This window comes from Brachypodium distachyon, chromosome 1 (genome assembly GCF_000005505.3).
Source record: "Brachypodium distachyon strain Bd21 chromosome 1, Brachypodium_distachyon_v3.0, whole genome shotgun sequence".
Classification (NCBI taxonomy): Eukaryota; Viridiplantae; Streptophyta; class Magnoliopsida; order Poales; family Poaceae; genus Brachypodium; species Brachypodium distachyon.
In genome coordinates this window covers 52307170-52377238 of record NC_016131.3, presented here as the reverse complement: position 1 = coordinate 52377238, position 70069 = coordinate 52307170, and the positions used below count along the sequence as shown (strand labels likewise).

At 45.9% G+C, this 70069-nt stretch overlaps 5 protein-coding genes, 1 long non-coding RNA gene and 1 pseudogene across 16 annotated transcripts; 6 read left to right on the top strand and 1 right to left on the bottom strand.

Annotated features, from left to right (window-relative positions):
• The first annotated feature begins 20072 nt into the window (after nucleotides 1-20072).
• Nucleotides 20073-20748, top strand: LOC112270079. Its single transcript, XR_002962388.1, has 2 exons — nucleotides 20073-20235; nucleotides 20361-20748. It is a non-coding gene; the product is annotated as an uncharacterized LOC112270079 (long non-coding RNA).
• Nucleotides 20749-21891: 1143 nt separating this feature from the next.
• On the bottom strand, nucleotides 21892-23108 carry LOC112269958. 3 transcript variants are annotated; one of them, XR_002962230.1, is made up of 3 exons: nucleotides 22622-23108; nucleotides 22279-22408; nucleotides 21892-22196 (listed from the first exon to the last, which is right to left on the bottom strand). XR_002962230.1 is itself a non-coding variant. In XM_024457529.1 (2 exons), the coding sequence occupies exons 1-2, from the start codon at nucleotides 23014-23016 to the stop codon at nucleotides 22154-22156; spliced, it is 438 nt and encodes a 145-aa protein (XP_024313297.1). In that variant the 5' UTR covers nucleotides 23017-23106; the 3' UTR covers nucleotides 21892-22153. The 3 variants fall into 3 exon arrangements, 1 of the variants encoding a protein (XP_024313297.1); XR_002962229.1 differs by having other exon boundaries at nucleotides 22304-22408; XM_024457529.1 differs by lacking the exon at nucleotides 22279-22408 and having other exon boundaries at nucleotides 22622-23106.
• Nucleotides 23109-36115: 13007 nt separating this feature from the next.
• LOC100834274 lies at nucleotides 36116-43131 on the top strand (annotated as a pseudogene).
• A 735-nt stretch (nucleotides 43132-43866) lies between these two features.
• On the top strand, nucleotides 43867-47154 carry LOC100824830 (NADH dehydrogenase [ubiquinone] flavoprotein 1, mitochondrial). The gene is made up of 2 exons (XM_003557320.4): nucleotides 43867-44063; nucleotides 45381-47154. The coding sequence occupies exons 1-2, from the start codon at nucleotides 43914-43916 to the stop codon at nucleotides 46836-46838; spliced, it is 1608 nt and encodes a 535-aa protein (XP_003557368.1). The 5' UTR covers nucleotides 43867-43913; the 3' UTR covers nucleotides 46839-47154.
• A 3929-nt stretch (nucleotides 47155-51083) lies between these two features.
• On the top strand, nucleotides 51084-53049 carry LOC100824522 (protein SLOW WALKER 1). Its single transcript, XM_003557319.4, has one exon. It carries the CDS (start codon nucleotides 51196-51198, stop codon nucleotides 52789-52791), a length of 1596 nt encoding a protein of 531 aa, XP_003557367.1. The 5' UTR covers nucleotides 51084-51195; the 3' UTR covers nucleotides 52792-53049.
• A 684-nt stretch (nucleotides 53050-53733) lies between these two features.
• On the top strand, nucleotides 53734-57979 carry LOC100833961 (tyrosine-specific transport protein 2). 9 transcript variants are annotated; one of them, XR_001407666.2, is made up of 4 exons: nucleotides 53734-55497; nucleotides 56967-57063; nucleotides 57224-57298; nucleotides 57800-57979. XR_001407666.2 is itself a non-coding variant. In XM_014902588.2 (3 exons), exons 1-2 carry the CDS (start codon nucleotides 54098-54100, stop codon nucleotides 57058-57060), a joined length of 1494 nt encoding a protein of 497 aa, XP_014758074.1. In that variant the 5' UTR covers nucleotides 53734-54097; the 3' UTR covers nucleotides 57061-57063; nucleotides 57800-57979. The 9 variants fall into 9 exon arrangements, 5 of the variants coding, with proteins under 5 accessions (XP_014758074.1, XP_024313333.1, XP_024313332.1 ...); XR_002962256.1 differs by lacking the exon at nucleotides 57800-57979 and adding an exon at nucleotides 57386-57624; XM_014902588.2 differs by lacking the exon at nucleotides 57224-57298.
• Nucleotides 57980-67793: 9814 nt separating this feature from the next.
• LOC100824217 (NAC domain-containing protein 67) lies at nucleotides 67794-69065 on the top strand. Its single transcript, XM_003557318.4, has one exon. The coding sequence runs from the start codon at nucleotides 67975-67977 to the stop codon at nucleotides 68812-68814; it is 840 nt and encodes a 279-aa protein (XP_003557366.1). The 5' UTR covers nucleotides 67794-67974; the 3' UTR covers nucleotides 68815-69065.
• The last annotated feature ends 1004 nt before the right edge of the window (nucleotides 69066-70069 follow it).

Below are 70069 nucleotides of genomic sequence, written 5' to 3'. Positions count from 1 at the left end.
GGACGCGCACCCCGTCAAGCAGAAGATCCGGCGGCAGGCACAAGAGCGGAAAGATTTCATCAAGCAAGAGGTGGGCAAGCTCAGGGCTGCCGGGGCGATCAGGGAAGTTTTGTACCCCACTTGGCTGGCTAACACTGTAGTGGTGCCCAAAGCGGGGAATAAGCTTCGCATGTGCGTGGATTTTACCGATCTTAATCGTGCATGCCCCAAGGATCCCTTCCCTGTACCCCGTATCGACCAGATAGTTGATTCTACCGCTGGTTGTGACCTGTTGAGTTTTTTGGATGATTTCTCCGGCTACCATCAAATCAAGATGGCGGTCGAGGATGAGAAAAAGACAGCGTTTATCACTCCGGTTGGCTGCTACTGCTATACATGCATGCCTTTCGGGTTGAAGAACGCGGGCTCCACATTCCAGCGCCCCCTGCGAGAATGTTTGGGGCCCCAGCTAGGCCGCAACGCGGAGGCCTACATGGATGACATCGTCATCAAATCGAAGCGTAGGGACTCCCTGATTGATGACCTGCGGGAGACATTTGACAACCTCCGCAAGATCAAGCTCAGACTGAACCCGGATAAGTGCACCTTCGGTGTCAACTCTGGGCAGCTTCTGGGTTTCTTGGTTTCACACCGGGGGATACAGGCCAACCCGACCAAAATAGAAGCCATCGAGAAGATGGAGGCCCCCCGCAAGGTGAAAGATGTCCAGCGCCTCAACGGCTGCGTTGCCGTGCTTTGACGCTTCATCTCCAGGCTGGGCGAGCATGCCCTGCCTTTCTTCCGGGTAATGAAGAAAAAGGGTCCAGTCGACTAGACGGTCGAGGCTGAGGCGGCGCTCCAGGAACTCAAGCGATACCTGAGGTCACCGCCCATCCTCGTCGCCCCCAAGTTGGGCGAGCCGCTGCTACTCTACCTAGCGGCGACTGACCAGGTGGTCAGCTCGGTGCTGGTTGCCGAGAGGGAGGAAGACGTCCCGGGGATTGGGGCTGCGGGGCAGGTGGCTGAGCAGCCTCCGGCAACCACCTCAAGCCCAGGGACCACCCCAGAGCCGGCAATCTCGGCGCCGCGGAAGCGGTTGGTGCAGCGACCGGTGTACTTCGTCAGTACGGTGTTGCGCGACGCGCGGACAAGATACCCGCAAGTACAGAAGCTCCTTCTGGGGATTCTCCTTGCGTCCCGCAAGTTGCACCACTACTTCCAGGCGCACCGTGTCATGGTGGTGTCCGGGTTCTGCCTCGGGAAGACCCTCACCAACCGTGAAGCCACCGGGAGAGTGGCCGAATGGAGGATGGAGCTGTCGGAGTTCGACCTCCACTTCGCCAACTCCAAAAGCATCAAGAGCACGGCCCTGGCGGACTTCGTCGCGGAGTGGACGTCCACGGGCGTAGAAGAAAGTGAGTCGGAGACCGGCCTTCCCGGCAAGCTGAACGAGGGCCCCTGGGTCCTCTACTTCGACGGTGCGTTCAGTCTCCAGGGAGCGGGAGCCGGGGTCGTCATCGAGTCACCCACAGGGGACCAGCGGCGGTTCGCCGTCCAACTCGACTTCGCTAACTCCACCAACAACACGGCGGAGTACGAAGGCCTGCTTGCCGGGCTGCGGGCAGCGGTCGCCCTCGACATTAAGTGCCTGGTTGTTCGCGGTGATTCCCAGCTTGTGATCAACCAGGTGAACAAGGACTACGATTGCCCTCAAATGGCGCCGTACGTGGAAGAGGTCCGCAAGCTGGAACGGAAGTTCAAGGGTTTGCGCTTCGAACACGTCAAGCGGAAGGACAACTTCGCTGCTGATGAGCTGGCCAAGATGGCAGCAGAGCGCCGGAAGCCTCCGGCGGGGGTGTTCTGTCAGAAGCAACTGGCTCCTTCAGTCACCCCCCAGACGGCTGCCGGGGACGCCCCTCCAGCAACCGAGGGAACCCCTGCAGCAGCAGGGGTCCATGCCGCTGATATGGCGGCATGCACGGGCAGAGAAATTCCTCCCTGGGTAGAAGAGATCGCCCGCTATTTGAAATGGGAGGCCCTCCCGGAGGATGACGACGCCGCGGAGCGCGTAGCCCGGCGAGCCAAGATGTACACCGTGATAGACGGCAGCGTCTACCGCAGGCGTGCGAATGGTGTAAAACTCCTCTGCGTGCCGCAGGAGGAAGGGTGTGCACTGTTGGAGGACATACATCGAGGCACATGTTCACACCATGTGGCCTCCCGGGCTTTAGCCTGCAAGGCTTTCCGGCATGGTTTTTACTGGCCCACGGCCCTGGCCGACGCAGAGCGGATGGTGAGGACGTGCGAAGCGTGCCAGTTCCACTCGAAGAAGACCAACCAACCAGCCCAGACCCTGCATGCCATCCCGTCCTCATGGCCGTTCGCGGTCTGGGGACTAGACATCGTCGGCAAGCTACCAAGGGCAGTTGGCGGTTACGAATACTTGTTTGTGGCTGTCGACAAGTTCTCCAAATGGGTGGAGGTGGAACCAGTGCGCAAGGTGACCGCCCAGGCGGCCATCAAGTTCCTTAAGGGCATTGTGTGCCGGTTCAGGGTTCCCAACAGCATCATCACCGATAACGGCACGCAATTCACAAGCGCAGCGTTTCGCGCCTACTGTGAAGACATGGGCACTAAGTTGCGCTTCGCGTCCATCGCTCACCCGAGGAGCAACGGGCTGGCGGAGCAAGCCAACGCCGAGGTTCTGCGGGGCCTCAAGACGAGAACCTTTGACAAGCTCAAAGGCCACGGGAAGCACTGGATTGAAGAACTCCAGCCCGTGCTGTGGTCCGTCCGGACCACACCTAGTCGGGCAACGGGCGAAACTCCTTTCGCCCTTGTCTACGGGGCAGAAGTGGTGCTGCCCCTCGAGCTCAAGTACGGATCTCCCCGAGTACGCGCGTACGGCGACGCCAGCCAACACGAGCAAAGGGTCAACGATCTAAACTTCATCGAAGAGCTTCGGTGCCGGGCTACTGTGCGAGCCGCGCGCTACCAGCAGGGACTCCGTCGTTATCACGACAGACGAGTCCGTCCCCGGGGGCTCGAGAACAGAGACCTTGTCCTGCGTCGGAAACAAGGAACGAAGGCCGGGAACAAGTTGACTCCGAAGACGGCTTGCCGGTGCCCAATAGCTGGAATATTGAACACTTGCGCAAGTTCTACCCGTGAAGCGGCGGAGCCCGACCCTCAGGTGATGCCTCCGATGCATACCTCTCGAACTAGTGTAACCGGGCAGCCCCCGTGTGTAAACCACTAGTTAACTGTGAATAAAGATAGGTGTTTCACCCCTGAGCTTTGTTCTTGCCTTGTTCATTCGCTTGTTTTCCCCCTCTTGCCTCCTGCTTTAAGTGCACAAAGGTGTCTTTCCCTACTTGGTTGTGAGCAAGGGGCTGCCGTGGCCCCGAAACGAAAACCCGTTGCCGGATCGTTCCGGCACTGGACATGCCGTTGGCGGGCTTCCCGCAACGTGCATCACTGGTCGTGCCGTTGGAGGGCTTCCCGCAACGTGCACCACTAGGCGTGCGGTTGCTCGGCCTCCCGCTGCCCGCACCGCGCAGTCGCTGCGCCCGGGAAGGAAACGCTCACATCCAAGTTTGGCATCGACCCCTTTGTGCCAGGGGCTGGGAAGCAGGAGAAATGAGATTTATCTGATTTACCTGTTTTACTTGTTTTCATAAGTTTCGAAATCTTTTAAGCACCTCGGATCTGGTAAGAGTCTAATCTGCAGGAAAGGGAGGAATCTTGTACACTGTGGTGCCCGTGAGCTGCCCACGGGACGCACCATACACCGGTGCCTTGTGGTGCGGGAGGGCCGCAACACAAGGGGTTCACCGCACTCCGAGGCTTCTGGGTTGTCGGCTGGCTGCCACGTGTGCCGTGATTACCCGGTAAGCATGGTGGCAGAAACGGCGCCGCGTTCGGGGAAAAGGCGCCACGGTGCCGCGCGGATCCGTCGCGCGCGGCGGCAAGCCCCCTCCCCCCCCCCCCCCCCCCCCGTGCCTATAAAAGGCGCGCCCCAACCACGGAATTGCTCAGAGCGAAGCCGGGTTCGGGGCCGTGAAGCCGTGAAAGCAGGTGGTGCGACGGAGGCGCGGAGGTGGGGCTTCCCGCCGGCGCCTAGCGCCGGCGGATGCGCCGCCATCGCGCCCCTGCCGCACCACCCCATCGAGCCCACCCCCGAGGGGCGCTGCAGAGGCACGGGGGTAGTGCGTGCCATCGGCGTCCCGCGCCGACAAGTGCACTGCCGTTGTGCCCCTGCTACGCTTCCTCAAAGGGGCGGTTCCGGGGTGAGGGTCGCCGCAGAGGCACTGTGGCGGTGCGTCCCGTCCGCGTCCGGCGCCGACGTGGTGCATTGCCACAGTGCCCTTGTCGCCCCCCTCCGTAGGACACCTCCGCAGGGAGCAGGGTCGACCGCGGAGACTCCATGGTAGTGCGTGCCATCCGTGCCTTTTGCCGGCGGGTGCACTACCACAGAGACCCGGCCGCATTCCCTTTGAGAGAGTCTTTTTCGGGCGCGGGTCGTTATGAGGACGCTGTGATGGCGCCGGTGCCGGCGCTCGTCGCTCGTTCCGGCCCATCACCGCGTCCCTGCCGCGGCCCTCGAGCAGTTTAGCTCCCGGGTAACAAGGGTCGTCGCATCCCTTGGGGCGAGTCCCCTAGAGAAAACCCAGGTCTCCCCAGTTGCGGGGTCTGTCGCTGGAAGGCTATAACTTCCTCGTCACCCGTACACGCCGTTCGGGGTGTGGTGAAGCCGGCACCGAGGACGTTATAGCCGTCTCGCGGCCGCTCCCGGAGCGGAGCCCTCCTAAGCCAGGGTTCGTTCCTGAAGGCCAGGGCCCGTCCCTGAGGGCGAGGGTTGCCGCGTGAGCGTGGTGGTAGCATCGTCGCCGGCGGCTGCCGCATCCCTCCGAGATCGTTTCCCCTGAACAGGTACCCCGGATGGTTTCCTACCGAGGTGGCGCCCCGTCTGCACTCTACCGCAGAGCATCGCGGAATGTTGGACCAAACGGAAAGCTAAGTATTTGAACATGAACGCTGAATTCGCTAAGAGCTGAACGAAACTGAGCACTGCCCCGCTGGGTGCGGCCCCGGATCCCGCGCGTAGCCGAAGTGTTACAAGGGACGCTTGCGGGGGGAGTGCGCTCCCCGTGTGGCTCCCGGGTCCGCCCCGGGAGGGCACGGCTCGGGGTGGTTACCCCGCAAGCGGAGTGGCTCCCCGCTACCGCTTGGCCCCAGGTCGGCACCGCGGGTCCGTCCCAGGTCCCTGGTCTGGTCAAGGGTGAGGCGTGCGCGAGTCCCCCCGCAACACAAGGCAAGACACGCACAGGCTATGGGAACCACCCTGCGAGGCGGCCTCGGGAATAAAGGACAAAAATTGAGCAAACTAACGAGCTTGATTGACTAGGTGTCGAGTGGTTACATGGACTAACCAAAAGATCATTGTCCAAACGGCGCTAAGCGCCATACTTGCAGGTAAAGCAAACAAGAGGTACAGGGGAAGCAACGAGTATAGCCAGGGGCCGCGGCAGCTAGTTGTCGTCGTCTTCGGTCGGGGGGTCGACGGGGGGTTCAGGCTCCGGCTTCATCTGCATCCGCTCGACGACCTCATCGACGAACTCGCGCACTGCCTGGTTGTGCGTGGGCTCGTCCTCGATGTCGGACCAAGCGTCCAGGAGGGACTCGAAGGGGAATTCTGGGTCCCGGAGATGAATCCGCGGGAGGATTGTCCCGGCAACCTCCTGGGCGCAGTTGGCGACTTCGTTGGCGCCGTACTTGGCGATCCAGACGTCGAGCGCCCTGAGCTTCCCCAACAAGTCGGAGAAGAAGGGGATCAGCGTCGTGACGTCCGTGCTGTCCACCTCCGCCACCTGCAGCTCGAACTTGGGCAGCAAGTCACGCAGCGACCCGGCGATCTTCGCCAGCTTCTCCGTCTCGAGCTGCCGCTGCCCGATCAGCGTGCTGTGATGGAGTCGGGCATCTTGCGCGGCCTTCTTGGCCTTGCTGACGCGGCCCTCCAGCTTCGCAAGCTCTAAGGCCTGGGCCGCGGTTGCCTCCCGGCCTTGGCGAGCTCTTCCCGGACGACGGCCAACTCGTCCTCAAGCCCGGCCGCTTTGCCTTTAACCGAGTTGAGCTCGGCCTCGTGCTGAGTCGCCGCTCTCGCCGCACCCTCGGCGGCCTTGACCTGCACCTCCAGCAGAACGCGGAGGCCTTCGATCTCGCCACGGTAGTTGGCGAGCAGCTCGCTCTTCTCGTCCAGCCGCGCCTGGGCCGTCGCGAGCACCTCGGCATGTTCCTTCCGGGAAGCTTCTAGGGTTGCCGCCATTGCGTCGAGCCTACGTTGGAGCTCCGTGCGCTGGACCTCCAGTTGCCGACGGAGCTTGGCCTCCGGGACTACCGGCTCCCGAGCAGCCTCCAGGGCTTGTCGGGCCAGCCGCGCCTCCTCTTCGGCGAGGCGCGTCTCCTCGTGCAGCCGGGAGAGTTCGCGCCGCTCTCTCTCGACGGCCTCCCGCACCTCGCCGAGTTGATTCTTGGCGGCGGTGTGGCGCTCCCTCACCTCGTTGTAGGAGGTGACGAAGGCGAACTGCTGGTCCCGGACGGCGTCCAGGAACCGGTGCCCCCGCTCGAAGACGCTCGGATCCCAGGTAAGAGGATTCCAAGCGACCCCGGCGAGGGTGCCGAGGTCGGTGCCGGGGAGAGCCCCCGAGGATGACGAAGCCCCAGCTGCTGAAGTGGAGCTGGGCACGGGGTCGCCAACTTGCTCCCGGGGGTCTTGCCGTCCTTCACCGACAACTTCCCCCGCGCCCAGGCTCCGGGACACCGGGGTTGGAGAGGGTTCCCTGCTTCCGGCGGGGGTCGTCCCCTGCCGGACGGCGGGTGAGCCCGAGCCGGCCACGTCCGCGGCTTCTGGCACGTCGCCGGGTGCCGCCACGGCGGCGGCGTTCCCCACTGTTGCCATTGTGTCCGTCGCGGCGGGGGTGGACACGGGAGCCGTTTCCGACTCCACCTCCGCCCCCATGGCCCCGACGACCGTGTCGGGGTCGACCCCGGCCGCGCCCGTTCCGGGCGCGGGCGCGCTTGTGCCTGCACCCGTGGAGAAGCATGAGGGTCGGCGATGGTTGGTGTTATCGAAGGCGAATAGGGGCGACCAGGGCGGTTACCTTGTGCGGCCGTCGGGCTTGCCGATGCAGCCTCCGCTACCTCGCCTGCGCCAGCAGGAGCGTCCAAGGGTCTTGCCGCGGGCGAGCTGCCGCTCGCTGCAGAAAGAGAAGGCATGTTTGTGAATTTGGCTAGCAGGAATTGCAGTTGCAAGGAATCGACGAAGACATACCTGGTGCCGGCCTTGTCTCCGCTTGGGCTGGGTCGCCGAGGGGCGCGCCCGTGCCGACGCTGGCCCCCGAGGCAGCGGGATCAGTGGCGCCGCCAGTGTCCGCGCGCGTCCTCTCGCTTGGCGAGCCGGTCGGAGAACCACTCCTCGCCCTCTTGCTGGCGCCCGCCGGCGAGGAGGACTTCGGAGGGTTGCGCCGGAGCGCGAAGCCGGGCGCCAAGCTCGCGGAGGCCCCTGCTACCGAAGCAAAGGCCGTCGCTGGGGCGCCGAAGGCCCCCGCAAGTCCTGACGTTGCCGGGGTACCGGCGAGCACCCCGGAGCCGTCTGGCCCGCCTCGTCGTCCAGCGAGTGGAGGGAGGGCCAGCTGGGCTCGGCCCCGCCTTCGCTCTCCTCGAGCACCTGCTTCCCGCGGGGTGCTTGCGGGGGAGCGTGCGGGACGCGGGTGGGGGTGTCGTCCATCAGCGGAAAACCACCCCCGACGACATCGCCTTCGCATTGTCGATGCGCGGGTAAAAGTAGTGCCGGGAGAGCCCCACTGACAGCATCACCCCCACGAACGCCTCGCAGAGGAACTGGAAGGTGGCGAGGAGGAAGAGCAAGGTGGGGTGGAGCTGCGCCACCCGCAGCTGATAGGACTCCTTCAGCGCGTGGAGGAACAGAGAGAAGGGCGGCACCATGCCGCAGAGGAGGAAGCGCGCGAACACCCGGAAGTCGTTATCCTGGTGTTCGACGCCCGCCGGGAAGATCCGCGTCTCCCCGTGCTCGTTGAAATTGGAGGCGACGGCGTGCCGGAGCTTCCCCAGCGCCTCGCCGTTGTAGCCGGGGCGGAAGAAGGCTACTTTCGCGCGCATCTCCCGCCTCTTCTGGTCCTTGACGGCGGCCGCTTTGAGTGCCGCCTTGGTCTTGTTGGTTCGAAGACTGGACCTCCTTCCCCTTTCTGGTGGTGGGGGGCGCCATGAGGAGCGAGGGTGGAAGCTGGCAAGAGCGCAGGGATGCGAGATGCAGAAGAGGATGGAGGCGAAAGGGCAAAGTGTTGTTCCCCGTTGCCAACAGTGGAAGCTTTATGACGCCCAGTCATTTGGTAACGGCCGGTTCCGTACCCTACGGGTGCGCGGGGATAACTCCTAATCACTGGGAGTAATGCGCGGAGTGGCCATAACTACCCCATTTAGGGGGGGGATTAGGGCGGAAATCTCGTGCCCACTACTCCGCTTTTGGCGGTGCCGTACACGGGGCAGCGAAGGGACGCGGCCCCGCAACTGATTGGGGGCCCACGCGTCGGTTAAGGGCGTAGCCCGGCAACCGGCTAGGAAGAGACCTTTCCGGAGACAGGTGATGCCGGCCCACGCCCGGGGCCTACTGTCGCACCAGTGGCACCCGGGGTACCATCGCTGCGCGACGCGTGGCCCCCTCCCCCGGGTTCCCGGGAAGGTCTCATCCCGGGGAGCGCCAACGAGCTTCCCGGCAAGCTACCAGCCCGAAATGGGCTAGCGGGGCTTCCCGGAATATTCCCGATTAGGCACCTCCCGGGAAGCTGCTTCCCGGGAGGAGGTTCCCGGGCGCGCTGGGCCCGGGTGCTTCCCGGGCCGACTTGCGGGGACTGGAGGCTCCCGGACGCGTGCCCCCGCCTCGGGTTGTGGGGCCCGCTGGACAGCGCCACACGGGCGCGTGGCGGGCGCGGAACGCGCGGTCCCACCAAGGCAAGGAGTAAGGTGCGCGGCTCAGTAAACGAGCCGACCGACGGGTAGTTACCCGTCGGGTTGAAGGAACAGTGGTTGTCCAATCCTACCCTAGGGTCTTAGGCCCCTAGCAGCGGAGGTGGCACCCATGCATACCACCAACTCACCAGGGAGAGTCGCATGCCTCCCCGTTGGACACTTGTAGCTCATGCACCGTGGCACATGTGGCATCCCCTTGTGTATAAAAGGAGGACCCATGCCAACGGTCTAAGGAGAGGGGTTTTGACGGGTTAGCCAGTTGGTCAGTTAGTTGGTTCGGACGAAGCTCGCTGGGCGTCATAAAGCTTCCACTGTTGGCAACGGGAAACAACACTTTGCCCTTTCGCCTCCATCCTCTTCTGCATCTCGCATCTCTGCGCTCTTGCCAGCTTCCACCCTCGCTCCTCATGGCGCCCCCCACCACCAGAAAGGGGAAGGAGGACCTTCAAGCGAGCGACGAAATATTCAAGATACTCAAGCATGATAAAATGAAAATGATCTATACTTTGCAGCAATTAAAACAGAAGTTGAAGGAGACTACAGATGCATTTCAAAAGTACAAGAACACTTCTGCAGAAAGTGGAGTGTCAGCTTTGGATGCTGTTGGGATGTGGTATGTGGAGCCAACATTACAACCGGCGCACCAAGTTCAAGGATCCTCGACGGGCGCTGGATTGGGATAAGTTAGGAAGTTTAAATATAAGTTACCAGTTTGATTCATTTGCTGCTTCATGCAGCAGGAGGCCATCATTTGGATATTACTGTTGTAATCTTAGAGTGTCAAGATTAGATCAGATGAAGTTTACTTTTTTATCTACAATATCTTTTCTGGCTCCTACATAGATATTATGAAGTGTTAAGGTTAGCGTGCACTTTTTTTAAGGCAGTTTTTTTTGTGGCGCAACATTTCAAAAATAGCAGGAGTTGTTGGATACAGGCCCTTGTTGGCGTGTTTTCCTTCCATGACCTTTTGTGCCAGGCATTCCCTGTTGTCTTTTATTAAAATAATTAAATATCCTAGTACTCCATTTTCAGAAGAGCATCAAGTGAGAAGGGAACACTGAAGAAGCCTCAAATAGTCAAATATCTTAGAAAATGAACATGCCAAAAGGCAGCTCTTCAAATATAAGTACTTCCTCCGTAAAATAAAAGATGTCTCAATTTTGACTAAATTTGAATGCATTTATACACTAATTCATGCCTAAAACATTCAAATTTTGACAAACTTGAAACATCTTTTGTTGAACGGAGGGAGCACGTAGTTTTGCTATCACCGGGATCACGTAACATCCAAATCCTAAGGCCGAGGCGCGGTTCATTTCCTTTTGCTCTGGTGCATCGGTTAGACCAGGTTCGCTGTTCGGTCGATGGCTGTGGGCCGGGTTTGGCCTGTTGAACCACTGTCAGGCTTCTTTCAAAAAAAAAACCACTGTCAGGCGTCCAGCGTCCAGTTGCGGTGCGGTTAGCTTGCTGGTGCCTTCTGTTTTTTCTATTCGCCCATGCGATGATGCGGTGGTTGTGCATGCAAGACGGCGCGTGTCTCCCCGATATTTCCAGAGTACCTGCGCTGGTGCCTTTTTGGTCGATAAAATCGTTCGAGCGTCTTCTGCCGGGCTGTATAAATAGAGTAGGTTGGTAGTCTCTGCAGCGTCAGTCTGCTTTGGTTTGTTTCCTTTTGTCTTCGGTGATGTTGATTGCTGGAGTGGGGTGGGACCGAAGGTCTTTCTTTACGTGCTTTTCCCAGGTTCTGTACGTGGAGTGTGGAGGTGCTGTAGCTGCGTGCGTTTCTAGTGCTGGTGGCCGTTTGGGGGCTTCTGCTTTACTGGTGCCTGGACTGGCGAGTGAGCTGTTGCGGTCCTTCCACGCGCCACGGCTCAGCAGCCCATCCGCCGTCGCCGGCGGCCTACTCCAGCGTCTCCCCGCCCCCTCTCTGCGCACAAATCCACCTTTCTGTGGTGATCATATGTGAGATCTCTTCTGTTGGTAACAAAGCAACTCTGGATTGTTTATCTGTTGGTTGAAGTTGTGAAATCGAGATAGGCAATCAGAGAGAGGGGCGAATGATTGCGCGGAATCCAATTAAAACTTTTTCCGAAAATTCAAATCCTAAATCACCTTTCTGTCCGTGATAGTAAAAAAGCCAAAACTTTTGATTGGATGAACCAAAAAATATGTATGAGTATGCAAAAAAAAAGTATTGAAATTATCTAACCAACGCAAGAAGAATCAGCTCAATTGAACTTACCAATCAAAACATATGATCAAATCAGTAACAGCTGACAGAAAGTTACGAAAATTAATCTATAATCGATTTCGAGAAATAACAAAAATTAATACACAATCGACAGTAGACCTCGGATTGGGACGACTCCAAAAGCAAAGTTTTTCGCCTCGACGACGCGCACAATTTTCATGTGGACCACTTTTCCATCCGACGCCATCTTTGATGACGCTACTGTTTAATCTTTAAACAGCTCTCATGCAGCCACGGCTGGACCTACATATCTTCACGTCGATGTCACTCCATGCCATCAACTCTTCTTGTGATGTCTTCAAAACTCGACCATCACGTATCGAATATCTCCAATACCGTACATATCCGGTATAAACAACGTACGACAAACCGGTGCCCTCCCGGATCATCGTAGCCTTCACTTTCGTTGTTCCTTCGCACGAACGTCCCGCATGACCTTGATCCTCGGCCTTAGCTTCTCCCAAGCTTCGTCCCTCGATCCCGTCATCGACCCCCTTCCTCTACCTCCGGCAACACCTGAAAGCGAACACACAAATAACCAGTACGAGCACAAGTCCACGACTTGACTCAGGGTAAGTTTCACACAACTCACGTCATGTTTTCACATAAGAAACTAATGGATCAGCATACCACTAGCAAAGCACTAAGTCCAAACAAGATACATGTCATCACATAAATATCCATATTATCCAAAGTATCCACATCAATGTTTCATCTAAAACACTTGCCAATGTTACACATCACCTATGATTTCACAATCTCCCCCTTGATGAAAACATTGGTAACATTTCCTTAACAACACTAGACATTGAACATTGATTGGCATACACATTCACTTAACTCTTAGATTTTCAAGGTTTTGAAAAGAAAAATAAAAAACCTCAAAAAATTGAAGAAACACCAATAAAGGTAAAATATGGTATGTATATGTGTTGAAATCTCTCCCCCTTTGACAATGAATTTCATCAAAACCACATAAAAATATTTTCCCCGCTTCAAAAAAAAGTTTCTTTAAACTAAAAGCGATTTTTTTTGTCATTTTTCATTTTTCTTTGTTGTAATGAGCATTATGAAACATCATGAACATGATAATTGTGCATCCAAGTCATATAAAAAGTAGTTGTCCTCGACATGTATATAAGTATGATGTAATGTACACATGACTAAAAATCAAGTATTTTTACGATTTATTGCAAGACATGGTCTCCCCCTGTCAACTACATCAATACTTGAATACAAAATAACTTGCAGCACATTACATTAAACAAAGCACTTTATAAAAGCATAATATTTATTTTCATTAAATTTATATGCCAAGTCAATTCAACCTTGCCAAGCCTATATTTAAAACACCATGCCAAGTCTATGTCCAGAGTGCAATGATTAACAATCAGAAGCTTAAGGCAATGGTAAGCAATCAGAAGCTTAAGACAAAGGTTTCAATAAACACAGCAACCTTCAAGTTCATACCAAAGTGCAATGGTAAGCAGTCTCGTGAAGATGTAGTGCGACATTGGCATATTTATTTAGTAAAAATTGCTTGACACCACGTGTCTTTGTATATTTGGAACCTTGATACCATTATATTTTCATCATTGCTAGTAATTAAGTATCTAATACCAAAATAGCTAACAAATTTTAACCATGACAAGATTTAGTTCAAATTATCATTCATATTAGAAGTCATGTGATAGACTATTTCATACGAGCATATATATAAAATGACAATGTCCTCAAAACATAAACGTGGTTGCAAAAATTTCATTTCAGGATGGAATACAATGCTCATTACTTTTTCAGATTTTTTATTTATTAAAGATAAAAGAACGAAAAAGAAGCAACTGAAAAGATATTTTACATATCGTACAAGAAGAACACACTCCCCCTCAAACCATCCCGTATGGTTTGATTACTCCAAGTTCACCTTGAAGAAAAGCAAACCGAGAAGAATCCAATGGTTTAGTAAAAATGTCTGCCAATTGACGTTCGGTATATATAAAGTTGAGCACAACATTTTCTTTTTCAACATGATCTCTAAGAAAATGATATCTTATATCTATGTGCTTAGTTCTAGAATGTTGCACCGGGTTTTTAGCAATACATATAGCACTAGTGTTATCACAATAAAGTGGTACACTTTCTAAAATAACCCCATAATCTTTCATTGTAGCTATTATCCATAAAATCTGTGAGCAACAGCAAGCAGCAGCTACATATTCACTTTCAGCAGTAGACTGTGCAACAGAACTTTGTTTCTTAGAAGACCAAAGTACTAAAGAATCACCCAAAAATAAGCATGTATCAGATGTACTCTTTCTATCAATTCTACAACCTTCAAAATCAACATCCGTAAATGCACGCAATATAATACTAGAGCAAGTAGAAGCCTAATGCCAAAACATAGGGTGCCATGTAGATACCTGAAAATCCTTTTGACAACTTGTAGATGTGATGCGCGTGGGTAAGCTTCAAACCTAGCCTTGTTGCGAAAAATAACATAATACCCAACGTGCACCAATAAGGGTATGACCTCTAAAAATATTTCCTCCCCCTGAACATATGTTCCTGCATTACGAATAAGAGGACTTTCGACACAATAGTAGAGGTACAAGCATCTCCATAAATTATACTTTCAGCCCGAGATGCACGTGTGAGGGAGGAGAACCAATTTTTATCACCGGTCATGTGACGAGAACAACTGGAATCCACTAGCCATATGTTCCCCTTTCTCAAGTGAAGTGCCTCCAAACAACAAACACATGCCGAGATCTCCGTACTGGGGTTAGATAAAAAACTTTTAGGTATCCAGTACTGAGATACACGACGAGTAGGCAAAGCACGAGTTTCCTTATACATTGGGATAGATTGTACGTGTCTCGTGCAAGTTGAAACGGAAGGTGAAACATTCACCCTAGGCACATAACGGGGAGTAGTACTTTTATCATGAGCATAATGTGCCTTCAAGGAATTAGATCTAGCTTGTTTTTTCTTTCTTTTTGAATTACTCTAGCTAGTTTAAAACAAGAACCTACACCATGTCCAGGTTTATTACAATAAGTGCAAGTGTACCTACTTTCAGGTTTAGCATGTGATATATGACCTACATTTGCAATTGTTGAAGTATCATTAAACATGATGCCAGCAGATTTAAAAATCACATTGGTTGGCTTGTTAGATATTTCAAAAATTCCAGTGCCAAGTGACTTAACAATAGTGGGTGGATTAGCCTTAAAATGAGCATGTGTATTAAAACCGAGGCCGGTCTTGTTTTTACTCACTTTAGACTTATCTAAAATCATATTCAGATTTTTGTGCCCACTAGAAAATTTCTGCAAAGACGCGTGTAAATAATTAACTTGATGAGACAAGGCAATACAATTATCACAAACACCATCAATGATTTGTTTTCCACTTTTACAATTAGCGCACAAAGAAACCTCATGGATATGTAAAACATTTTCAACATGAGAAACCCTAGCATTTGCATCTTTCAACTTCAATTCAAGAATATGACAATTATTACAAGAAGTTGAATCTGTCAAATCAGAAGTATCCATGCTAGCATCATTAATATGTTTACGTTTATGCACAATAGGTTTCTCATTGTTTTCTAATGCAACTCTAAGCTTATCAACAGTATCATCATGAATAGAACGCAAAGAGGTAAGCTCAGAATATATAGAATCACAAGACTTGCAGGAATCATCATCAGGAATCATAAACTTAAGTTTAGTAATTTCAGAATTCAAGGATGCAATTTTCAAGTCATATTTCTTAATTCTTTTAGTAGCATGATCAAGCAAGGAACTCAATTTACTAGCACTTTTAAGTAATTCGTCATAAGAGAGTTCTACCTCATTGTTGTTGTCACTGTCGTAGTCGTCACAGGAGGTAGCACTCTTATTGCTAGCCATAAGACACATCCCATTAATGTCGTGCTTGCCTTTGGATGCATCATCTTCATCAGACTCGATATCCACATCACTCAAGCATGGTTCACCATATTCATTGATTACAGAGAAAATACTGTGAGCCACAGCTCGAGCAAAGTCGCCCCTCTTTTTATTCTTGATGTTGAAGGGACGCTTCTTCTTCTTGTCCTCTCCATTTTCTTCTTTCGCCATCTTGGATAAGAATTTAGGACAATTTTGGAAAAAGTGATTTGGATCACCACATTCAAAGCACCTTGGAGCATTGTTCCCACCTCTCTTCCTTGAACGAACATTTTGCAGGGCACGTGTAAAACGAGAGGTGAGGAATGCCAATTCTTCCTCTGGGTATTGCTCTAGTTGTTCATCAATTAGTTGAGACAAAGAAGACAGAGCATAGCAATATGTAGAAGTACCATCATTAGAGCTGCCAGGGTTAGTAACAAGTGCAATTGATTTGGAACCGGTTCTCCTAGCAAAAATATCTAATTCATGAGTTTTCAATTTTGAGTACAGAATATCAAGTGTAAGTGTGCTCATGACAGTAGATTCTCTAATAGATGTAACTTTCATCTCCCATATGGACATATCTAATGCACTCAAAAGTTGCCTAAAAGCCTCAGCATCAGTATAAGTAACACCTAATGCACGTAAGTTGCTGAGAATCTTATTAAAGCGTGCAAAGAATTCATCCAAAGATTCACCTGTATTCATCTCAAATCTCATGTACTCATTTTTGTACATATCCTGACGCACCTCCTTAACAGGGTTTGATTCTTCATGATAACTACAAAGTGTGTTCCATACCTCATGAGCGGATGCAAGGTGAGCGACACGGTCGAAGTCACTTCGTTGTAGACCTTGGATGATGTAGTTCCTCGCTTTGTAGTTGTTCTCCACCTGGAACAAGTTTGTTGGTGTGATCACATTGTCCGCGGGAAGCTCATGGGGCTTGGCGATCTTCTTCCATATGGCGTAGCTTTGTGTCATGATGTATGCCTTCATCTTCGCCTTCCAAAACTGAAAATCAACACCATCAAACACACAGGGTTTGGTAGAATACCTATCCATATCTAGCAAGTCTAATCAACCGGTTAAGATAAATTAGAGAGACCTTACTCTGATACCAATTGTGAGATCGAGATAGGCAATCAGAGGGCGCGATGAATGATTGCGCGCAAGCAAATTAAAACTTTTCCCGAAAGTTCAAACCATAAATCACCTTTCTGTCCGTGATAGTAAAACAGCTGTAACTTTTGATTGGATGAACCAAAAAATACGTATGAGTATGCAAAAGTAAGTTATTGAAATTATCTAACCAACGCTAGAAGAATCAGCTCAATTGGACATATCAATCAAAAGATATGATCAAATCAGTAACAGCTGACAGAAAGTTACGACAATTAATCTATAATCGATTTCGAGGAATAACAAAAAAGATGAAGTAATCGCGATCTTCCTTGATCTTGTGGTAAACCTGCAGAAAAGTATTATGAACTCGTGATAAACCTGCAGCAAAGTGTTAGAAAGATCTAGCACGAAGAATCCACGAAGATCCGAGAAGAACAGAGATGACACCGCTAACGAATCTCTTTATTGCAACGATGTCGATCGATTACAAAAGATGCAACCATGTATCCAAGAACTATCCAAAAATTGATTTAGATCCAAAGCTCTGATTTCCCTCACGTCCTTGCTGAAACCCTAACTAGGACGCCCTCTATTTATAAGGGAAAATTCGCGACCCTAAACCGAGCCCGAATCCAACACGAACTCTTCTGTCCCGGTCGTTATTCTTCCTGTGGGACCCACAGACGACTTCGGACTGCGACGACTCCAAAAGCAAAGTTGTTCGTCTCGACGACGCGCACAACTTTGATGTGGACCACTTTTCCATCCGATGCCATCTTCATGACGCTACTGTTTAATCTTTAAACAGCTCTCATCCAGCCATGGCTGGACCTACATATCTTCACGTCGATGCCACTCCATGCCATCAACTCTTCTTGTGATGTCTTCAAAACTCGACCATCACGTATCGAATATCTCCAATACCATACATATCCGGTATAAACAACGTACGACAAACCGGTGCCCTCCCAGATCATCGTAGCCTTCACTTTCATTGTTCCTTCGCACGAACGTCCCGCATGATCTTGATCCTCGGCCTCAACTTCTCCCAAGCTTCGTCCCTCGATCCCGTCATCGACCACATTCCTCTAACTCCGGCAACACCTGAAAGCGAACACACAAATAACCAATACGAGCACAAGTCCACGACTTGACTCAGGGTAAGTTTCACACAACTCACGCCATGTTTTCACATAAGAAACTAATGGATCAGCACACCACTAGCAAAACACTAAGTCCAAACAAGATACATGTCATCACATAAATATCCATGTTTCATCTAAAACACTTGCCAATGTTACACATCACCTATGATTTCATAGTAGTTAACCTACATGGCCAATGGGCAATGATGATTTAGTTGGTGGTATATGCAATGCTATTTCATCTGTCTTCCTGGAAGATGAAGAATTAGAAAGTAAAACACGCTCTGGGATTGTTGATTACATAGTTGCAACCAGAATACAAGACATGTGTGCTCTTCTTTTTTGTCCCTCTCTCTGCTGATCTTTACCTGGTTATGTGATGTGAAAAGAAATTCAATATAATGTGCTATTTTTATTACTGACTTAGATTGGCATGTCTAGGATAAGAATTTTAGCGTGACAGCTATCTTTGTGGGGTTAAAATATAGGGATTTCAATGTCGAGAAATGGACATCTCAATGCCCAGATGGAATGGCATTTTCCATATTTGACACAGGTCTCAGCAATTTGCTCTGACTTGGAGACGTGAGCTTTACAAAGATTCTGAAGGACCTCAAATTTCATGTAGATAACATCCTTCTGCAGGTTCGCGACACCGAGAATGTGAGCCATAAGAACAAGTTCAAGGTGAGTATATGTGGATCCAGTTTAATGAGATTAGGTACAGGAAGGTGAGCTCATGTCATATTTTTAATAAATCCAGGTTATCTGCATGCTATGATTTGAATTTTGTTTTATTTTTTGGTAATTTTTTGTTCTTATGGTTGATGCAAGCATATTCTCTCCGGAGAAGGTTTGTATTACTCTGTTATCTTTTGATTTATCTAGATTTTATTGTTGTGATAAAAAAATTCCTCCTATATTATGCTTGATTGATAGCAGAATTTGACGAAGCCGAGAAAGAACATACGCTTCAGCATGTTTCCTCGGGATGAAGTATCCTAGATTAATTCTATACCTTGTTCTTAGTATGGTCATATGCATGTAGCTACTGTTTCGTTTCATATCCTCCTTTTCTGTGCATATACGTTAGAAGTTTGTGGAATCTATATCATCCAATGAAGATTACCTTCTATGCTGCAGGGGCATAGTGATGTAGAGGAAGGAGCAACAGAAGGCAAGGAGAATGAATGTTTGCTGCATGTAGTTTCGACTTCTTCCAGATTTTTCGTTTTGAATTTCTTTGGGACGTTGTACTTTTAATACATTTTGTTGGAAGGATACGAATCCATGTATAAAAGATGTGGATTCATATGGTTGTTTTGTATTCTCGGTTTGAGGATCCAAAACATGTACATGCAGAGCTACAGAATATCTGGATGATGTATTGATGTCATCTTGGTCGATTTGGGAAGTTCACTGAGAGGACGTATGGTACCAAATTCATTGCTTTTCCTGTGTAAAATAATAATTGATGATTGCGTTTCTATATGATCCAAGAAGGTGAAATATTTGTGATCAATAATCTGAAGTGTTGGAAGTAATATCTTTGAAATCTGAAGTGTTATGCGTTAATTTTAAGTTGTGTTAAAAAAAAGGACAAGGGCTGCGTGACGAGAAACGAAAGATTAAGGTGTCAGCATTTTTGCTTGTGTGTGTTGGCTGTGGATTTCCGGAGAGAAAAGGTATTTTCTGCCTAACCACTTCAGTTTTGGCGTGTTGGCTATAGATTTCGGAAGAAGAAGAGAAAAGTTATTTTTGCCTAAGCACGTTAGTTTTTTGTCGACGGCGCGGCAAAGCGCACGAACCCAGCTAATAGGTACCATCAGCGTACCAATTTGCAGCTCTAGCGGCGACCGGCAAACTCGCCGGACGGCTTTTATAGTGACATGTATCTGGCCATGGTGGAGCTAACGGTAGGGAAGCTCGAGACGGCGGCTGGACCAAACTCGCCCTCGCCGGCAGAGCCTGCTGGTGATGGAAGCAGGGAAGAGGGAGGCGCTGAATGCCGGCGACACGAACCTACTAGAGGAGTCGCTCGCCTGTTCAGGAACAAGTTTCGGTACTGGACGATCTCCTAGAAACAAAGGAAACACGTGGGCGGAGACTGGGATGTGTGGCGAGCTGTCAAGGCGACCGACGGAAGACAGAAATCAATCGGGAAATTAGAATCGTTTCCTCAAGGGGAATAGATAAATAAATTTCCATCAACATTCAGTGACAGACCCAATCTCATCTTGATCTCGGACAAAGGAGTCCGAATTTTCGGAACTGTGACCCGTATGACAGTGTGTCGTTAAAGAACAGATTGTTACATAAAAGAAGAAAACCTCGTAACAACCTTGCGGGTACAGTCCATCATATGATATAAATGAAAAAATAAAAATAAAAACTGTACTCATTGTAATTAAATATCACCTCATCATTTCCAAAATTCTAGCTGCTTATTCATTCACTAAAAAACGAAGAAAAGGATCCAATGTGTCGCTCATTAATTTCAGCTTAATCAATGAAATATCTGGACAAAATTGGTGCCTACAGTTACACAAAGCACGATTCCATTCATAAATGGCCTGTCGTGTGCTCTCTATCGCAAGATCTATCATCTCCAGCTAGAACATCCCTCTCCAAGATCAGATCATCAGAGCAAGGCAGAGAGCTCTTCCACCGTCAGACAACCATGGCCTGGAGACTCGCCAAGATTTTTCTCCTCTTCGTGTTATGCAGTACCAATGCACCATCCATGTACAAGGTAAAACAATCTACTCCAATGTTTTTCTTGTTAACCGAAAGAGAGGTAATAAATCCCCTTTTGGTCGATGCTCGCAAGTAAAACACGATTAATTGTTGCTGACGCCAAAGACTTGGGGTCATCAGCAGGTGGAAGCGTGGCGGCGGATTTGGTGCCGGTTTGGGAGCCGTCGTCGGAAGGGCGAGCGTGGCGGCCGGCGGAGCCTGCGATTAGCGGAACGTTCAGGAACTGCGGCAAGTGCACATGCTGCAACCGCTTGAACCCGCGGGGCTGCGTAGAAATAGATTGCTGTAAGGAGATTGTGTGCGGGGATCAAGGCTGCATGCCTCCTAAGGTGCTCTACTGCGGCTGCGACCTCAAAACTTGTGTGGTCCATTGATGGGGACTTGGGGGGTGTATGAACAGAGGAATAAATCGCGGGCAGTTGTATTAGAATTGAGGATCATTGTTTGGTATTTTTTCCATGGGATTGATTGATGATCCTTTTTCGGAAACCCACTTTGGCTCCCGAAATCCAGTGCTCCCTATAGTTCAAACTTCATGAAAATCAGTTTCAAAAAAATCTGAATTTTTTTTTAAGTGTTAGTATAGACATATACTACATATCTATATATTTTCGTGCAAAGATATATTGATTTGTGGTCTGTGCAAAAATAACAAATCGGGAGATGTATAATAGCGCTATCGTATCTCCTCAGATTTGTTATTTTTGTACAGACCACAAATCAATATATATTTACACGAAAATGTACAGATATGTAGTATACGTCTATACTAATACTACAAAAAAAAATCAGATTTTTTGAAACTGATTTCATGAAGTTTGAACAATAGGGAGCACTGGATCTTTTTTGCCCTTTCTTTGCAGATTTCTTAGCTTGTAGTTCGAGAAGATTATCTATCACTTTGTGGCTGCTGATTGTAACCTTGTTTCTGAGTAATAAAGCTCCTGCCTTGTCGAGGGTACAAACAGAGGAACAAATCGCCAGGAACTGTGTGTCTTTAACCCTCCTTTCTGTGTTAAATTGATCATTTGCACTTTCTTTGGGTGGAATCGAGGATTTGTTGATTCTGAATTGTTTAGTACTCCCTCCAACCCATATTATTTGTCTCAAATTTGTCCAAATATGTATGTACTATCTATTTTAAAAGGCGTCTCAATATATATATGTAATATTTCGACAAGTAATATGGGTTGGAGGAAGTACTTCTTTTCATAGACATTCTAATTCGGCTAAAAATTGAGAACCTAAATTGTTGGACGTCGCAGCACCATCTCTGTTTTCAATTGTTCCTATCCCTGTTCTGTCACTTTGGGTCCGCTAATAAAAATATTAAAAGGTGGGAAACCATCGATCGAGATGACCAATTAAAGAGAGGTATACGATTAATGAAAATGTAAGAATATGTATATAATTAGGGTATAATTATTTGTCTAAATAAAGTGAGATATATGATCAAATCCTCCTGGTAGCACCCTAAATAAGCAGAGAATTGTTGATTAAGTTTGTCTTAACCAATCAAAATGTATGACAGCTTGTAACCACCTGATTAGTTGCTAGTTAATTAATGCATATACAAACTGAACAAAAATCTCTCGAGATTAATGCCCATTGCAAGCATGATTCAGTGCAAACAATAAAATATTTGGACGAGATTAATGTATGTACAAACTGAATAGCGTAATATCATGCCCATTGTAAACTGAATAGCGTAATATCATAGCTCCATCTATGAATTTCCTCACCGATTCTGTCGAGATCATCTCCAGACTCCAGCAAAAAAAATTCGAAAAGAAGGGAGGCCCGCCGTCTCTGTATTGATTAATGCACACAACCATAAATTTTCAAACTACACCTAGAATTGTCCTCCTCCAGATCATACGTAGCAAAAAATTTGTGGAGCGCATTTTGACTGACTAGGCAAGAGAAAGCTTTGTCCAACATTCACCTTTTTCGGCCCTGAGAGAGAGCTTCGATTAGCTAGGTAAGACAAACCGAAATTAAACCAGTTAAATTGAAAAAAAAAACAAAAAAAAAACACCTGGGCCAGTGTTTGGGGCGGGCACCTGTGCGGACAAGTTATGTAACTTGTATATTGTTGCAACAAAAATTTGCTATCTCACTTGTTTTTTGCATATATCTCCGGGCCTTAAAACGCTTATACGGGGTACCTAAATATGGTTATATGGTTTTCATTTGGTCCAGGCAGGAAAAATAGAGCCTAAAATGAGTATTGTAAAATAAAAATAAAAAAACTAATTGGCGCTAAAATTCGAAGACAAAGTTCATCGTCAGTTCATCATCCAACATGGTTCGACAACATACATTTCATCATCTTCAACCTAAACATCAACCTAGAACTACCTAACAAAAGGTGCAATCACCTCATCGGAGTCTTCAATTCAGATTTGGGCACGGCGTCGTCGGCGAGCGTCGGCGAGCTCCTTGGGTCACTCGGAGTCGGAGGAGATGGGGATGAGGGTCGGCATCCCCGCCTCCGAGCGCCAGCTGACCTTATCTCGAGCTCCTTGGACTCTTCTATGGCCCACGCGATCCTCTCGTCGTCGATCTTCCGCCGGCGCTTATCGTTGGTCAGGAAAGTTACCCACAAATCGGGGATGTCTTTCCTGACGACACACGCCTCCTCATCGCCACAGTCGTTGTTGGAATTGGAGGCGTCATGTGGTCGGCGGAGGAAGGCGGACTGGGAGCTCCCTAGTTCTGTCTCACCACGGCGGGCAGTGGACCGAGGGCTCCCCTCATTAGTGGCAATATCCATCTCCAACCAGGACGGTCGACGAGGACCTGCTCGAGCCCGATGTCGAGGTCCCTCCCACTCCCAGCGCTTGCGCTTCCGAGCAAGAGCGCAACGCTTAAATGAATAGATTGTGACATAAATGAAGGAAACATCGTGACAACCTTGCTGGGTAAAGTCCATCATGTATCGTGACAAGAATTTGTGATATAAGTGGAGAAAAAACATTAAAAAGCGTACTCATTGTAATAAAATATCATTGTCTTTGCCCCTCAAAACAAAAATCACATCATCATTTCCGAAATTCTAATTGTTTATCCATTCACCAAAACAAATGAAGAAACGGATCCAAATTAAGCCTTATTAATTTCAGTTTAATCAATGAATTATCTGGACGAAATTAATGCAAGATCATCATTAATGGCCTGGCTTGCTCTCTCTCTCTCTCTCTCTCGCAAGATCATCATCGCCAGCTAGAATCGCCCTCCTCTCCAAGATCACAGCAAATTAAGCTAGCTCTTCCGCCGTCAGTCAACCATGGCCTGGCGACTCGCCGAGATTCTCTTCCTCATGTTATATGTGTCAGCGACCTCTTCGGCTGAACTGGATGGTGGGGCTTGTTGGGCTTGGCCCACCTGGATCCGAGGAATGGAACCAACTACACATACTGGAAGAGGCTACTAAGAAGAATTGGCTGGGAAAGGACTTGACGGCGGCTTCGGCGAGGTGTGGCTTAGGGCGTGTCTTGCTTCTTCTTTCTCTTCTTCTCCATGAATCCTTGAGTTGTAACCAAACTAGATGGTGATTCAGTAATACAAGTATTAGGTTCCTTACATCCGGCATCAGAGCCAACCAACACCCTTCCCAGTCGATCCACACCAAAAATCCACAAATTCTCTTTCAATATTTCTCCCCATCCACCATCAGTTCATGAGAATGTCCAGCCGCCCAGCGCTTCTAGATTATGGTGTCGCGCTTGTTGTCGACTGTGCTATTTATCCAATCAGTGAAGAATTGCTCCATGACATCTTCGATCCATTAGGTGTGGAGCAGATGGTTGTTTATCTGTCCCTCAAATCCATGGGAGTCATCTCGGTGGCTGCCCAAATCCTCTTCAGTTCCTGACAAGCAGCGGCTCAAGCACGAAAGGAGTGGAATGGCCAGTGCATCTACGAAGGTTGCTGCTCCCTCAGAATTTGGCGAGCTTTGTGGGACGTGGAGCCATCGGCCACATCGGCGACTGCAGCCATTGCAGCGTCTCCTGCAGCAACGCCGGCTTCCTCCAAGCCCTCTCTAGCGGCGTCCGCCACCGTCCCGGTTGTGCTCGTGGTCAGCGAGGGCGACAGTGATCTCACATCGGCGACCATGCTCACGGACATCTCCACGCCGGACACGACTTCTGCTACATCCACATCGGGTTCTTGTAGCTGAGGCGGGCTCAGCGGCGATGGTGACTACTCCAACAGCGGCCACGCCGATGGCCGATGAGGACGATGTCCACTTCGTGGCCTCCAACTCCTTGGTCCGTGCACCACTATACAACGCAACGCCGATGGCTGCCGATCTCATAGTGGTCGTGATGCACAAGGTTGACGAAGATGACCCCAGCTCTGTGGCGCCTTCCACTGTAATCGACGCCAGACACAACATAGGCACCACCAACTTCAATCCCATAACACCGGCTCACTGCTTGGCTGTGTGTGTGGTGCATAAGGCCATAACGGAGGCTCCCTGTCGCCGCATTCTATATCAGGGCTTTGGACAAGGTTTCTCCAACCGCCACGCCAAACTGCATAGCGACCATGGCAGCTCCAGTGGTGGACTTGTCAATCTCTTGAGTACTCTCATGCGTGCGGCACCGGACTCTGAAATTAATGATGGCTTGCAGCTGAAGCCTCCGTGGCCGTCACTTGGTTGCTTATTTTGGCAATGTGTATCAAGTACAGCCACGATGAAAACTTCAAAGTCCGCACCACAAGCTGTTACAAGTTCATCACCGGATGGTATGATATTTGATTCTAATCTGTCCTTGTTTCCTTGGAATCCGGGTGGTTTCCTGCAGGGAAATAGAACTCGATTGTTCGCTATAATTGGCATTGATGAATGCTTGGGATTACCATGGGACCCGGGACAGCTAGCACTTGTTGAGCATGAGTACAAAATTCACTATTCCAATTGTTCCGTGTTCCTGACGGTTAACAAGTTGCAGAATTCAGTGATTGATATATATTCAAACAAAAGCCGTGCTCTGCTTGGGAGGTATATTTCTGTGACCAACAATTGCAATGTTTTGTTCAGTTGGATTCAGTTAGGTGGGTTCAGCTCAAGCACATAACTGAACAATATCTCGGATTAGTTGCCTGTGAAGATTTTCAGTGGGCAATCGCATGGGTCTTTTCATTGGAGTATTCAGCTTTCTGCAGCAATTGTTATGGCTTTGCTCAACCAAGACAAGGGTACTGACTAATATGCATTACATTCAGTTATCCTGTCGATGCTTCTAAGTAATACCCAATTATTTACTGACGTCAGAGTCTCAGAGACTTGGATTATCAAGATTAAGCATGGCGGATTTGGTGCCGGTTTGGGAGCCGCCGTCAAAAGGGCGGGTGTGGCGGCCGGCGGAGGCTGCGGTTAGCGGAACGTTTAGGAACTGCGACAAGTGCAGATGCTGCAACCACTTGAACCCGCGGACCTGCATAGAAACGAATTGTTGTAAGGCTGGTCATAGTGGAGAGTAACTTAGAGTACTAACATGTATATTTTACTAGCTAAGTTACTACCTCCATAGTGGGTAGTAACATAGATGTGGTGTCATGTATACTGTCATTTATTAGGTTGTAAACTCATCTTACGTTGGTTTGTGTGATGTTATGCTAACATATTTAGTTACCATATCTTTTTTTTCATTTAATACCATATCATGTCACCAAAATGTCTAGTTGACATTTTAAGTTACTACCTAACTTACTCATAATATGACTAGGCTAGAAAGATTGTGTGCGGGATCAAGGCTGCATGCCTCCTCAAGTGCTTTACAGCGGCTGCGACCCCAAAGCTTGTGTGGTCCATTGAGTAATTTAACGAGTTGGGGACTTGGGGTGTATGAACAGAGGAATAAATCGCGGGCAGTTGTATTAGAATTGATGATCATTTTTGCCCTTTCTTTGCATGGGATTGATTGTTTGCCGGGAGTTTGAGGATTTGCCGCCGTTTTAGAATTGTTTGGTATTTTTTTTCCATCAAGCATTGTAATTGAGCAAAAATTTGAGGACCAAAATACGCTTGGATCGATCCATGTCAGCCACACCAAAAATATGAGCTGCTATACGTATATATATCGTACAAATGTAGTACGCTTCTACTACAACGTGATTCTCTGTTTCCAAATTCCAATTGTCCCTCTCCCTGTTCTGCTATCACTCGGATTTCAATGCGTTTGCACCACACTTGGGCTTGGGCCTTTGGGCTGATAAAGTTTTTGTTCCACGTTTGCAGCGCCATCCCCTCTGTTTCCTTTGCTAAAAAAAAGGAAAACGATTGGGTTAGACCGACCGATGGAACGTGCGCGGGCGGCCGTCTCTAGAGCTCAACACGTGGATTTTTGTGGAGAAAAAAAGATAATGGTGCATGTGGGTCCCATCCACGTACCTCTCCCTTATCTTCCCGATGATTCTCCTTCTCCTTCACTCCTCTTCTTGAAATCACATCTCTGATCCAGCAGGATTCTTCCTCTCTCTCCCTCGTCGCTGCTGCCATAGTCCTCCCTCTGATGCAGTGTCGGAGCGTGACAGAAAGCTAAGGAGGGCTGATTTTTTTATTAAAAATTATTTGACTTTGCAGAGTACGTCGTCAAATTTTAGCTGGATTCGTATAATCTTATATGTTCAGTTTCATCGATTTACATAGTATTTGACATGGTTTAGAAAAAATGGCTTTGTGCATCGATTGATGCAGAGGCGGCGGCTTCAACCCTTTTTCGAAAAAACAAGATTTAGAAAAAAGGGAAATGAGAAAAAATACATACATATATCACGGAGTATTTAAACATTAACATGCAACACATAGAATACTATATATATTAGGGCAGGTTTTTTGAATTATAGGACAATAATGTAAAATATATAACCATTATTTTGTGTGTAATTAACTAAAATGATAGAGATAAGCAATTGCGGAAAAGAATGTGAGACCAAAATTCATTAAATTATAGTCGACCTCATGATATAACACAACATGTTCGATCTGTTGGTTATTGTGGTTGAGTCTTGTTTTTGTGGCCGGTTGTGCAGCTCGATAATTAAGAGAGCTGGGCAGCATATCACTGATTGAAGAGAGCTAGGCCACGGAGGTAGATTCTCGTGCACATTTCCTACGATTTCACGACGATTTAACCCATGAATAAGATGGAATATATCTATGTCCAACTGAAAGCATGTCTACTTGATAGATAAATTGTGCTGATGCACGATAAGCATACATAGTAAAAGAAAATTTGCAACTTGGAAGGGGGGGCTGCAGTCCATGTTGGCCTCCATGATGCTCCGCCAGTGCTCCGATGCAGCCGCCATGGCTCCCACCGGCGGCGCTGCGACGCAAGGGCAGAGACACTGCGAGCAGGAGGCCGCGCTGCTGCGATGGGGAGAAAACGGTGCAGCGAGCGGGAGGCGATGTTGCTGCGATGAGGAGACGGCGGCGCTGCGAGCCAAGGGCGGCAATGCTGCGAGCGGGTGGTGGAGGTGCTGCGAGGGGAGGCAGCGGTGCTGTGAGCGGTGGAGATGGTGCTGCAATGGGATGAGGCGGTGGCCGTCATGGGCAGTAAGCTGCGGCCATCGTGCTGCGAGCGATGGAGGTGGTGCTGTAAGGGCCGCTGCTGCTGCGAGGCCAGCGCCGTCGGTGTTGCAAGCGGGGATTTGTGTTGCGGGGAAGGAGGAGATTCATGCAGGATGATCGGACGGCATGTGGCGCGCTCATCTTCCGGAGGCGGCCGATTTGGGGTTTCTGACGCCAAAAAAAAAAGACTCCTCTGTTTCCAAATTCCAATTGTCCCTCTCCCTGTTCTGTCACTTCGCGTGCAGGATCCAATTTCGGCCAACCAATGGAATTGCACTTTTTTGGGGTTGTTAAGTTTATTTCAACTTTGTCCAAATTTGTAAATATAAATAGCAACATATGCAAGACCAAAGAAATGTAATATGAAAATATTTGATCTTAAAGATACTAGTTTGGTGTATCATATGTTGGTATTTTTTTTTCTACATATATGGTCAAAGTTGATAAAATTTGACTTAGACATCCTCAAATATATTGATATTTTGAAATAGATGGAGTAATAATAGTTACCGGCTGTTAGATATCTATGGAGATCTTTTTTATTTTTAATTATTGGTACGTAGCTAGGCCGCTGAGTAGGAGCTCCCGCGCGCCTGTGATCGATCAATGCTTGGACTCTCATAAAGTAAGCACTCCCTTTGTTTCTAAATATAACTTTAAAATAATTTTATTAAATCTTTTATATATGTCTTGATATTATACATATTTGATATTGTAGATATTAATATATATTTTTATAAAATTAAATTATGATTGTTTTCTCACGCCGGATAGGCCTGATGAGTTGGCCGACGTGCGATAACTCCGGAAAAAAATAAAAAATAAAAACATTAGATGGGGTATTTTGTGTCACATGTTTGTTTAAATGGGTTAAGTTTGTAGAAAATCCACTAAAAAGATAAATGTGTCACAAAAATAAAAATAGAGGGTAAACAAAATGGAATTCACTGAAAATATTTAGAAGCGGGAAAACATGAGAGATATCCGGGTCAATTAAAGAGAGGCATACGAGTAGTAAGTGATGCATATAATTGCTTACCCAAGTAAAATGAGGAATAATTAAGCCAGAAGTTACCCATCTACTAGTAGCTAGTTAATGCATATACAAACTAAACAAAAATCTCACCATGATATCATGTTACCTGCAAATTCAGTGGTCTCCTGGAGTGGATTTCAAGCAAGTCATTCGAGAGAGTAAGAGAACATTTGGTCACCCTTTCTTTGTGGATGTGGCTGCCATGAGCTGCTGGAATATTTGGAAGCAGCACAACAGTAGGATCTTTGAAGGCACAAGACCTAATTTTCGAGCTTGGAAGAGATATTTCATTGAAGATATCTCCATGCTCCTTTTCTTTTTTGGCTGAGGTTTTTACCTTAGCTCTGTAAATATAAACTCTGTACATAACACTTTTCAAAATGTAATAGACTCATTGTCGGAACCTCCCATACAGTTTCCGATTAAAAAAAAATCATGTCTATTACAAGCATCATTTCAATGCAATGAATAAAATATTTGGACGAGTTAATGCATGAGTTATCCAAGCACCTAGCTCCATTTATAAATTTCCTCTTCCGTTCACTGCTGTGCCAAGATCATCTCCAGCTAGAATTTTCGTCAAGATCATACATAACACAAACTTCCTATTCTTCTGACTCCGTCAGACAACCATGGCCTACCGACTCGCCGTGATTTTGCTCAGCGCTGCACTCCTGTCCCTGTTCTGCAGCACCCTCCTATCTTTTAATTTCTCGTTAAGATAGCTAGAAAGATTAATAGATCGCTGAGATGCCTGGATAAAATACTACTGTACAATTTGCTGATTGCAATTGATATATCAGGTGGAAGCTTGCAAGGGTGCGATGCGGCAGATTTGGTACCGGCAGAGTGGACGAGGGAGGGGCCGCCGGAGGTTCCGGCGATCATCGGCGAAGGAACCTCTAGGAACTGCGACAACTGCAAATGCTGCAACAACGACAAGACGACCTGCATTGATACGACGTGCTGCAAGGAGCTGACCTGCTATCAGAACGGCTGCGTATCAAAGTCGCTTTATTGTGGCTGTGACCCCAACAAATGTGTTTTAGACGTCTGATTCTATACATCGTTAGTCTTGTGAAAACAGAAGGACCGTCGAGATTATTCCGTGCCCCTTCACAAAAAGACATTACCTTCATAAAAAGAGCATTATGGACATTAAATAATATTTCCTTCTCTCTCTTTCACTCTGAACAATACCGGTGTTTTCGATTTGCCGGAGATTGCACCGTTGAATCACCATGAAATTTTCACGAGCTTGTAGTAGACACAATTCCACGCAAGCCTGCCAAAGGGATAGGCGAAAAATTTCTTGAGGCAGCGGGAAACATGTGAACAAGTCGGACGTTCGTGTTGTCCCGCACTGCCGTGAGATATCCAAACAACATTCGATGTTTTGAAGTTTTCTGGAGATTCCACCGTTCGATCGCGACGAAATTTCACACTGTAGTGGTAGACAAAATTCAGTCCAATTCCACCGAAGGGATCGTGGAAACCTTTCTTGCGACAGTGGGAAACTTTTGAACAAGTCGAATGTTCGTGCTGTCCCACACGGTCGCGAGAAAACCAAATAGCACTCGGTGTTTTGAAGTTTTCCGAAGATCCCACCGTTCGATCCCGGTGAAAGTTTACACTTCAGGATCCCTCCCGTCACTGGAAGAGTAGCTTGGAGAATGATCTCATCGTCTCTTGATGGTACGAACGTTGACGAGAGCTCCTGATTTTGTCCCGCCCCTGAAGGGGGAACGAGGGGCGCTTCAGGAGGATTCAAGAAGCAAGGTTGATTTCAAGCAAGCGTGTCTGGAGCAAAATCGGGGGGCGGGTTCCCCAATAGGGGTTGTATCAAGGTACTACACACTTGTGACTGCATCGAGCATCGTCGGAGGTAAGCGTGAGTTGGATGGGGACTCCTCCGTTTCCCGTCTCGGAGTCTCCTGACTCCACATTGTTCCCTCTTGTAAGTTCGGAAGGTATCATCACTAATGGAGATTGAGAAGGAACGGGACCTATCGGATGAGGCATGCCGAATTCTGTTTCCCTGTGGGGATGGTACTAGCGGCAAGCTTGTTACCCTTCTTGATGCATTAAGGGTGCCAAGAAACCACCTGCAATAGTATCATGCATGTTCAAGCCTTCCGGAACGACCGGAAGTGACAACGTGATTACAGATTCGACCGTAGCGATCGTGCTTGTGCTGGCATCCAATCCTGTTTGTGTTTCTTCTTTCTTAGGAGCCCCCGAGGCACTTGCTTTCTTCTTTCTTAACCGTACAGACTTCACAACGAGCGAGGCATCAGATGAATTTGGTTTCTTTGGATCCATTAGCTTTCAACCACAACAAAGATTCCCCATAGTCAATGACACTGTTATTGTTGTTGACACCTAAATATTTGTTCTACAACGTTGTTATATATCTATATTAGGAGGAGATTCAAGGGAATCGTTAGCCAAAGTGTCCAGACTGATCAAATATTTCCAAATCACTTAGCCTCGGACTTGAACCGATTGAACCTTTCCAAATTAATAGCAAGGTTACTACGCCTTTGAGATTCTAACCCAATCCCTTTCTTTTTCTTTTGAGTCCAGACCGAACAAGTATATTTCCAAAATCACGAAACTAGAACACTTTCTAGGCCTCTCCGCAATTTATTCAAGCCGAGGGTGAATTATAACGATCCCGTGGGCTGTAATAAAAATATACTAAACTAAACTAAAATAAAAAGACCCTGTCCTGAATTTTGCCGATCTCCACCGCAGCCGACATCGCCCGCCGTGTACCCATCGCTAGTAGGAACATGAGTTACAATTCGATTAGGAATTGGTAGCCTCCTCATTGTCGTGCTAACCATCATGAGCGAAGCACAAAAATACGTTGAGGTAGGCGAATTCGTATATCAGACATATAACATTGAATGTTTATTTTATGATTACAAAAATGCATTCTAATGTGTTTAGTTTGTATTTTTTAATAAAATCTTATATAATGTTTTGTTTTTTACATTCAATATTTGTATGGGTGGGTTTTCTTTATTTTTTGGGATCCACTTTGATATTTGAAATGCTCGCAAGCTGGTTATACTATCTGAACTCATGCAAGTACAATGTCACATTGCATATAAATATGAGTAATATGCAGCCGCAATGGCATGAGTAATAATCTTAATGCTATATATGTTTCTAATATCCAATGTTTTAGGGAAGGGTTTTTTATTTATGTGCCCCTCTTTCCTTAGCTGTACTCAGTTATACCCGAGGCCAGAAATAGTGCTCGCTGCTACACTTGTTCGTTTCGCGATTCCTCACAAATGCCCTCACGGAGCACCTGCTAACGGTTAAGCCCCTTTGACCGTTTGGTTCTAACGGGTGGGCCACGGGGAGTGCTGACAGGTGGGCTCGGAGTCGCGTTTCTGGCGTGTGGGGTTGCGAGGAGACAGTGCAAGCGGGCAGGTCTTAACGGGTCTGGTTACCTTACATGCGGGCCACGTCCTGACAGGTGGGTCCGTCGCCTATCTCTCTCATCCCTTTCCCAAATACGTCGCTGCCCCCGCCAAATATGCCTCCGTGCTTGCCCTGGCAATGGCGCCGCCAGATACGCCTTCGTGGGCTCGCCGGCGAGACTTGCGAAGGGAAGCCTATCTCTCTCATCCCTTTCCCAAATACGCCTCCGTGCTCGCCTTGGCAACGGCGTCGCCAGATACGCCTCCGTGGGCTCGCCGGCGAGACTTGCAAAGGGAAGCGGCGTCTACATAGCCTAATCGAAGAAAGCAAATTCTAACAATTAACGACATTAATATAAAACTTTACAATCACAATTATGGAAGCGATCACATCACAGGCAGTTCAATAAAGCGGTTCATCATCATAGAACATGCAGTGCATATTCTAACAATTAACGGCGTTCATATAAAACTTTACAATTAGCGGCATTCATATAAAACGACTCGGCCGATCACTCCTGGCCGCCGGCTTCCTCCACCGCTGCCACCCTAGGCTCGGCAGGCCCCTCCACAAGCGCCACCTCCGGCACGACGTACGGGAGGCCGTGCATCTGGCCGGCGTGGGGGAACGTGTTCGCCGTGTTGGTGTACACGTTACAGCGTGAATGCGATAAACTCGCATCCACACCAGTACACACGGCCAAGGAGGTACTCGGCGTCGTGGCTATTGGTGAGGTGCACTAGGATGGCCGTGTCGATGCCATCCTCTCGGAGCTGCTCCACGCGGTACATTGGAGGGCCTACGGCCTCCCGGTGTAAGAAACCGGTGTGGAGAAAGTCCCTGACAAGCGCCATCGGGCTCCTGCTGCGCGACTTCGCCCACACCTGGAGCGTACGCTCCACAAGCACGCCCGGTGGGAACAACCGCTCCTCCGTGAGGGGCGGCGGGTTGAAGGTGCGGCCTTGGAACGCCATTGCCCGTCGGTTAACCGCACAGAAGAAGTGGAGAGAGGTGAAGATGCGTAGAAGAAGGTGAAGAATAGAAAGTAGTTCCATGGCGCCGGGTTAAGTAGCGATGGTAAGTGGAAGGGGAGTGGTTTCCGGGGATGAGTGTTGGGTGGTGGGCTTTGAAAGCGGTTTGCATGAATGCTCGAGGACTCTACGCCGGAGCGGTTTGACTTGCGGAGGCGTGCGTGGCGGACTTGCATGGGAAACTAGCGTGCGTGGGCAGTTGCAGGGACTTGCATGGGAAACTGATGTGTTTCCGCGTGTCCTCTGGCCTTCAATATTCCTTAATTAATAGGGAGGTTGACTTGCGGAGGCGTGCGGAAGTCTGTCGAAAGAGCTCTGTGCCTATATATTCCGTGCCATCATTCCGGCCTTTCCATCTAGCCTTCTTCCCTGATACCAAAGATCCATCGACATGGCGCGGTGGTCTGGGGACTCCATCCAGTGCTCCTCCATTGAAGCGGAGAATAAGGAGCTCGACGGAGAAAGTCCGTACCGCCGGACGGCATTCTTGACTTCATCGGACGAAGATGAAGTCCGTAGTAGGCGGCGCTGCATTGGCCGCCGTGGTCATGGATGCTGCCGGTCTCCACCACGTCATCGAACTCCGACGCCGCCTCTGCCTCCGCCAACGTCTGGCATCAAGCGAGGCGGCCGTAAAAGGAAGGCCGTGTCTCCATCGCCGGCCCAGCCTACTCCTCCGCCGGTGGTACGTCAACCGACCCCGCAACCTGCACCACCGCCAGCGCCTCCTCCACCGCCAGCGCCTCCACCAGCTCCTACGGCCCCGCCATCGCGCCGTGCGTCGCTGCCACCACTGTCGCCAACGCCACAACCACCCTCGCCGCCTCCGCCACTGCCGCCGACGGTACAAGTCTCCTTGGAAGTGCTCCGATCGTTGATCGGTACACTGAAGACATGTACCAAGGCTTTGGAGAAGATCACCAGGAGCGTGGAATAAAATTCCATATGTATTTTTCCTTTTTTATATATTTCTATATGTAATGCTGGAGATATATGTATGTATGTATGTATGTATGTATGTATGTATGTATGTATGTATGTATGTATGTATGTATGTATGTATGTATGTATGTATTTTCAAGATCCATTCGAATTTTCTTTAGTTACATTAAATCTCGTACTGAAATGACCCACAAGAATCGTTGATAGTGCAAAAACACTAAAAATAATAATGCAAAAACACTGAAAATAATAATGCAAGAAACACTGAAAATAATAATGCAAAAACACCGAAATAATAATGCAACAAACACTGAAAAAGTGAGTTTGATTACAAGTCACTGTGGGTCCTTCTTTGGATAAAGGAAGGAAAAAGAAAAACAAGAAGAAAAAAATGCGCAGTAGCTTGTCAGATAGGCCTAGAATCGGAAGGAGATCCTCTGACGTAGCCTCCCCTGACATAAAGTCACTGACATGTGGGGTTGTCAGGCATGAGGCCCACCTACCAGTGACCAAACTGCAGGGTAACGTACATCAGGGGATCCATGTCCGAACCGGCCATAACAATCAGTGGCGGGTGGCGGGCTTACATCAGTGGCGGGCTTTTCTTGACCCGCCACTGATAGAGTTTCATCCAATTTTCAAGTGTTGGGTCCAAAACGTTTGTAAATAAAGGTTTAGAACATATAATAGTTTTTTTGGTAACCTTACATGTTACTTGTTCTTCTCAAAGAATTTCAGAATTTCTCGAGCAATTTTACTATATTTCGTACATATTTTGGATTTTCACCACATTTCGGCATTAAATGAAAAATCACTTTTTTCAATACATTTACCACAAGAAATTAATGTAAGAAAGGTCCATTGGACCCATTGTAACCTATTAGAACGCAAACACATAAGTTTCAATGAAAATTAAATATTTTATACCTTGATTACTGTGATTTACACTTAACTCAATAGTATAATAATGTTAATAATTTGAAATATTTGTCTGAAAATTATGATTTTCTGCAAGTGTCAATTTTTAGTGATGTTAGAATTAATCTTGAGTATGAGTTCTACTAGGATTAGGTGAGTTTGTGAGTTGTAATCAGGTTAGTTTCTTGGTTAAGCTAGCCTGCGTGTTGGAGTCCTTGTGATTAGGATTGGAGTTAGTCACGTGTGAGTACTAGTAAGTGTCTGTTTAGGTGTTCGTTCTGACCAGCGGTGTGTATATATACGTGCACATACGGCTAGGTTGTAACGTGTGTTTTGAGTTGATAAGAGAAATAAAGAAAAGAGAGGCACGACAGGTGCCTCTGGCCAAATAAACTTCCGATCGCGTGCATCTTCATGTGATTGATCTTTGGGCAAACCCAACAAGTGATACATTCATCACGTAAAAAAATCAGAGCATTATCTAAATTTCACAATGTACTTCCTGTACATTGCACCACATCTCCCTGAGGTGTTTCCGAAACACCTCAGGGAGGTGTTGGAGAAATGACCTCATTTTGACATTTGGATTTAAAACTTTGTCCAAATCTCATAAAATTTGGCACACTAAGCATATTTGGTATGTATTGCATGTATGCAAAAGCATTTTCAATTTGGACGTGTTTTCATATTTTTTTTGAATTTCAAATTCAGTTAAATTTGTTGTGTTTGGGCCAAAATGATACGACATACATGATTTGAAGTTGTGGAACAACTACTGGAAGTATGCAAACATTGTTAGTACTTGACTCCTCGAAGAAAAATTCAAAAAAACTATTTACTTTTGCAGATTTGAATGGATTTGAGTGGATTTAAATCCTGGTCAACGCGAAGTCAACTTTCTCAAATGGGTTTGAAATTTCACCAGTGTTCTTAACTTTTGATGTACTTTGGCCGAGCAGCGCCCCAGCCCCCTCGCTCCGTCTCTCGTCTTCCTCCTCGTGCGAGCGCCGGTATCTATCTCCCCTTCGGTTTTCTCGTTCCGTCACCCCACGAACAGATCCCGCCCTTTAGCTCCCCGTTTCATCTCCTTAATATTCGCCAATTCGTAACTGAGGCAAAAATCAGACAGGGCGGTCGCCCTACCTTACCGGGTCCTCCGCCCTTGCTGACCCTGTCGAATTCGGAGCACGGACAGCCACCGCCGGCGAAGAAGAGGAACATAGATCCTATCGTTCCAACTAACCATCCTTGGAATCTTCCCGCAACAATTAGCCTCGTCGACTTCTGCGGCCGGCCAGGTGCGATGGGACACAACCTTCTCTCATTATTATTCCTGATTTCTCCTGGTGATTCTCTTACCTTTCTCGCGTAATGTTCGTGGCAGAGGATAGCGCTATGGTGATTCCTCGGGAGGCAAACCTTCCGATTGACGCAGAAGCTAGGGAGGCCGTGGCGCGGGTTTCCCAAGCAGTGGTTGGAGTGGCTGACGTTGACGGTTCGGCCACTTTTTATCCAGTATCCAGCAATAATAACTTCATGCTTAACCAAAAAAAAAATGTTCTTTAGCTACGTCAAAAAAAATGTTCTTCAGCAATTATATTGTTTGCACTATGTTCAACTCAAATTTATATTTAAGTTCGACAAAGTTGGGCGAGAAAAGGTTACACCTTTGATGACTATTAGGTTTTGTTTGGAACAAATCAAGATTTTTTTTATGTCCCTTACTGTAATTTGACTGTTTTTTTCCTTTTTCTTTTAGGAATATAACTTTAATGCCTACTTTCTCATTGTTGCCTGTCATGTCGATGTTGATAGTATCTTATGAGAGGTTACGGTTTATATCTCTTAAAAGAACCAGATACACGTTGAAGGAGAATCTATTAAATTTGCTTTGGATATATTTCCATGCATTGTTTTATTGAACTATTAATCTATTAACTAATATATCCAAAAACAAATTGTAGGTAGTGGCGATCAGTGGCGGAGCGCTTCAGGTTTTATCTTCGAATTCAATGAATACAGTATGATTGGGAAAATATTATCATCTCCAGCCATAGCTAAAAGCAATGATGGTATGATCCCCAAGATTGAGAAGGTAATATGTCATTATCGAGTATGGATCCTTTTATAGGTGGTGGAGTGGATACGTCATACGTTATTAATTTTTATGGTACTTGTTGTAGATAAGAGTTTATCTATTTGATGGTTCTCTTATGATGCCACCATTGAAGCTTGTGACGATCACTGGAATTTGTTAGTACTGTCTGTTTCATTTGACTGTGCTGTCCAAACTCTGAACATGGTGGAAATTAGAGAGAATATGGAGAGCAGGCTCCCAAGGGATGACTATCTCGGTGGATTAATTCTGCAGCCCCATTCAGCTCTTGCGGCTCATGAAATGCTTTGTCCTGGCGATACCATTATAGGACTTGGTCGACAGTCTGAAGAGCCCTTTGGGCTTCAAGCGAATTGTGGAATTTACAGGTGAATGTCCTTTTACTTATATTGTGTCGTTAGTAATGTGTATATAAGAAATCCAGCTTTCAGGTAATTGTTACAACTAAGAGAATACACAACAGAATCACACTCATATCCAGAACATACTTTGGCCATTAAATTTGAGTTTGTAGGGACTTTCTAGAGACTATTATTAGCTAGCCCTACTCTTTACTATGAAAGGTGAGTGGGAGCTGTATCAACATGTCAAGGGCATGAGTCTGTTTTTCCTTTCTGTAAAAGAGAATGAGAGGGAGAGGCTTGTTAGGATTTTAAGTGGTGAGCACCTTAGATCAGCGATAATGGGAGCGGCGATGAGATCTGCGAGATGGGCAAAAGAGAATGAAAAGGTGCGTTGAGGTGATTCTCGGGCTGATGGTTTTGGGGCGGAGGTGCACCCAGATGCTAGCAGCATGGAGCGGATCGGTTGCTGGGATGTTTGTGCGAAAAAGATCAAGATAGGAAATAGATGCTCTAGAATGAAGGAATCCATTGTGACTCGGCAACAGAATTGGCCAGAGGCTGAGAAGTTGATTAGTACTACAGAGAACGTGGTGGATGGGGTTGGAGGTGAGGTAACCTCTCCCAGCACCTGTGATGTGGAATGGATTAGGGAGAAAGAGCTTGGAGGGGCGATAGTGAATTGAGGTTGGAAGTCATTGTGCCCCCTTTTGTTGAAAACAGTCACATTTTATAATGGCCCAAGTGTATTCTGGCAAATTCACACGTTTTTGCAGTGCCATTGACTGAAATATGATTTACATTCCGTTCTCGCAAATGCCATCCAAGCATGACATCTTGTAGTTTTTTTTTCCTTTCTCTATGAATAATAATTTCTGCAGGTTGAAAAATAATTTTCTATTAATAGAAGGCGTTACTGAAACATAATATTAACTTTCTTTCTCATTGTTTTTGTTCCAGGTTTGAGCGTTGGGCGAGTTTCCCTACTTTTTGCCATGAAATGCAGAAAGCAACATTTATAAACACATATGTAAATACATCTTCACTTTGTTTATTGTCTAAGAATAAATATGCTACTTTGTTCGCAGTACGCAGTATAACACAGTTGTTTCTTTATAGGCTGCAATTGGTGGTCCAGCAATAAACAAACAAGGCAAAGTTATTGGAATGCTTTTCCATGATTTAGATTATACTCCTTTCATGCCATGTAACATCATTTTAAAATGGTGGGAACATTTCAAAGAAACTGGGTATGCTTCTGGATGTTAAGAATTAGTCCAATCAAGATTTTCTTATCCATTGGGCCTACAATAATCTTACACGAATCTCAGTGATTGAATCAAAAGGTTGTTATTATCGATTGAGAAATAGTTATTTCTCAGTCGCCTAAGAAATAGCAAAACCGTAAGAATTATTATAATTGTCTTTTATGATGTGTCTCACTGGGGAGCAGCTCACACAAACCTTGACGAGAGCTATCTGTGTTTGCTTGTGGGAATGGCATCAAACTTTCAGTAGTTGTAGCACGGGTGGGATGCGACTTACAAACTATTTCCTTTACATGCACTGCCGAGCTAGTCCAGATAAATGGTTGTATTATCCCATACATATTTGAGCTTATATAGCTCCCACGCAGGTGCAAGCTCATTGCGACCAAAATTCCACCTTAGTTTGTTAAAAGTTAGCATGTGTCTTTATCGGAGTCTAGTTTTTGGTTATGTTGCAAGCAGTGGACTGGCCGAAGGTCTATGCTGTTGTGTAGCGCAAGACTCTTTCCTAATGATACATGTTGAGTACTTATTGGAGCCATTCTTCCTGAAGCAACTACAGAATGGTTGTCATGGGCATACCGCTTTGGAGGAGCATTTAACTGGGCATTTATGCATCTAAGGATATCCATCTCTATAGATTTATCTTTCTACAGTTTGTTATCATTTTATTTGATAGTTAAGAGATTGAGATCACATAAGCTAGAAAGGTTATAAATAGTTACTTGTGTTAGGGGCAAGTCCCTCTGTTATAAGGCCTGCTGCATGCTTTGGTTGAATTAAGGAGAGAATAAACTAATCCATCTCTTATCCACTTTTCGGAATTCCTGCCAGTGAGGTGCAGCTGCCATCAAAGCACTATTATGGTCCATGACCGCCTTGAGAAAACTTCTGGCCATTATCCCCTGTTCATGTACTAGGTACATGCCAATTCATGTCATATCCAATGACTGTGCTCCCATTAATGGTTTGCAGCAAGGGTTCTAATCCAATGGGTTCTGGTGACAGTCTGTGTAAATGCTGGTTTCCACATTGATATCCCCATGGGGCTGGCAATGGCAAGACAATTGGTGGCACCAGTGTTGACAGCAAAGGACGTCGGACAATCTGGTGATGCTGTACCGCCACTGAGTTCATCTCGGTGCGATTGTGCATCCCCTCAATCTGTTTGCACACCATGGGTGTCACAACCAGATATGATTGTGGCGCTGCAATATGCTGCCACAACATATAAGTTGACAGCTACTAGCAGCGGTGTCAGGACTCTGATCTGGATCATCTGGTGCCATGACCAGGAGGTGCTGTTTTTGGTGAACACGAGGCCTCCTCAGACTGCAACAACGGCCAGCTCTTATCAGCTCGAGGACAAGCTGCCTTTGTGGAGGGTTTAATGCCATGGGTGTACAGCCTTCAAGGACCACACAATTAGGCAGCTATGCATATAAGGCCCAGCTATCTCTGCCGGTTCATCTTTCCCTAGTTTGTTTCTGTTTTGGTAGTTTAGTGATTGAGGTCAAGTTTGTTCGGAAACATAAGTATAGGTACTTGCGTTAGAGGTAAGTCCCTCCTATATAAAAGGTGCCACATGCTTTGGTTAAATTATGTATGAGTAAGGATCTGTTTGGTTTCAGCCCAAGCCGACCCCATTAAAAATTCCGTAGCCAATATTTTGGCTCCGGTTTTGGTTGCCCATGATTTAGGCAATGTTGGCAACAAAAAGAACTAGTGTGGGCTTGAAAAAATATTTTCACAACTATCCAAGGAAGAGCCAATGATTACGTCATGATAGAAAAATTCCCTATCCCATGAAGTGTGGCTGCCGTCAAGGCACCGTAGCGCCTCTTGGGTTCAGAACCCAGCTTGAGCAGCCCCCTAGGGTTGCTGTTTACATGGCATTGGTTCAATGTTGCCAGAAAAATCCTGACATTTTCACATCTAGAGATGCCTTTTGTGGTTTGGGGCACTGGAAACACTTCAAGGGTGGATAGCACTGATTATGTCTTCGGCTCCTGCATACCCAATCGGATAAGTTCACTACCTCTTAGCCTATGTTGATTTGCTTTCAGTAGAAGCTAATCGCTTTGGTAGCCCACTTGCCAAGATGCCTATACAGTCGAAGGGCGAAGGATGTAGTGTGCAAAGTCTATCGTGCACCTGTCATGTGATGCGTTGAGCAATATCTTTGGTGAAGCGACCGCCTAGAAACATCTCTCCTTGTAGGATGCAAAAAAGGAACTTGCATCTGATGCGGATACCCAATCTCATCGCTTGGTTGTCCCGTGTATTCCAGGCTCTTGACAATTGGCAGGTCACCGTTGCTCTTAGAAGAGCAAAAGGATAGGGGCATAGCAGGATAACCACTTAAACCTATTTGGCCTAGTTTTTCTCACACCTCTAGCCCCTTTTGCACTTCTCTCAAGCGTGCTATGCATTATTGTATCAAATTTCATGTTGCGGTACTAGAACATGAGTTCTTGGTCTTTCTGGAGCACCACTCCCATAGATACAAAACATCAACACCAACAAGATCAGATCCTAATAATACAAGTAAAAGCAATGGGATATTTCTTAAGGGAAGCGAAGTAGAAGGTATGGATGTTGGTATGCAGTTTGATGATCTGCTGTTCTTATTTATACATTGTTGTTTCTTTTTTCATTTCTTCTATATGGTAACAAGAAGAAATATTCATTTTTTTTATATTTGTGAATTTCTAGAGATGTGTCTTTGCTCTTCCAAAGAAATTTGGATAGATCCAATACTAAATGAGGTTTGTCCAGGTCTATTAGCACGAAATTGTTGTTAATTACAAATGCTTAGGATCACAGTTTACATTTATATGATAACAAAGGAATCTCATGAAAGAAAGAAATGTGCAGAGCTTGATTAAATGGTAAATCGTAATTTTGAAGTGGTTTACATGTTTTGTGTTACTTTACATATTGTCACGGGGTTGCTCATTTAACTTAAGACAGTTAGTACCTTTGTCAAATATTGGAGCTCTAAATTCTCCGGCTCTCTATTTACTTTTTAGCTTGTTTTACAGAAAATATTGTCGTCCGACTATTGGGGTTTTTGGTGTTAATCTGCATAATGCTCATTCTTCACGTTGGGTGAAAGTTCCCACTGCTTTATATGAAGGCTTGGATGGGTTTCTTGTCGAGCTGGTATGTCCTGCCTTTATTATTCTTCCTTGCATCTTAAGTTTGTAAATCTTAGTGCTTGTTGCTTCCTAAAGCTGGTGCATGATTGAATATTTGAATATCAACCGTCCTAACGTACACATGATAAACAATATAAGCGTGATATTTCATATAATCTTACCATTTTTCATGTCTTTATTTTGTTGATATAATTCCCAACAAGACATCTCTAGCTGTCAGATCTGTGGGATTACAACAAAAAGACCTTATTATCAAATGTAATGGAGAACATGTGGCTACGAGTTTACAGGCACGTCTATGAATGTTAGTTATTCCTTGGCATTCACTTTTTGATATGTTGTTTTTTGATATTTACTGCAAGTATGTATTTTGACGATATTGAATATTATTTTCTAATTAGTTACGTTTTGGAGTTTCTCTATGCTCTCATGTTACTTTATTTATATTTGGTCTTACTAGTTGTTCGAAATCTTGTCCGGAAATATTGGAAAAATGGTGAAGGTTACTTTTAAGGCTGAGGACAGAGAGACACATTCAGTATTTCTTCCTGTGGAGGAGACTCTTGAGAAGAAGTTCTATAGGTAGAACTGACTAACTACTTGCGTATCAGTTAGCCACTCTTGATTTATTTGGCACAATGTCCTTTTCTTCTATACTGACTAACTATTTATGTATCAGTTGGCCAATCTCAGAGTACAATCATCTTTGCTAATTTGGAGGCAGTGGATGGTGTTCCGTTTTAGCTGGATTTCTGTTTATTTAGGTGGATGCTGGCAAGGCTACCCTCCTGTTTTTCTGTGTTACTTTGAAGGGAAGACAACACCATGAATTACTGTCGGTAGCAGTATTTCTTATGTTTTGGTAGCTTGACATACTATGTATCTTCAGCTGGCCAGAAACACGTTCATGTTCTCTATAATTGCATGAAGGAGTTCAGATTTCTGAAATAGTGTCCAGTAACTCCAGTTTTGTTTTTATGAGAAGGCATATTCGCCATCCCTGGTGCAGCTTTATGCAAGAATACTCAGTGTGTAAAACAGATTATTGTTGTGTCTTTGGGAGTTATGGTATAAAATCAGGAAGGGACAGGGGGCGGCCGTTGGCTGGGAATCTTGATCCCAGCGACACCGGCCCCGCTCGAGAGCATCGGAAATGCTCCACAAATGATCCAATCTGACAATATTTTCTATTACATCTGTTTCATAATTCTTATCTTAAATTTGCTAAAAAATAAATGTTTCTATTTTAAAAAAATATCTAGATACATGTAAGATTTCAACAAGAATTATGGAACGGAGCTAGTACCATTTAGCTTGTGTCTATTTAACTTAAGACAGATTTGTGGAGTAAAAATTCAGACTTAATGATCGATGCAGATTTGTGGAGTATATTGCTATTTTTTTTACTGTGGAATTATAGTACTCTACAGATTTATTTATACTATCACGGAAACTTAATGTTTTTACTCCACAAATCTGCATCGATCATTAAGTCTGAATTTCACATATTGATTTCTTCGTTCTCAAACCGAAAACCGACCCGAACTTTCAGTTGTCAATTTTTTTACGGCCAAGCTCGGTTCTCAGTTTCTACAAACCCGAAGTTCGTCGAACAGAACTTTCGGTTAAAACTGAACTGAACGCCCCTCTCGTCGCCACGTGCACGCTAGCCGGACCGCCGGAGTAGCGTCGTTTTTCAATTAGTTTTCGAAGCGACTCTCACATTTTACAAATTTTACAATTCGGTCCAAATCGTCAAGAACTCAAGACCCAAGAGCACCAACTAGCCGCGTGCATCCGTCCACGAGGGCAGAACAGGTAGGAGACACAAACGAAAATGCTGCGCCGCGCCGCCCACCGCCTCGCCTCCCGCGCCGCCGCCACGGGCGGCGCTGGCTCCGTCGCCCGCAGGACCCTGGCCGCGGCGGAGGTGCCCGTGCAGGCGCCCGCGGACTCCGCGTTCGTGGGAATCGCCGCCAACAAGGAGGTATGCGACCCCCCAACCTCCCCGCTTCCCAATTCCAGATCTGTACGGTGCGTGCCTACGGTTTGGGTGTTAGCGCGATCTGCGGGTGGGTTTGGGCGGTGGGAAGTTAAGGAAGGCGGGGCCGCCGTGATCTGGTTCATCGTGCGCGCGGGGTTATGGGAAACCCCGCCTGCCGTTTTTAGCTAAGGATTGGGGATTCGTCCTGATAAGATATTGGGATGTAGGCTTCTGATCACGTCGTGTGTTAAGAGAAATATTTGTGTATGTCAGTAGACTATTGTATATGACCCTGACGATGGATGGGCGGGTTTGCGGGTGGTTTTCCTTGGATCACATCGTATCATGTATTCTGATGTCTCCGATGATTAGCCCTCGAACGTCGGAGCTGATGTTCTATCATGGGGCGGTGCTATGTAATCCCTGAGATTGCTAGATGTCTTTCTGCCTATTAACTGAGTACAAATTTAGCCCCCCACCCCCAGTGTGATAAATAAGCAATTCCACTTAATGTGTGTATGGTTTTGCATCTTCTTTTATTCATATTGGTATTTACAGTACTCTGTCGGTTATCCTTAGTTGTTTTATTCGTAGCACGTTGTTCCCATTTTATAGTTGTAAGTCTCTAATAGTGGATTGAGTACAACTGCGCTAGATTTTCATAAGTTCTGGTCACATCATAATAATATGGTGCTGCTGAAAACATTTCTCAGTTGACAATCATGCCCATCTGATGAAGATCTTCTCATGCTCGTTATTTGCGTCGAATTAGAAATAAGTTATTTCTCAGTCGATTGAGAAATCGTAAAGCCATAATTATAGTAATAATGTGCTGTGCTGTTGCTGCTGTAGACAATGGTTAGTTTGTAAGTGCATTATCCCTGATATTGGTTGAAAATATCTTCCTTCTGAAGTTTTATGACACAAAATGGTCTATAAGTATACAGTATGATGATTTCACTTATATTTGCTGTGCTGCATGAACATTTGTCTTGTGTGTACAAAATTACCTATTCCCTCCGTCGAACAAAAGATGTCTCAAGTTTGCCAAAATTTGGATGTATCTAGACATGACTTAGTGTATAGATGCATTCAAATTTAGTCAAAGTAGAGACATCCTTTGTTGGACGGAGGAAGTACTTGACTTTGTGGTAACTAGGCCAAATGTTGGTTTAGTCTTGACTTTCTTAGCTTCTTGCTGGAATCAATGCCTTGTTAATCTTTCTTTACTATAAAGTTCAGTCCTCACGCAGAATCCTAATCAAGTTATGATAAATCATTGGCATGTCCCTTATTTCTGTTTGTTCATCTTCTTTCCAGGTTGAGCATTTGAATTATCTATCAAGGCCACAGCCTACTCGTTCTATCACATGTGCCAGACTGTATCCTGCTGGCAGATCATTCAGCACCCAGGCTGCTAGTACATCAAGCACACCACAGCCTCCACCACCACCACCACCTCCAGAGAAGACTCACTTTGGTGATCTTAAAGATGAAGATCGCATTTTTACCAACCTCTATGGTCTGCATGATCCTTTTCTGAAAGGTGCAATGAAGAGGGGTGACTGGTATAGAACCAAGGACTTAGTGATTAAAGGGGCGGATTGGATAGTGAATGAAATGAAGAAATCAGGTTTGCGAGGCCGTGGAGGCGCAGGTTTTCCTTCAGGCCTCAAATGGTCCTTCATGCCCAAGGTCTCTGATGGACGCCCATCTTATCTTGTTGTTAATGCTGATGAGAGTGAGCCAGGAACTTGTAAAGACAGGGAAATCATGCGCCATGACCCCCACAAGCTTCTGGAAGGGTGCCTGATTGCTGGAGTTGGAATGAGGGCATCAGCCGCTTACATATATATTAGAGGTGAATATGTGAATGAGCGTCTCAACCTTGAGAAAGCCCGACTGGAAGCATATGCATCTGGACTTCTTGGTAAGAATGCTTGTGGATCTGGTTATGATTTTGATGTGCATATACATTTTGGTGCTGGTGCCTACATCTGCGGTGAAGAGACTGCCCTACTCGAGAGCCTTGAAGGCAAGCAGGGAAAACCAAGACTGAAGCCGCCTTTCCCTGCCAATGCTGGGCTGTATGGTTGCCCCACAACTGTCACGAATGTTGAAACTGTTGCTGTAGCTCCAACAATTCTTAGGCGTGGCCCAGAATGGTTTGCAAGTTTTGGACGTAAGAACAACTCAGGGACAAAACTGTACTGTATCTCAGGCCATGTCAACAAACCTTGCACCGTGGAGGAGGAAATGAGCATACCTCTGAAGGAATTGATCGAGAAGCATTGTGGAGGTGTAAGAGGAGGATGGGACAACCTGCTTGCAGTTATTCCTGGTGGTTCATCTGTTCCCCTGTTACCAAAGCACATATGTGATGATGTGTTGATGGACTATGACGCCCTAAAGGCTGTCCAATCTGGATTAGGGACTGCAGCAGTTATGGTGATGGACAAATCCACGGATGTTGTTGATGCAATCGCTAGACTGTCATACTTCTACAAGCATGAGAGCTGTGGGCAGTGCACACCTTGCCGTGAAGGCACAGGATGGCTTTGGATGATCATGGAGAGGCTCAAGGTAGGCAATGCCAAGCTAGAGGAGATCGATATGCTTCAGGAGGTCACAAAGCAGATTGAAGGGCATACGATCTGTGCCCTTGGGGATGCTGCAGCATGGCCTGTGCAGGGTCTTATCAGGCACTTCAGGCCTGAGCTGGAAAGGAGGATCCGCGACCGAGCTGATAGGGAGCTGCTGACAGCAGCTTCTGCATAAGCACCATTGCACACCTGTTCTAGTTTCCTGATTTCTTTCACAGAAATAATCCAAACTGATGGAGCTCATTTCTGTACAACGAGATGCAGCATCCTGATTTGTTTAAACCTTTATGTGGATGTTTATTTGATGCGCTGAAGCAGCTGGTGTATTTTGATGGACAAGCGACACTTTTGAAGTAGAAACAAATATGAAGGTTTGTACCCTGTATGTTACATAAGCCTGCTTGTTTCTGATGAATGTTAAGTAAGATTGTCTCCTAAGTTCTCCAGAATCTGAGTAAATTTGTTGAAAATATACTACCATGTTTGGCCAATGCTTGCAGAAGATGTAGAGATTATTCTTTCTACATAATATGGCATTTTTCGGGCCTGGTGCTAGACACCAGACTCTCAATCAGCCTTCAAATTGTGATTTACCTTTGCACTATTAGCTCCTTTGTACTCCATGTTGTCGTTAATCATGCTGCTTCTAATGTTTTGTCGCTTTTGAAAATTTGTGTCGATAGAATAAGACTGGTAACTGTTAGTAACCGATGGACTATCCAGCCAGTGATTCAGTAATCAGGAAGTAGCCAGAAATGAGGAAATCTGACTCTTCCTTTTACCTAGAATGAAGTGTAGGTTCTTGTATTGGAATCGCAATTTTCTCTTTGGGGCAGGGAGAACGCACAATGGCAAACTACTTTCTCCGTCCAACAAAAGATGTCTCAAGTTTGTCAATATTTGGATGTATCTAGACATGATTTAGTGTATAGATGCATTCAAATTTAGTTAAAGTCGAGACATCCTTTGTTGGACGGAGCAAGGAGTACATTATTTTAGCCTAGTTGCCCAAATGCTGACAAAAAAACTTCGAGATCGAAATGGATGTGAAGGATTGCCCTCTACGTTACTACTCCTTTCGTCTCATATTAAATGACTCAAATTTGCCCAAATATGAATGAATTTATACCCAAAAAGCATATATGTACTTGTAATATATTGTCACTTAATATGGGACGGAGGGAGCAATGACATGAGCCTGCTTGTTGTTCATTAATGTTAAGCTACTATTTGTTCCTAATCTCTCCAGAATTTGAGTCAATATGTTCATAGGATTTCAGCCATGTAGGATTCCACACGAAGGCCGGTCTGTATGTGTGTACACCCAGTAGGGATTGACCAAACACAAGCTAGCTTGTTAATAAAGGTCACTGCATGTAAGCCGAGAACAACCCAAGTTGTATTGTCCATCTCTTTATGCAACTCAAACAAGTCGACGAGACTGCGAGTGACGGCTGCCGCTCCATCCTCAGTTTTGCGGCAGGCGCCCAAGCAGGGGAGTAGCCTACATCGCCAATTGCCGGACCCGGACAGCACCAGGCTCGACCCTAGGCCCCTAGCTCGAGGTGCCACGAATTCGCTATGATTCACAATTTTTTCACTTGGTGGTAATCGTTTCCTCGTACCTACTTTCACTCTTCCAATTTTTTACAAATTATTAATATATTCCTTCCATTTCATAATTTTTGTCTCAAATTTGTTCAAACATGGATGTATCTATTTTTAAAAAGTGTCTAGATACATGTAATATTTCGACAAGAATTATGGAACGGAGGGAGTATATGCTTATCATGAAATAGAATCAGATTTATTTACAAAATTATGTAGGCTTCTATCGGATAAAATGCCAAACAATATTAGGAGATCATTCAATGTATCATGTGTGTTCGTTGTTTAGTCAATGTTGACCGTCAACGACACAACACAAATACTGAATGTACTCCCTCCGATTCTAAATTGCTGTCGAAATATTACATGTATCTAGACGCTTTTTAAGAATAGATATATCTATATTTGGACAAATTTGAGTCAAGAATTTAGGATCGGAGGGAGTACCTTTGTTTCTCACCGCCTTGACTTCCTTTTTTTTATCGGTCCTCCATGTAACTTTCCCTACTAATCAAAAGGCAAACGATTGCCTTTTCTTAAAACAAAACATCTCCGAGGGCTTGTTCAGTTTGCACGATTTCTAGAGGATTTCTATAGGATTTTAAGAAAAAGTTTCTATGTGTAGCACTTGTTTCATAAGAATAGAGGTGCTAAATCGATTTTGGCCGAATTGACCTAGCTAATTCTTAAGATTCTTAACATTAAACGAGACCTCAAGGAAATTTCCTAAGGATTAAGGTGCGCATGATATTCCAATTCTTTATCTTTTTTATTCCTATGAATTCAAAATCATGCAAACCAAATAAGCCCTCGTACATTGATGACAAGGAATTGTTTGATTACGATCTTGGAGGGCTAGATGCTTCCGGCGTGTTTGTTTTGAGCTAAATACCAAAACAATTTTTGCCGCATGACCAATTATTGGTTGCTTATGATTGTTTGCCCTTCCAATGATGCCTGAGAGATTCTTGAAACAATGCAACAAAAGAAAGACCAGATTACCGTATGTAGCCATTTTCTCTGTCTATTTGTCACATTGTACATTAACACGAAAACGGAATTTCACCATCTTATAAGGCCTTGTGGGTTAGACTCCCGACTATAAAAGAAGAGACTACACGTGCTTGCTCACTCACTTGACACGCGTCGCACATGCGTAAACCATGTTTCGTGAATCGAGTCTGGTTAGGCTCAGGCTCATCACTTTAAACGGTTGTGAGGTTTTGGCCATTAGGAAAATTTGCGGGAATTCATTCGAACTGACTCGTCCACTACCTAACTGGGTGTCTATGTAATGAGGTGCGCTGGCACCCTGGTCTCATAACCGTAATATCGTGCCCTTCACTTTTGGCCGTCACAAATCCAATTTAGTGGTGCGCTGCCTTCGGCTTCTCGTGCGTACATAGTCACTCCAAACTTAAAATAGTTATTCCTTGATCGACACGATAGCCATCCAACCGAGCTTATCTCATCTGTTTGCAAATTTGTGAGGTTGGTAAGTCTACGATGCGATACTACTCTCTCCGTTCTTAAATATAAGAAGTTCTACTTTGATCTTAAGTCTAACTTTTAAAACTTTGATCAAGTATATATTTCCTCCGTCCAACAAAGGATGGCTCAACTTTGACTAAATTTGAATGCATCTATACACTAAGTCATGTATACATCCAAATTTTGACAGAATTGAGACATCTTTTGTTGGACGGAGGGAGTAGAAAAGTCTCTGACATCTACGATTTCAAAATAGTTTTATCAAATCCATCATGATATATCTGGTGGTGATGGTACGGTCACGTCGGTACGTCACTTCACCGAAATTACGAATCTGCCATCGACGTCTCCACGTGTCTTTTAATCCCGGCTCCTGCAGTCCTCAAGCGTAGAAAAAACACGTACCGCCAAAAAAAAACCAATAGAGCCCTCCTCCTCTCCTACGAATCTCACCCCCACCCCCTGCCCGATCCAGATCTCGCCCACGCCCGCCGCCGCTCTTGTCGCCTCCACCAGCTCGTGCGCGTCGGCGGCGTCCGTGTGCGGAAGGCGGTTGCGGACCTGCGGCTCCGTTGCGCGCTCCGACCGTCGCCTCCACCGGTTCGTGTGAGTCGGTGGCTCCCCACGGTACTGGGACGGCGATGGGATGAGCCTGGGGTCGGGATGGCGATGGCCTTGCGCAAGACAGCAAGGACCGCGTCAGCGCGAGCCATCGGCGGCCCTCCGGACAGGCAGTGGCACGCGGCGATCAGTGGTCGGACACGATGTGGGGGCGGCGCGCAGGCATACCTGGCGGCAAGTGGGAGTAGACGGCACGCGGGAGCGGACGGGCGGCGGGAATCTACAAGCGGGCGGGCGCGCATGGCGGCGTGATGTTCGGTGGCGGGATGAATCGGGACGGAGAGAGGAGGAGTTTGCACTCAGTGTGGATGGAGATCATAGTTAGAGGGAGAGCGAGAAATTGGGAGAAGAGATTTGAGAAATAATGTATGGAGTAGGAGTAATAGGAGAATAGGGCAAGGAGAAATATATAAATAAGACATCTGAAAAAAGAAAGAGCAGAGTATTGCCCACGAAAATAAACATATCATAAACACATCGACATTTAATTTGACGTTTTGATATAATTTTTCGTTGTTCCGTAGCAACGCACGGGTTCTTTTGAGTATTTTCATAGTATGATTGTTTGTAAGTCTTGATAGATTTTTTTAAAAACATTTATTAAATTTTAGGAAATTTATTTAGGACAAAGCTACTCCGTACTCCGTACTTTTTAAACGGAGGGAGCAGTACGTATATTCGAACGATTCGGGAGGAGGCGCAGCAAAACCATTTCCTCGGCGGCCCATCACCAAAACCCATAAACCCTCCTCTCCCCGCTTCCCTCCCTCCTCTCTAGGGTTTCTCTCCCACATCGCCGCCGCCCTCTCGCCATGGCCGCCGACACCTCAAAGCCCTTCTTCCCCGCCGCACCGCACACCTCCCTCCTCCCATCCCATGGAAACCCCAACCGTCTCTCGCCAGAGGCCTCCTACTGGCGCAACTTCCGCTCCTCGGAGCTCGAAACCGGCTCCCAATTCCCCGTCACCCACCTCACCTTCTCCGCCGCCCACGCCACCCCCACGCTCGCCGCCGTTTGGTTCAACACCGTCCGCCTCTTCTCTGGCGATCCCCTTGCGCCGCGCCCCAAGATATCCGTCTTGAAGGATGATTTCGCTTATTCCCCTTCCTTCCGCTCCGACGGCGCCCTCCTCGCCGCTGGGGACAAGAAAGGCGTCGTCCGCGTCTTCCGCGTCGACAAGCCGACTTCAGGTCCGCTACGTACGCTCCGTGCCCACTCCGCCGAGACCCGCGTAGTCAGGTACCCGGTGGCCGGCGCCGACAAGATCCACCTCCTCACCGCGGGGGACGACGCGCTTCTTGCCTACTGGGATGTCCCCTCTGAAACGCCCCTCTTCACCGTCCCTGCCGCCCACCGCGACTACATCCGCGCCGGCGCCCCGTCCCCCGCCGACCACAACCTTTTCGTCACTGGCTCCTACGATCACGGCGTCAAATTGTGGGATGCCCGTACCGGAAAAGCTCCGTCCCTATCTTTCTCTCATGGCGCCTCGGTGGAGAGCGTGCTGTTCCTGCCATCCGGTGGATTGCTAGCCACAGCGGGAGGGAACATGGTGAAGATTTGGGATGTAATTGGTGGGGGTCAGCTTGTGCACTCGGTGGAAAGCCATGTCAAGACTGTAATGGCACTTGCGCTCGGGAAGATGGACAACACTGGGGAAACACGGCTGCTTAGTGCAGGGAGTGATGGTTATTTGAAGAGTTTTGATTATGGGAAGCTTAAGATCACACACTCAATGCGGTACCCGAAGCAACTACTGTCTGTGGCATGCTCACCTTGTGGGACTGTGCTTGTTGCTGGGTCATCAAAGGGTGATATTTATGTGCGGAGAAGGAAAAAGAAGACGATAGAGGAGGAGCAAGGTGGGAAGGTTGGTGTGTTTGATTGGGCATCGCCCAAGCCAGAGAAGAAGGTGCTGAGATCGGGGAACTATAGGTACTTCCTCCGTGGTCAGAATGAAAAGCCCAGGGAGGGTGACTTTGTGATTGAGAAACCTAAGAAGGTAAAATTCGCAGAGCATGACAAGTTGCTGAGGAAGTTCATGCACAAGGAGGCACTAGTTTCAGCATTAGCTAAGAACAACCCAAGGAGCACTGTGGCTGTGATGGAGGAGCTAGTTGCAAGGAGAAAGCTGGTGAGGTCCATTGGTAATTTGGATGTGGAGGAACTCGGGTTGCTCCTGGAGTTCCTGCACCAGAACGCGACCTTGCCAAGGTATGCAAGGTTCTTGCTGGGTGTGTCAAACAGGGTGCTGGAGATGCGCGCAGAGGACATTCGCTCGGATGGGAAGCTGAGGGGCTACATCAGGAATCTTAAGAGAATGGTTGCAGAGGAGATTCAGATACAGCATGCATTGCAGGGGATTCAAGGGATGATATCCCCCATGCTTGCACTTGCAAGTAGATGAAAAGGTGTTGTTCTTCGAAGGGGATTTTTGTTGTCTGTTTGATTGCAATGAGGGCTGTCATACGTGATGATGTATGTTAGTTTACACTTTAGAGACCCATGCTTGTTACCGAAATTTTTGGCTTGCTACTGATCGAGTTATGTGCCTAAACTTCTGATCAGATTATCTTTCTATTATTCTCATTTTGATGAAGTGCAGTACCGATATTCTACTTTTGGTAATTCCATCAAAATATAATCTCTGTGATGCTTTGCTCAATTGTTCTTCTGTGTGCGATGAGTGGGTTATTCGGTTTCGGAGTTGAGACTGCTGATCTCCCCAGTGCTAACATCGTCACCTCCTTTCTTTGGAGGAAATTTGTAATTTTGTTGTTCAAAGACGAGCTCTTGGGGTGCTCTCACCTATTGTCTTGTTAGGTCTTTTTTCACTTGCAATGTTAGGTCTTTTCTCACTTGCAATTGGTATTTCAGAGTTTGGTGTAGATTCATGTTTGCGATTTATATTCCCTTATTGTTGATATTATCGAACCGAGCTTCTGCTGGATCATCACGATGTTGTGCATAGCTGTCCGCTCATGTAATGTCAGCCTGAATCTGTTTTACTTCTGAGTGTTGCCAGTTGAAGCATAATGGTAATATTGGTGCTGTAATGTCAGCCTGAATCTGTTCTGGATGTGGAAAAACTAGGTGATCTGGGCTTTTTGTTGGCTTGTTGCTGTTTCTTCTACATGCTTGTTGCAGGACTATGTTTGCACAATTTCTAGTAAATCATGGTATACACTATATATCATCATCTTCCATTAGCGTTTCCAAATGTTGCGTGAACAAGTATTCGCAAAATGGAGACGTTCCGAGTAAAATGTTCCGAAGTCAACCACTCATGTGCCTTCTTTCACAAACGTTTTGTAGGGCAGTGAATAGTTCACAGCTAATGCGGATGCTGGAGTTGGGAGATCCAAATTATTTCTCCTCAAATGGTGACCATGGTTCTTTACCCGAAGGGAATACAGAAAGTCCAGTGAAAGAACAATATGGCACCTAAATTGGTGCTTGTGCACTTTGATCAAAATCAGTCTCTGTTCGAGTGGATCATCCCAAATTTCTCCACGGCAATTCTTCAAATAAGCCCTGAATGTGTTACTAACATCAGATGTTTTATTTCCTCCTCTAAAACATGTAATAAAGCCTTTCCTTGCAACAGGGCCTCCCTCCCTCTCTGCCTAGTGAGCCAGAACTCCAAAGGAGCTCTACCTTCTTTCACTTTCTGTTGAGTCGTTGACCTCACAATTCACAAATTACAGCCAGCCATGTCCATGTTACAGTTACAGTCGAGCCGCCGCCACCTCGCCTTCTCACCGCGCATTACCACCTTCTCTTCTCCCAATGGACTCCGCCTCCTCAGGGCAAGAACGGCGAGAGCCCCAACCCTAGCTTCGAGGAAAGCCCCGACAAGGCCATTGCCTCTGCAGTTCCTAGCGCCAAGGCGACAATGGCGATGGCGGTGCAGCAGCAGCGACGCCGTCCAAGAACCACCCTTCGTCGAGGCCAGTGCTGCCGGCGGGGGCGGCGAGAAGAAGAGTTTCTGGGCGGCGGTGAGCCTCATCATCGGCACGGCGGTCGGGCCGGGGATGCTGGGGCTTCCGTCGGCCACCATCCGCTCCGGCCCGGTGCCTTCCACCGTGGCCATCCTGCTCTCCTGGGCCTACGTCGTGTCCTCCATCGTCCTCGTCGCCGAACTCAGCTTCGCCGCCATGGAGAGTGGGGGCGTCGAGGAGGTCAGCTTCACGGGACTTGCGTCGAGCACCTTGGGGGCCATCTTCGGTGGGGTCGTCGCTGTCGTCTACGCCGCGCTGAGCTTCTCCCTGATCGTCGCGTGCGTCGCCGGCATTGGATCTCTAGTCTCCCAGCTCTTCCCCACGGTGAATCCGGTCTTGGCGAATGCCCTCTTCCCGTGCTTCGCCGGCGTCCTCATTGCTTTCTTCCCGTTCAAAGCTGTCGATGGCGCCAACCGTGTCCTTTGCGGCCTGATGCTCGTCTCAATCACGGCGCTTGTGGTCACTGGCGTCTCTGTTGGCCGGAGCAGCATGCTAAAATCTCTCGGCTATGCGTGCTGGAGCCCTAGCGCCATCCTGCCGGCCATTCCCGTGACTGTGCTCACACTTGGGTTCCACGTGATCACGCCGTTCATCTGCAAGATTGTGGGAAACTCGGTGTATGATGCACGGAGGGCAATACTCATTGGAGGCGCTGTACCATTGGCCATGGTTTTGTCATGGAATGCGGCCATTCTCGGATTGGCAGGTACGGCCGGTGGTGCAGCATTTGATGACCCTATTAAGCTTCTTCTCTCGGTGAATCCAGCAGCGTTGCCTGCTGTTCGAGGCTTTGCATTTTCTGCATTGGCGACGAGCTTGATTGGATATGCAGTCAGCTTCCCAAAGCAGCTGGCAGACACTTTGGAGCTGTTTGCTAAGAGGTTTTCTCGGAAGCAAGGAAGTTTGCAGCTCTCTGATGCTGGCGGCAGTCATGGAAGAAATGGGGCAGTATTGACATGGATAGTGCTGATCATTCCCATCTTCATTGTATCATTCTTTTCAGCAGCCTTTGCCAAGGCACTAGATTTCGCTGGTGTTTATGCAAACTGCTTTCTGTTTGGGATCCTGCCTCCCGTCATGGCCTGGATTTATCGGTCACAGAAGAGAAAGAGGTAATGTCTATTAGGCCATATGTCTTCTGAAGGAGTATATAGTTGTCAATGTGGTAAAAATATCAATTCCAGGTTACTCCCTCCGATCCATAATAATTGTCTCCGATTTAGTGCAACTTTGTACTAAATCTGAGACGCTTATTATGGATCGGAGGGAGTAACCAGTAATGATCATATACACATGCTGCAATAATGGAAAACAATCTGGAGGTACTAACTTTTGCTGACGTTCTTGCCGATTCATGAATGGCTACTAAGTAGCTAAATTAAGCATTTCTTTTTTCTTTCTTGGTTGTATAAGTAACCTGAAATTCAGTCATTTGATGTTCAACATAGCAGTGCCCTTTCATAAGCTGTAATGCTCAAGTGCTTATCAGTACAATTAAAATGTTTGTTTGTACTGACTCCAAATTCTGCTATTATTCCATCTGTGAGGGAATATGCAACTTGATCTATTGCAAGGCTCTAGGCTAGATATATACAAGTACAATGAGATAAACTAGAAATCCTAAATAGAGTACAAAATGAAATACAAGTAGTCCTAGTACAATATGACAACTAGTCCTGGTACAATACAACTATGTCTCTAACACCAGTGACCTTTGTGTATAAAGTTGGATAATTTCTGGTTTCTATAACTTGTGGATAAAGCATGAATACTCTGGACTTGTTGAGTTTCCACAAGAGCACAATTTCTAGTTTTAGTCTTTTAATGATATATGTTCAACCTAACATAGAAATAACTTGGTCTGCAACTCTTTGAATGGCAAGACGACCATCAAAATTTAGTGTATGCTAGACACTTTCTGGAACTGTGTTATCCAAGTCTGTATTCAGTATAAAGTCATTAACTAAGATAAATTTATGGAGATAACAAGAGTATAAGACTGTCCTGAGAAAAATAGTCGGTGCCTATACCCTCTGTCTTGACCAACCAGCTAAGCAGTTCAATGCTACAGCACAATTCATCTGAAAACATGTTCTTCATTTTATTTTAATTTTTTTGACTAAGAACTTGCTACTACTTAAATTAGAGAATAGCACACCTAAAAAACAATCACATGCTTTTCCAGCCCTTTCCTCTACCTTTTTTTCTGGATATGAACCTGTCGTTCTTTTAAAATGATGCTATCCACTGATGTAGTTTGTGTAACCACTGACCTAGCTTTATCAGTTCCAGTTAATTAATCATCGTCTTTCCTCCTTCTGTAGCAAACTGTAGAACTTCTCCTCTTGCTTGCAGATCACATGATGGTCTCTTTTTGTCATTACGCCTATGAGTAGAATCATTTTATGTACAAGAAATATCTTATTTCGTGGATGCTATAGTTTATCATTCAAAAAAAGGAAAAGCAGCCTCTTGGCATCAATACTTGAGTTCCTGAATTTAGTTTTTTCATTATGTTCAAAATATCATACCCATTTCTGTGTATTGATCCTAAGTTTGGTTATGCTCCTTCATCCTCTAGGTCACCTGATTTATGTGAAGATATTTTGCCTGGTGGAAATGCTGCTCTCTTGATACTTTTCATTGTTGCTTCGGTTCTAGCATTCTGGCACTAGAAGGTAAGCATATGAGATACACATTTACACATTTTTTTATCAGGCACAGTTCACAAGCATTCGGGTGGATAAAAAATTTGTCAGGAGTCTGACTAATTGAAGTTCTGTTTTATAATTTTCTGCTGGTAGTCTAACTGAAGCTATGATTGCAACTGCTGTCCAGAATTAACCAAAATTATCAAGAGAATCTTGACTTCCAGTAGCATTGGAGAAAATATGTATAAACGCGACATGTATGGTAAAATTCTTGCTTCAAAATTCAAATTTGTTTTGAGAGGTGCCACTGAAAAAGCTAAACTTTTAACCAAAAGTTTAATCAGTTTAGTGCAGATTCTTGTAATCTTGATGATGTTTTAGCAGCGGGACATGCCATGATCCTTGATACACTCTGCTTTATGGCTTTCTATTCTAGAACAATCTGCTATAAGAACTAGTCAATTTTCTAAATTTGCCCTCAAGCCAGAGAAATAAATTAACTTTCCACTGATTCCCTTGTAACTCCATTCTGCCACAGCTACTTGTTCGAGTTTCTAGAGCAACATATAACCAGCCCACCTTACTCCTTGTGTCTGGTGTTGTCTCTTATGACTGCGGTGCTTTCGACACCTTTGATGCATTTAGAGTTAATTCCAATTTGTACAATCTATTTGCCACGAGATGACAGGTTGCACCAAATTTAGAGATTGGATCATTTTGGAGCCATAATTCCGATCTGCACCACATTTTATTTTTGCCACAGATCTGACAAAGATGGATCCTTGAGTGCAGGAGTTCAAGAGATTCGATCAGGAGCTGAGCGAATGATCGATAAGGCTGATTGGCGATGGTTTAGCTTTGTTTCCTAAAATTTATACATGAACGCATGAGCAATGCAGCTCATGCGACCGGACCATTTGATATACAAGGTCCATTTGCATCTCTTAGCTGTGTTTACTTGCATTTTTTATTTATCCTAACACAAGGGAGAAGAGTAGACTGAGACAACTCGATCACCGCATCAACTTCTGGCAACCGTTGCAAAAACTAAATGTGGTGCAAATCAGAATCATGGCTCCAAAATGTGGTGCAAAGCTGTCAGATTCTAAAATGTGGTGCAAACTGCCATCTTGTGACAAATAGGTGGTCCAAATTAGAATTAACTCATTCATAAAGACCTTTTTTTTCAAAAAGGGGGGAAACGGCCTCTGCATCAGGCGATGCACAGAGCCAATTTTATTGTGAAGTACAGCATCACATGTTTACATTTCAGTATGCCCTATCAATCTGGAGCTATCCATATTATTTATGAAAATGTTTACATTTCAGGATGCCCAATTCATAAAAACTTAAAGGTTGCTATTTATGTGATTTATGAAAATAAACTGGTTTGTACAACTCTAAAGGTTACAAGTTGAAGTTTAAGAATTGAGTCTATTTTATCTATGTTCTTAGAGCATCTCCCTCTGACCAATTTTTAGCGGGAGAAAGGCAAAAAAAAAAGGTCTTCAGCCGGGCCCAGAAATAGGGAAGCCCTACATCGACCCCACTAGCCCCCATTCTTAGGCCAACACCAGCAGGGAGACCCAGTTGGTCCTTTTTGGACCCAGCCGTCTACTTTTTGGTCCGCCGGGACTCATTTTCAACCCAAATTTGATCCAAGTTTGGGCTGTTCGGGCTGCATCTCTACAATGTGTTTGTCCTCCCTTTTGCTCCTTTGTCCATCCCTGTCCGCATGTCTATGACCAATAAATCGGACCGAATGGGTGGCCGCGTTGGGGTGGGGGGCACCGACAGACCCAAACGAAAAACGGACCAAAAAGAAAAATGGACACACTATGGGTCTCCCGGCTGGAGTGCCGTTAAGGAACCCCAAGGAAACTCCTATCTTTTTTCCCCCTCTCTCTCCTCCAGCGCTGTCTTCTTTCTTCTATGCGCCCTTCTCGCCAGCTGCTGCCTACCTCGCCGGCGGCCTACCTCGTGTGCGCCCTATAATTTGGAACGGAGGGTAGTTAGTTGCATCTGCCGCTCCAAGTATGTTGTACGCTAAATAGGAATTGAATGTGATATAGTCCTTTCATGTGTTGTAGCCTAACAAAAATCTCATGTACTCTTATCTTCCCCTCGTATCTCTGTTTCCAACCGTACTGGAAGGCAAGATGCTATGTTTGTAGCTAAGATGAATGTGCCAGATTTTAGTTGAAGCGGCAGTGCTCCATATGGATCACTTCAATTCAGAGTTTTTGTTTGGAGTAGTCAATTAAGATTTCAGACAGCTTTTGTGATATTGAGATGCAGATATTCCTAGATCCTAAAACCTCGATGAGACGACGAGTCTATCAAAAGGTTCTTCATTATTTCCATGTAAAACGTGTTAAGATGAGCTCAATTGAAAGAACGGTAGCTAGTCAAAAGGTGAAAGGAATCAGTCCAGCAGGATACTTTTTAGCAAAGATACTCTTCCTTAGACACTTGATAATGTAATTGCCTAAACATAAACGCATTGCTAATGAAGATTTTATTTTTTCTCGAATGGTTGGTAAGGATTCTGAATCAGTCCAATTTTTGCGGGGCTGTGCAGAAAAAATCCGTCGAATTTCGGAAGAGAGCTCATCCTCATCTAATGCTTGTTCGCACACAATTCACGTGTTTTCTCCAATTGTCCGCAGGACTTGTGCCGGTTCAGTACAAATATATTGTGTGATGTACTTCCATACAATTGTCATCTCGCCCTAACCCACTATCTCTGACGTCATCGCAAGTACTCCTTCCGTTTCAACAGAGATGCTCTTTTAGAAAGTCTATCAAAACTTTTTTTATGTCATTAAGTAGGAATGGCTTGGATTTTTGTTACTCCACGTAAAAATGGTGTCACTGTATTCGGCATTAAAGATTACAATTACTATGCAATGAAAAAAATTTATAGTCCCAAAAGGTTTGATATCACACACGTACTGGATGGCAAACATGCTTGCGAACGTGGCTCCGACCTCGGCAACCCATGCAAGAACACAACTAATTCCAAAAATATACTTTGAAATTATTCGCTTGACCATAATCATGACGATCATGAAACGTCCTTTTCAGCATTTTCCGAGCGCTGTCATCATAGATACTTCTTTTCCAAAAAAAGCATTGAGCATTTTTTTTGCCAAGAAATGACAAATTAATCTTTATCCAAAACTATTACTCCCTCCGATCCATAATAAGTGTCTTGAATTTAGCACAACTTTTGTACTCACTCCAACTTTTACAAAAATTCAGAGGGCAGCGAGTATAAAAGTGCAAATTTGGTGTCTCAAATATTCTTTTTACAAAATTTGTCCCTCCAACTTTTAATACCAAGTACTCCCACTGTTCTCAATTAATTAGCGCCGGCCATTTTGCAAAAAAATGTCTATTAATTTACGAAATCAACCTGTAGTACACATCTTCAATTGAACGTAGACTGCGTGTTGATTCCGAAGAACTACAGGTTTTTTTGCAAAAGTTCCGGTAGAACGCGAACTACATATCGATTTCGAGAAATAGTAAGGATTTTTTTGAGAAATTTCGGCGTCAATTAATTAGGAACCGTGGGAGTAAATTTTATCCTCGTACTACCGATATATGGTGGTCAAACATTAGCTGGCAATTTTTGTTGACCCAATCGGTCCAGCTGCACGGGTGTACGAGAAATCTTCTGCCTGCACCAACATCAGTTATACTAATATTCGATCTCCGTCTTAACGATATTCATCGGACGCCAAAAATCTTGTTTTGTTAGTACTGCTTCTGGCAGATTAATTAAGCAGTACTACAGATATCAGGGAGACGGTCGAGGAAATATCCTAGTCGCAGCAACCAAGAAAAACAAAAAATAGCTGCGAGTCACGTCAAGAGCAAGCGGCGCAGGCCGCGGTGGACCGGTGTCCGACTCGTTGGTCCAACCTGCAAGGCAAGAAGGCACGTGCGCGGCTACTGCTCGCTACGAGCATGGAAACTGCCAGCCTCGTTTTTTTAAAAAAAAATCGCCTTGTCCCGTGGGCATTTCGTCACGCCTGTGCTCACGAAGCGGCTGCATTAACTACGGGACGGGTAGCTGTGGACCGTGGCGCTCCACTGGCAAAACCTAACGGTGCCATCTTAAGTATATGCCCTCTTTCACAGCCACACTTGTCCCCTCCTTCATTTAATATATTTCTTTTAATTATGTTTTGCCTAATTAATTAAGAGAGAGAAGTGAGAGAAGACCAAACATGTGGCTATGAAGGGGTGCAAATACGGTTATGCTCCACTCGGTCGTTCTACGACTAGCCATGCGGAGCCGGCCGTCCACCGATGGCAGACAAGGGCCAGACAGCAGCCGAAAAGGCAAAGTGAAAAGGGCGGCGTGGTGGGCGCGGTACCTGCTTGTCGTTGGGGATCTCATGTTTCTGCTTCGTGGAGGACTTGTCAAAACAGATTCCGTGCAAAGGATCAAGATTCAAGAACGTAAATGAGGCTGAATAAATGGTGGTGGAGGCTGGATAATGAACAGGCATTGTGTCAAACTCTGATCAGGAGGAAATACCTGAGTAATGAGGCTATCCCTACTGTTAAAGATGAGACAACAGGATTCTCCTAGTAGTTGGAAAGCCTTACTGAAAGTGAAGGATTTTTATATTGCTGGAAGAAAGATCAGGCTGGGTAATGGTGATCTGATGAGACTGTGGGAGGATAGTTGGGATTATACCTGGGAATGGGTGGCCCGGCCCGGCCCAAAGCCTGACGTCACGGGCCGGGCTCGGGCCTCACTTTTCAGTCCCAAGCCTGGCCCGAAAGCCTGAAAGAAGCTCGAAATGACTAAAAACGGGTATTTTATAGGTATAAAAAATCATTTATTTATTCCGAAAATAATTATTTTAATACTTAAATGGCCTATTTTCAGGGTTTCGGGCCGGGCCGGGCTCGGGCTTCAGGTTTGATCGTCGGGCTTTTATGAAGCCCGGCCCGGGGTTTGCCCAGGTATAGTTGGGATGGTGAGAATGGACCTTGTCAATTCAATTTCCTAATCTATATAGTATTTGCTTGTCTCCTAATGTTACTATCGAAGCTTTTATTGAGTCTGGCTTTAATCGGGGCGACAATTGAATCCTATCTTGGCCGATAATTGGAGTTCAATAAGAAACCGAGTTGCTGCTCTGAACTTGTCTTCTGAATTTTGATTCTGTGGTTTGGATACATGAGCAGTCTGGACGTTTTACTGTTAAACCCCTTTACAAATGGCTTGAAAGAAATGTGCATGGTGCACATAGCAAATAGATTTGGCGTGCTTAAATTCCTCTGACAATTCAGATCTTCTTATCGTCGTTGTTTCAGGATGCTGTGTTGACTAGAGATTGCATGCGCATGAAAAATTGGCAGGGGTCTCCTCTCTGGTCTTTTTTGTGCTAAAATTGAAACTACCACACATTTATTTTTCTCTCGTTCTACCGTTAAAGTGGTTTGGGGTATGGTTGGTTCACTATTTGGAACCTCAATGGTTCCTACTTTGTTATGGCAATTTTTCTCTTGGATGTATGCTTTTCTGCCTGGTGGGGAAAGATTCTTTGTTGTAGGTTTGGCTGTTGTTACTTGGGTAACCTGGAAGTGCCGAAATCATGTTACTTTTGAAAATTACAAACTCAGGTCACCTTTTGAAATGGTTTTAGCTATGAGTGCCTTTTTCTTTCTTGGGCAAGTTTGCATAAAGGGAATGATGCTGAAGCACTGAAGAAAGGAGCCAAGAAGCTCATTAAAAATGCCCAGGAGCTCATGCGTGCTCTGCATGAAGGAGGCCAGGCGTCTGCTAGTGGGAACTTCCAGCTAACTGATGTTGCACTGTGCTCTTCAACGTTCTAGTGGCCATGAATGTTCCAAGTCTTCCAGCTACCTGATGTTGCACTGTGCTCTTCAACGTTCTAGTGGCCATGAATGTTCTGTTTTGGCTCTACTTTGTTTGCCTGTCTACTTTTGGGATCTGTAATATTGAGTATTGAAAGCGAATCATGTGCCCCTGTATGGGTTTTGATGATTCATGACAAATTGGTTTAGGGGCTAATGTGCAAATTGTGTGTTCAGATGCTTAGTCCCATGGATGAAGAGTTCCAACCGGCGTTGGTGATCCCTCAAAATTGAAAATAGGAAGAATGCTTGAAGCATCAAGGCTTACGGATAGGCTAAGGATGTTTCCTATAATTTCTGTGAAGAATTTCCTTCACTTTAAGTATAGGACAAGCCGTACAATTAAGAGGGGTTACTAGCAGTAAGCTGGTTGTGAAAAATTCATTTTCCTCATGCTCAACTTAGGACAAAAGTTGTGTGTCTTCGTTCTGAAGAAAGTTGAGTCTAGGATGCTTCGAGATTCGATGTCTTCATGTGCGAAGAAGAGCTCGAATGTTCCTGGATCAGTTTCTTTAGACTGAAGACTTGCTTTGTTTTTAAAAGGATATTGAATTCAAAAATGTTTGAAAACCGTGACATTGCTTTTTGGTCTGACTAGTCAAACTATTTGTTACGATGATCATTGGCACTTGAAGAAAAAAATGTCTTCAGTGGAAGACAGAGACCGTTGGTGTCTTCGGTGGCGTCTCAATTCTTAAGTGGGGTTCAACTGTCGGTAACGGCTAGTTTTTCCAGCCCGGCTATATAAGCCCCCAACCCCCACTACCATTCGGTGGAGATGCTGAAAACGATTTTGTGAACAAAAATCTTAGTGCTGAGCTGAAGAAAATGAAATCTCCCTCCTAGCTGAACGTTGAAGAACATGTTACTCTTGGTGTTTGGCAGCACCTAGACGGTTAGGCATCGTTGAAGAGCAATCAAGCTATGATTTGCCTCAACCACAGTCTGTGAACGCATGAAGATCGCCTCTGCAAAGAAAGATATATCACGAGTAACTGGGCTAGACTTAGGTCTTAACTCAGGAGGATTGGGTGGACTTGTGTGTCCGCGAAATCTTGTGTGATTCAACCCCCTCAACGGAGACGTAGGATTGTGCCAAGTATACTTCGGGAAACAAATCATCGTGTCTCTATGTCCGGTTGATACCTTTCCTCACGTATCTATCTTCAGTCTTCATTAACTGTTTGCTTTAGTTTGAACTATTCTGAACTGTTTTCAGTTACTGTTTTTCTTCACTGTAATTCTGGTAAGTCTAAGAACTGTGTTTTGTCTTCACCTTGTTTTACTCTGTTTGAAGGTCCTGTTTTAATCTGAAGTAAAGTTTGATAATCTTCAATTCATCCCCCCCATCTTGAAGACATACTTGATCTTTCAAGTACTCTTAAACTCCTCTGTTAGAACTGTAGTTAGGGGCAGGTTTTTGTCCCGTAGTCAGCGTTTCGATTGCGAGCGCTGGTCAGCTGGTTTCCTGCCCACGTGTTAGGTTCCTGTGTTTTCCTCCCCTGTTTTACTTTTCTAGTTTCGTGGACATTGTATTCCCGTTATGCAATAATGGAAAGGCACGAGGAGCCCGGGTGGAAAAAAAACGTAAAACGAGTATTTTTTAAGTAACAATCTTTTTTTTACTACAAACCGTCTTCTCATTCTGTAAGAAGTAACCGAAGTAAAAAAATATGTTTTAAACCTCAAATTTGTAGACTAAATCTGAAATAAATCCTAACTTCTAAATCCCTGAAATCAGCACGTTATCTTTAGTAATATTGTTCGATCCCGACCTTCGGGAACCAAATCTTGTTTGGGAGAGCCACAACATAGACAAATCTTAGGATTTTTATCCAAAATCTATTAAACTAGAAGATAACTTAGATTGTGATAATGCTAGTAGAAAGATATATATTGGAAAAAAAAGTTAGATGCATTCGTTTTCTTCAATACCACGCACATGCAGGCGTCCATAAGCTATTCACATACTCAAGTGGTAAGGTATTTGTATCATTTCATACGTGCTCGGAAATAAAATAGTGTTAAAAGTAGAAAAGGGTAAATCATCGAGGTGTCCAAGTAAAACGAATCAAATGATCAAAGACAAACTATATAGGAGATATAATTAATTGCCCGAGTAACACCAACTTCCCCACAATGCATATGCAATTATTTTTTTAAAAATATACTCCCTTTGTTCCTGTGATTAAGGCGTACATTTTTTTTTCAAAAATCTTCTATATCTAAGTAGGAGAACTCCACTACTTTATTTCTCTCAACATGCAAGCATGCCACATCATCATGCATGTCATTAATATGTTCACACCAATTTAATGGGGAACTCATATTTTTTGCACATGCATGTTATTTTTTATCAAACTATCCTCACTAAGCAAAGAATATCATACAATTTCATATATATTTTCAATTTTGAATACTCTTTCGTTGCTACTCAATTCCAATCATGTATGCTAACTAAAAATTTCCGCACCAACGTGCGGGACACCATCTAGTTCCTTTAAACAAGGCGTGTACTATGGCATTAATTGGTGGCCATGCATGCAGCCAATAGCAAAGCCAGCTCGTGGCAGCAAGAAATTAATTAGGCGCTTTTAGCTGCATGCACCAACCACCTGTGAGATAGCTCGCTTTACAAGGAGATTAATTAAACTAGTCATAGTGGGAGTAACAAATGTGGTAACTAAAGTGTTAACTAATTATGCAATTTTGGTGATGTGTCATGTTATTAATGAGGAAAGAGAGGGTTAGGGTATCCACTATTGAAATAGTAACATACACCAGTAATGAGTCTAGATATGTTATTAACTAGATATGTTACCATCACATCACACTTTTCAAGATACAATGAGTTTATAAAGCTAATAAATGAGTTTTCTATGTTATCACAAATATGTTACTACCCACTATTGAAGTAGTAACATAGACTAGTAACATATGCATGTTAGTAGCTTATGTTACTCTCCACTATGACCAGCCTTAGTAACCTGCACGCACCCGCCTCTTCCTTGATCTTGGCACAACAAAATGCACGCCTTGATTAGAGGAACAAAGTGAGTATATACTTAGTCAAAAAATATAGGTGACGAACCTGTATAGCAATAAGCTGAACTGAATTAGTTAACATATCCCAAATTTTAAAGGCTATGTCAGCAAAATGTTCTCCCAAATAATGTTTGATTACCGACAGGGGCGGAGCTACTTGTTGTGTCCCTAGGTCACATGCACCAGGGTAAAAAAAAAATCTAATGCTAATTATACCCTCCAATTAGCTAGTGCACTAGGGATTGCTAGCAGGTGTGCCCACGCATTGCTACGGGTCAACAAAATCACAAACTATTTATTTTTATTTTCTGTGTAGGCAACTCATGACGCCGTTGAGGTCGGCATGCGGGTGTGGTGGCGTCGGTTGTACGATGGAATAGGAGAAATCGTGAAAAAAACTGGAGGAAAAGAAAATAACGGATAGTTGCATATTGGTTGTAATTTTAACGAAAAAACTGGAGGAAAAGAAAATAACGAGCAGTGGCATATTGGTTGTAATTTTAACGAAGTTAACCTACGGTGACGGCGACCGTATTAGCACCACCAACTCCAATTTAATAGATAGTAATAGATTAGGGATTGTGAGCCAGTCCAAGCTTTCTATGCATCCTAGGAGTGGTAACGTTAAAGAGTGCACCTGGGTGCGTTTTTCTCTAGCTCCGCCCCTGATTACCGAAGGTTGAGAACTTGAGATTAGACAGGATGAGAACTGCTATACGTCTCACGAAAATCTGTACGATTTATGTACGACACTGCATGTCTGCCATCGATTCACTTGCTGTGTGGCCACGATGCACTGTCATACGGAGTTCGTACAAATTTCATCGCCCGCAGAGCAATTCCTAGACAGGATTAACAAGAGTAATATGGATTTTACTCTTGTGTAAAAGCATCGGTCGCTTTGCATTGGACTTTATTATGTCGACCTCAGTCTTTATGCAGCTTGCTTGATAAAAAATTCTTGTGTCGTACCAGATCAAGGAATTACAAGTCGGCGTCACTTGTTCTTGTGCATAATTATTCAGTGGTCAAGGCGAATCTTTTGCTTCCAGGAAATGCAGTGGTATTGTTTGGGATTTAGCTGGGATTTACACATGGCACCCGCTGAGTAAATAATCCTCTAGGCCGGCCTTGAGATAAAATGTTCCTCTACGGCATCTCGCCAACTAGCTACTGTGCATAAAAATGAATTAATCGAAGAGGTCCAAATTGTGTATCCCTCGAATCCTTTATCTGACTGTTTCAAGTGGATGGAATACAGTAAAATCAACTGATACCAAACTCGACACTCGAATCCGGAAAATCTACTCCTGGTGGGTCAATCGTTCTTCTTTAAACTTGCTCCGATATACTACAACCTTTTGTAACCAAAAAAGGACAATCCAATTCGTGTCCACCAAAATACCGGAAAGCAACACAGGGGTGACCACACACTTCAGCGGCTGCAGAAGAACCACCTAGCCCGGAGCATATCCAGGGCTCCAGGGGCACATCATGCCAGAGGGAAAGCTGAGGTCGGCAATGACGTCACCTCCGCTGGCCAAGTCCCATCCCGGTCCGTCACAAAAGCAACCCAGCTCCTTTTGTTCCGGCTGACAGCGAACCCAGCTGCGAGCCCGGGTTCAATGAATCCCGTCTCTTCGTAGTACGTCCCGCCGCTTCCTCAGCCACACGTGCGTGCTGGGCCTCCCATGATCCAACGTCACCCGCTGAGAAAGAAAAAGTCGATCGACGGCTGAGACGAACCCAGGGCCGGTAGCAGCTAGCCGCGCGAATTCGCGACGCCTTCCCCTTCCTAGCCGCCGAACCCCAGAACCCAGATCCCCCTTTTGACCCTTTTCCGATCCCCGGCTTTCCACGAAGCTTCTCTCTTCTCGCCTCTATTTAATCCCCTTCCTCGCCACTCCACAGATAATCACCATTCATCAAAGGCCAGCCACTCCAGCAGTAATCCAGCAACAACGAAATCCAGCCGAAGCTAGCAGAGCAATGGGGATGGGGGCGGGGCGGAGGGACGCGGAGGCGGAGCTGAACCTGCCGCCGGGGTTCCGGTTCCACCCGACGGACGAGGAGCTGGTGGCGGACTACCTGTGCGCGCGCGCGGCGGGGCGGGGCGCGCCGGTGCCCATCATCGCGGAGGTCGACCTCTACCGGTTCGACCCGTGGGAGCTGCCGTCCATGGCGCTCTTCGGCACCCGGGAGTGGTACTTCTTCACGCCGCGGGACCGCAAGTACCCCAACGGCTCCAGGCCCAACCGCGCCGCCGGGAACGGATACTGGAAGGCCACGGGCGCCGACAAGCCCGTCGCGCACAAGGGCAGGACCGCCGGGATCAAGAAGGCCCTCGTCTTCTACCACGGGAAGCCCCCCCGCGGGGTCAAGACGGACTGGATCATGCACGAGTATCGCCTCGCCGACACCAACAGGTCTTCGAAGAAGAAGGACGGCACGCTCAGGCTGGATGACTGGGTGCTCTGCCGCCTCTACAACAAGAAGAACGAATGGGAGAAGATGCAGCAGCAACAGGAGCAAGACAAGGCGGCCATGGCGACGGCGTCGTGGGGCGAGACGCGGACACCGGAGTCGGAGATCGACAACGATCCCTTCCCGGAGCTCGCGGACTCCTCGATCCCGGCCTACACGACAGACGCGATTCTGCCCAAGGAGGAGTTGCAGGAGCTGGAGCTGGACAATGACTGGCTCATGGGGATCAACCTCGACGACCTGCAGGGCCCCGGCTCCATGCTGCCGTGGGACGACTCCTACGCCGCTTCCTTCCTCTCGCCGGTGGGCGCCAAGACGGAGCAGGACATCGGCTTCTTCTTCTGAGCTCTCCACATCCATCCGGGCCCTGGCGGTAGCAGTGTTGTTGTTGTCTACAGTGTAAACTGTAAATAGTTCAGACTTGTTCAGGATCCAGAGATTCTTTCGTTTCTGTTTCTTTTATTCTTCGGTCCCCTTCTCTAGCTTATTGTTTGTACAGCATGGTTGGTTACTCCAATTGATAGCGAGTAGGAGTACATCCCATTATTCATTTAGCTCGTGAAATGAGAAAAATAATTTAACTTTAGATTATACTACTCCCCTTGCATTTGTCCGATCTTCATCGTGTGCCTCCACTCTTTTTCTGAGGGTGCTACTTTTATTTTTGGAACTGCGATTGTGTTGGTCTGTTTTTGTTAGTGTTTGTGTTGGTCTGTTTTTTATGCCGAGCGGATTTTTTTGTGTGTTTTTTAGGGTAAGTATAAGTAAATGCAGTAGTACTTTGAGTTTGTGTTGGGCCGAATTGGGGCTGGCTTCAACTGGGCATTTTTCAGACCTCTAGTTGGCCTTTGAGTGGACCTTAATTTGTGGGCGTTTTGTGTCTTTCAAGATGGGCCACCAAACAGGGTATTTCATGGGCTTGTGGAATTATGAGTTTTTATTTGCACCCAATGTTGCTCAAAATATAGCCCACGTTAAGAAAAAGGATAGAGATAAAGTCAAAAGGTTGTTTTAAAAGAAGATAAAGTCACAAGATCACCTCCACGTGTCTCTCCTTCAAAATCTCACTCTACCCTTGTGGTAATAAGATTTTAGAAAAGCATAATAAATGACACAGGCTACAAAAGTTATTTTGAGATCTTCTAATTTTACTTAAAAAATAGTCCACTTCAAGCATCACAAGAAACGTCAACGTAAAACACATGAAAAAAAAAGTCTTAGTCTTTATCTAAAACATGTACATCTTATCCATGTTGCACACCTTTTATTAAAGTTTCATGTGTCTGAGCAAATATTTTCTTATTTTTATTGATTTTATCAATATTTTGAACCTCGCGATGAATAAACTTATATATATATATATATATATATATATACATACATACACACACACACACACATATATGGATATCTACATATATTATGTACATTATGCAGTAGACCTAGAATGGGAAATGAAAGTGGCTCATTTTTGAATTAAAAAAAGCCCTTTTAACTCAGTGGTATTTGTGCAACATCTATATCAAGTAAGGTTCCATACAAATTAGAATCAAAATTTATGATTGTACAAAACATTATGTCGATAATTTTTCAAAGACCA

What these genes read in the sequence shown, in the direction of transcription:
- LOC112269958 (XM_024457529.1), bottom strand. Translation starts at nt 23,016, where the DNA reads ATGGATATTGCCACTAATGAGGGGAGCCCTCGGTCCACTGCCCGCCGT. An exon ending in GAATTGAAGACTCCGATGAG is followed by an intron (nt 22,197 to 22,621) that starts GTGATTGCACCT and finishes GCTCTCTCTCAG; the next exon opens with GGCCGAAAAAGGTGAATGTT.
- LOC100824830 (XM_003557320.4), top strand. Translation starts at nt 43,914, where the DNA reads ATGCTGCGCCGCGCCGCCCACCGCCTCGCCTCCCGCGCCGCCGCCACG. An exon ending in GAATCGCCGCCAACAAGGAG is followed by an intron (nt 44,064 to 45,380) that starts GTATGCGACCCC and finishes TCTTCTTTCCAG; the next exon opens with GTTGAGCATTTGAATTATCT.
- LOC100824522 (XM_003557319.4), top strand. Translation starts at nt 51,196, where the DNA reads ATGGCCGCCGACACCTCAAAGCCCTTCTTCCCCGCCGCACCGCACACC.
- LOC100833961 (XM_014902588.2), top strand. Translation starts at nt 54,098, where the DNA reads ATGTCCATGTTACAGTTACAGTCGAGCCGCCGCCACCTCGCCTTCTCA. An exon ending in CGGTCACAGAAGAGAAAGAG is followed by an intron (nt 55,498 to 56,966) that starts GTAATGTCTATT and finishes TTCATCCTCTAG; the next exon opens with GTCACCTGATTTATGTGAAG.
- LOC100824217 (XM_003557318.4), top strand. Translation starts at nt 67,975, where the DNA reads ATGGGGATGGGGGCGGGGCGGAGGGACGCGGAGGCGGAGCTGAACCTG.